At 36.3% G+C, this 72,089-nt stretch overlaps 3 long non-coding RNA genes across 4 annotated transcripts; 1 reads left to right on the top strand and 2 right to left on the bottom strand.

The window, feature by feature from the left end:
* Nucleotides 1–46,152: 46,152 nt before the first annotated feature.
* On the bottom strand, nt 46,153–46,818 carry LOC113308601. Its single transcript, XR_003339934.1, has 2 exons — nt 46,745–46,818; nt 46,153–46,657 (listed from the first exon to the last, which is right to left on the bottom strand). It is a non-coding gene; the product is annotated as an uncharacterized LOC113308601 (long non-coding RNA).
* A 789-nt stretch (nt 46,819–47,607) lies between these two features.
* On the bottom strand, nt 47,608–51,398 carry LOC113313533. Of its 2 annotated transcripts, XR_003341923.1 has the most exons (7): nt 50,455–51,398; nt 50,085–50,346; nt 49,678–49,752; nt 49,258–49,340; nt 48,809–48,946; nt 48,152–48,523; nt 47,608–48,056 (listed from the first exon to the last, which is right to left on the bottom strand). It is a non-coding gene; the product is annotated as an uncharacterized LOC113313533 (long non-coding RNA). The 2 variants fall into 2 exon arrangements; XR_003341924.1 differs by lacking the exon at nt 49,678–49,752.
* Nucleotides 51,399–51,724: 326 nt separating this feature from the next.
* Nucleotides 51,725–54,669, top strand: LOC113313835. The gene is made up of 3 exons (XR_003342068.1): nt 51,725–52,253; nt 52,374–52,481; nt 54,636–54,669. It is a non-coding gene; the product is annotated as an uncharacterized LOC113313835 (long non-coding RNA).
* Nucleotides 54,670–72,089: the final 17,420 nt, after the last annotated feature.

Genomic DNA, 72,089 nt, shown 5'->3' with positions numbered 1-72,089 from the left:
GTAGAATGAACTCATAATGGTAATTCATATTCTAGGAACGATATCAATCTGTAAAATGAACTCGTAATGATAATTAACTATGATATTTCACATTGTAAAATAAACTCGTAAATGATAGTTCATATTGTAAAATGAACTCGTGATATATGTTCATATTATAGAATGAACACTTAATGGCATTTCATATGGTAGGATAAACCCGTAACAGTAGTTCACTATACTAGTTCATTTTGTAGAATGAACTTGTATGGTAGTTCACTTTGTAGAATGAACTATCCAATATGGGAGGCTATTCAAGTAGTACATTGTAGAATGAACTATCCAGTTCATTTTCGTCTTTAGGAAGTGCATATCCGATTCTTGTATTAAAAAATTAGTAAATTGAAGTTTCGACTATGAGGATGAGAAACTAAGAACCTGGAAACGAAGGAGATTAACTAAGGGTGTAGTAGTATTCCTAGACCCAACAACGAGCTAATTTCAGGTAGAAATAAACTGTTTTCAGACTAGATCGTCGAATTCAATAAGGAAATATACTAATCCATAACTTCACAAATCATTTGAATGAACCCTAATGGAATAACATGTAACTAACCAACCCGAAGAATGAACTTAAAACAAATGTAAATTAAGAAAATCGAGAAAACTACCTTTCGTTGAGCAGGTAATCAAAACATTGTAAGGTGGAACCATGGGTTCTCTATTCTCCTCCAATACTTTTTCCCTAATTTTTGAATAACTCTTTAGGCTAAGTCCTATGGGCTACACTGAGTCGCTAGATTAGCAAAAAAGTGTTCTAGTTCAAAAAAAAAGTGTGGTCTCTTTGTTAACACTAGTTCTCTCTCCTAGCATGTGCTCATAGATGAAGTAGCAGCGATATTGAAGCGTTTAATGGTTCAACGCCACAAAAATCACCTTTACGCTGAATGGCTCAACGCTCACAAAAATCACATCGGATCACAAAATCACAAAATTTGATCTGACGGATGAAATTGGTTACGCTGAACCAAACAACACTGACGCTGAACCAAACAACACTGGGCGGTGGTCCCAGTTGACGTGGGCTGCTAATCTAGATGCTAGATTAGCACTCCCATGGGACTTAGGAAGTAGTCCTGGCTGACGTGGACTGCTAATCTAGCTGCTAGATTAGCACCTGTATGACTAAGCCTTATAGTACGAGCATAGTTAAACCCTATGTTCCAGAAAGATTGGCACTAAGTCAGAAAGCCATGAAAGTGATTCGATGAAATTAGGGGTTTCGATAGAGAAGAAATTAAGAGGGCTTGGTATCTCGGAGAGGAGGACGTGGAGATCGAGGGAAAATGGAGGGAAGCCATTGGATTAGAATGGCGGGAGAAGGAAACAACAAATGATGAAGTTATATGCAACGGATAAAACGATTGAAGATTCACTAAACATGAGAATATCTGAATATGAGATTGAGATATAAAATGAACGCGCAATCGGGGCCGCTTTGGGGGCTCTTGGATTGATTTGGGTATAAACAATAAAGAGGAGCGATCCACTGACACAACCTTTTTGATAGATGAAATTCTCAACAATCAGTCTCTTTTTCTTGATGGATATTTTTTCTTAGCTTCTGTTCAAGAGACTGTATCTTCAAGGATGAAGAATTCTTAAGAGAGGGTAGTTATTCTCCCAAAGAAGTAAGATCAAGGATAAGTTGATCATTTTCTGCTTGCACGCTCTCTAAATTTCTTAGAAGTTTTCTTTCTCTTTCAAGTGCAAGGTTAAGATCTTTTGCACACCATAGGAATTTTTTGCTTAGTTCTTTTAGCTGTGATGTTGTTATATTCATATAATCAATGGATCTCTCTTCTTCAAAAATAGATTTTTCAGAGTCTGAATCATTGATTGTGAATAAAGGGCTTAACTAAGTTATCTTTAGAATATTTAGACATATTTTCAAGAGAACAAGTAGAACTTGTATAAAAATCCCTTTTTAAGCATTTTCTAAAATCAATTCTAGAGATTGATTCACCAAACTCTTGCGATATGTTACTCGGGTCTTTAGGTCTTTCTTTACCTTTCTTTTAGACTCGTATCTTATAGGCTGGATCACACCAAACACAAATTGTTAGATCTTTTCATGTTTGCCTGCTCTGATACCAATTGAAATGACGAGGGTACCAGGTACACCACAATATTTTCGATATCAACCTATAAGTCTGATACCTTGTGTGATCTAATATATACAGAGACCGTCAAGAAGATAACGACAACAAGGTGTACACTTGGTATATAGTTTTTAGTTTGAAACCGAACCTTAACCTATAGGGATCAACCGAAGTGTTTGGGATTAACGTACAAGTGCAATTACTTTAATTATAAATTAAACAAATAATAATGCGGAAATTAAAGTAAAAGCACACAAAAAGATTTTGTTAACGAGGAAACCACAAATGTAGAAAAACCCCGGTACCTAGTCCAATTTTGAATATTCTCATAATTAAGCCGCTATACAAAGACACTACCAACTTTGTATAGTTGAGACCAAGTAAACTACCCATAGTTACGTAGTTTCCTCAGTATCCCTGTGCCTATAACCAATCTGGCCAACACACGTGAATCTTAAGATAGAGTCTACTATCTTAAGTTGCTTCAGCCTCTCAAAATACTTCTCAAACCTTTTCATTGGCTTCCAAATAGTAAAGAACTAATATGTTTGCTAACCACTCTCTTATCTCAGAAAATCAATCAGATATATGTATGTTATGTGTGACACGGGCTTTTCTGTTTAAAATCAATTAAAATCCTTTGCTGAGTTTTAGATCTTCAAAATCTGGATTAAACAAGTTAACCAGATCGAGTCAAACAGAACCAAATGAAGAGTACTACCAAATGATAGCTTGTCGATCTAAATACGATTAGTCAATAAAAATTTATCAAAAAATAAACAAAATCTAGTCAGATTTCAAAAGCAACTTGATGAGATTTCTGAAGATGGTGACTCAGAAATTGATCAAGATGTTGAAGATGATCTATCTGAATTTTCCTCACTGCTAGGAGCTGCCTCCACAAAAAGATTGTCTTCCTTAGATGTAATTGGACTTCTTGCTCCTCTCAGCAGAGAGAATAGGAAACTAAGAAAAATATTTTCTGGCTTCTTCTATGGATATCATAATTCTAGATATCTACTTAAAGACTACAAAGAAAGTCTACACTCAAAAACTCTTGAGTTTGAGAATCTCAACAGGAAACATTACTTGTTGAATAAGAAACTTGTTGAGTTAGAAGCAAAGATTAATTCTCAACAATCAACGAGTAACGAACAACATGAGTCGGATTCCTTGATTAAAAATCCTCTTGAGGATCAACTAGCTGAAGCTCTTGAAAGAATCAAGGTCTTAGAAGTGGAAGTTGTAAAGCTAAGAAGACTCAATGATAGCACAATCAATTTATCTTCCATATTGGATGCAGGAAGAAGTCATGGCGACAAACGTGGATTGGGATATGATGGAATTGATACTATGTCAATCAACAAGGAAGTAAAATTCGTAAAGGCTGTTAGCCCAACCACTCTAGAAAATCCACCTGAACAAGGTTGTACGCCTGAGACACCCAAGTGCTCAATTGAGATTCCAACGGAAAGCATCTCCGGAAGCAGTCAGAAGAAGACTCCAACCAAGGATCAACATAATAGCTGAATATCTCATAAAGGTAAAACTAAAAACTTTATTCCTTTCAATAAGCATTGTATTGTAGAGATAAAGGTCATATGCAAAGGGATTGTAAAATTCGAAAGATGCAAAACACTCTATCATTTGTATCTAAAGAATTGAACAGTGTCATCTCCAAAAACCTCTCAGATCATCATTGTCCTGTGAGACAAACGAATTTTCACAAAAATTCAAAATCATATCCTAAAAGGAAAAACAATAGAAAAGTTAATACTTTTACCAAAGGGGATATGAGATCTGATGTTTCAAGATGGAAAGATGCAATGTCACTAGAAATGAAGAACTTTCATTCAAAATCCACCTACAAGTTGGTACCAAAATCCGAGAAGGTATCCAAAAGGAAGTTATCTAAAACAGATTCTAAGAAAAACAATTCGGTTTTAATCTTAAACAAAGATGACTATGAATGTCTAATGCTTAGACTCAAAAAGTATCTAGAGATATCCAGTGATATCAATGTGAAAGCATCTTTCGATGATTTACTAAACTCTGGAAAGACAAAAGGGGAGTTAACCTTAACTCTATGACTTCTCAAAACTTGCGATAGCCTCTTTGTAAGTTTAGGCTAGGTTTTTGTTTCGGTTTCTATATAAAAAAACTTTTCTATTTTGAGATGCTGCCTTAAAAAAAGGGGGGGGACAAGGGACTATAAACAGGTCCGATTATGCTCCTACGATATCACAACCTTGTGATACAATGCTTTCGTCTTATGAAGATAGTGAGGAAGATTTAACTGAAGAACAGAGAACCAATCTCATCATGGTCGTTCAGCCTCGAGACTGGCTCAAAGAAAGAACTGTTCAAACAAGAGGTGTTCTTGTTGAATTCAAGGTTCTAGTTGAAGAACTTGAAAAACAGGAAGTGGTTGCTGACATGCTTTAAAAGTTTGAACACTGAAGAAACCTCAGTGAACAACAAGAGCACCACTAGAGATTAAGTTATATGATGTAATACTTAATTCAAGAAAATAGACATCAATTTTTTATTTCTTTCAATAATTGTATTAAGTCTATTATGAATAAAATTATTTGATTTATAATTTTTCATGTGATGGTTTTTGATTTACATGGCCTGTGCTTGAATGCTTTATTTTTGCTATGGATGTTTATGGGATGTTTGATTTCTGTTTTATTACCTTGATATTCGATCTCATAATGTTGTGAATGGTTTAGGTGACTTTTTGATTTAGCAGGATTAAGTTATAGCCCATGTTGGTAGGATTTATCAAAGGATCATGAGGGGTTCTCATAGAAACAATATGTGAAAAAGTCACAATATGTTGAATCGGTTTTGGTTTAGCATAAAAGCATATGTGTTTCGGTGGTTTTCAACTTTTGCTTGCAACATAATGATAAAGGTTGGTTGTTGTTATTCTTTTGTTTTGCATAAGGATGACAACATAATGATATTTCGATATCAATTCTCCCTGGAAGAAGATGCAAACATATTGGAGAAGTGGATGCGAAATTTGAGGTAACAATCTTGTTAGTTAATTGTTTTCCTGTTTAAGAAAAGCCTGATTTTTATTTCATATATTTATTGCTTTTGCTTAACAAAATTTCAGTACAATTGATGTTTTATTCCATGATGTATGTATGGATGTGTGTGTGATTCAATTGGTTTCAGTTAAGAAAAACTATTGTTATCTTGCTTTATTATTTAGTATCAATTATTTAGGCTTACAAAATTTCGGTGCAATTGCGGTGCTATAATGTCTATGTTGTTTCAATTGCTTCCAGTTGAGGTGAATAATTATGGAAGTTGATTTATCTGGTTTGTATGAATTGTTTATGGCTTAACGAAAGAAAAAGTTTACGGGATGGATTGTTTAGTCCAATTCGATTTCGGATAAGAGAAACTAAGTTTATCTTAGTTAGACTTATCAAAGTGGAGGTTTCGGTTATTCAAGTCTAATTGAATGCCTTAACAAGAAATACTAGTTAACTAACCTAGTACTTGTCTTGTTTAAAATTGAAAGGTCTAAGTTATATGGATAATTAGAGCCTGATGAGAAAAATAGAGTTATCTTTATTTTGGTCTTATCGAACGAAGCGGTTGTATTTGTACAATCGGTTTAGCACAGGAACAAAGGTGCTTAGTTGATTTTTGGTTTGATAAACTACTAGGGAAAATTTCTTAGGGCAATTATTTCCTTGATAACATATCAAAACAAATTACTTTGTAGTTTCGGTTTTGATATTGGTTATCAGAAATGGTGTGTGGAACCCTCGTGCTTAACTCTATAGGTTGCAAGTCTATTTTGAGATTTGTAAGATTCTTTTCGGTTTGTGATAAGCATGTATGTGCTACATTTTATACCCATATTTATATTAACTAGGACTCGATATTTTACTAATAATACTATTTTAGTGCTTCTGCAGAAAGTACTGGCAAATTCGATCTCCCGAAGAATAAACGGCTTAAACGAGAAGTTACGTGGCTTTGCGACAAAAGTCACCAAAGTTGATCACAGCACCATATGAGACATGGCTAGTGGTTTGCCTTGTTATCTGGTTGGGAAAATAACGTTTTAGTCCAAAAACGCGTTAAAAAAGTATGGATTAGTCCATCCCGAGTTAACTAGGTACAATTTAGTCCAAAAGTTATTTAAAATATAGAAAATATACAAATAACCTTTCTGATTTACAATTTAGTCCACATATTTACAGTTTAATCCAAAGTGACTCATGATGATGTCAGCAACTTTAAAAATATAGAAATAATTTTAAAACGATTTATCTATTAAACCGCTTGTCCAAAATTCACAAATTTTATATATTCGGAAAGCTCTTTCTGATAGCTACAAAAAGAGTACCCATATGACTATATAATTTTCAGTTTTTTAAAAATTTAATTTTCGCTTCATTATTTGACGTGTATAAAAAATATAAATGCACAAATTTGGAGTCGTTTTTAGACATATACAGCATTTTGTACACATCTACAAAACATGCATGAAATTGGTCATTCATATCCACACATACTTTTTCATTGAAATTATACTGGTCCACCAATACGACACTCCTGCAAAACATGCATGAAACAAATTATTCATAATCACACACAATTTACCTTTTGTGGAAAATACACTGGTGCATCTGCAGCCCTGCAAAACATGCATAAAATCGATTATTTATAAGCACACCCTAACCTCCTTTTCCATGGGAATTACACGTGTACCAATATGTACACTCCTCCAAACATGCATAAAATTGATCATTCATAACCACACACAAACCTACTTTTTCATGGGAATTGCACAGATGCACCGACACACCCCTACAAAACATTCATATATAAAATCGACCATTTATACCCACACGCCGATCTATATTTCATGGAAAATACATTGTTGCACATATATGTACACCCATACAAAACATGGAACAAATCAACCATATTCGCCTGCAAACAAATCTATTTCATTGGATTTACACAGGTGCACTAGTATGTACACACCTACCCATATTGTATAAACATAACATGAAAACTCAGATGGATTTGAACCATCAACCTCCACAAACCTTGTGATAGATTTGGGTGCTCTACCATTTTGAGCTTGTGAGTCCCTAAATTAGATGCATAAAGCGAAAAAAATTGATGTCAAAGGTGCATCAAGGTATGATATAATCAGCATGTATACCACTATATACACATTAACAATCAACAGGTGTACACCTATGTACACATGAACAGTCAACAAGTGTACAACTATGTATATGTGTATAAGTATATACCCGTTAAGAATCAAGGTATGTATAACTATGTGACCTAGGTTACTCTCACCATCAAGGAAACAACAAAATAATATGAGCTGGAACACTATCAGGAATCTCCATAACCAACTGTGTCATTTTTTCAAATGTGCACAACTTAGTACACCCTAATTATGGTAAAAAAAATAAGAAGATTATAAACTCACCTAAATCAATGATTTTCCATGTCTTTCGTCGCACATCTTGAGTAATGCCTGCAAATTTTTCTTTACCAATCCATAGCTGCAATAATCGTCACCCGGATTATAAACTTCAACATCACACTTGGAAACAAAATTATGTAAGGATTATCCAAATTCTTAAAAGTAGAAAGAACATCAATTGTTACATCGTATGGCTTGGGTTATAAATTATTATGAAAGGCTTAAAACAAGATAAAAAAGTGAAACACGAGCATACCAATAAATCCACAGAACTGTGGATCTTGTAAATGGGGAACTCACAACAATGAATTCAACATGAATCAAATACTTCCCAGATCGCATCCTTCTTCCATCTATTGGAGATAAAATAAATAATGATATCAGATACTAATAAGTTAACTGAAATGAAGACAGTCAACAATTATATTCAAATGGAATTGAAAATTAGAATTAAAATGCATGTAACGAGTCTGAAATCCTATATATACCCAACTGTAATGCATCACAAACATTAATGCCTCTAATCATGAACTAATAATATTTGGTGTCGCAAATCCTATATATTTAGCTAAATATAGTAATATCAAACAAGTACAACAGAGTTTACCTCCAAAAGATGCGGTGCATCCTCCATTCATTTCCATGTAAATTCCTAGCAAATCAATTCTTAGGTAGGAGGTTATCGGCACATCCCATCACCAAAATTTAAAAAAAATGGACATAACCAATAGGTGTACAATTATGTACACATTAGCGATCAAAAGGTGTACAACTATGTACACATTAACAATCAACATGTGTACAACTATGTGCACATTAAATGAAAGAGCATTTTAGGTATAGGTATTACAATTGATATTAGAGAAACTGAGTCTGACTAAGTTGACCCTAAGACAGAATTCATTAAACTAGATATCAATTAAATACCGTAAGAATCTATGCTATTACAGTTGGTAGCATGGGCTATAATGCTAGTGGCGCACTTTAGGTCACTTGAGAACGAACTGTAATGCCAACACTAGAATACATTAATGTTACTACTCATGCCTAAATTACAATTCATATCCTAAGGTTAAGGGTATGGTTTCAACTTGTCAAAATTCAAGCATGGGGTCAACCTCCTAAACACCAATACACTATCTTTACCTTAATAGTGTCAGTGATTCCAGCAGGCATCAAATTCTCTTATTTGCCAGTGGCAGCGTTGTACCCAAACTTGAAATTTTGGAGAGTACCTGAAGTAGAAATATAACAGCCAGTCAGTGTGGTTTCTTGGTTTCTTGACAGAAGGCTGAAAGCTATCGCCAGAGGAAAGGTAATACCAACAGGGATTAACAAAGTACCTTTAAGTAAACATACGCATATGAATTATTTAGAAACTAAAATGAACAGTGTGGACACTGGAAGTACTATCATGGACAAAGATTGATGTAATAGTGTAGTAGCCACACAAATTATGTCACATATGAAATCAAGCCATATAACGAAGTAATGGCATCTGTGTTGCAGTGCGTATAACTGATGTACAACCAAATACACCTCGTATAGGAAAAACAAAACAAAAAAAAAGTAAATGCATATATCTGGTGTACAAGAAAATACACCTTGTAGAGCCAGTACAAAAACATGTAGTACACATAAAAGCGCACCAGTTTTTTTAACTTGTCAATAATGCAAAGTTTGTTAGAAAGTTTGCCAGCTGTTCTCAATTAATTTTCTGCAAGACATTAGTCGGTTCACAAAAAAGGAGTAGTATCAAAACATAATAAACGACTATAAAAAAAATTAATAAAAAAACAAAAAAACTGAACACATTAAAAGGAAACACTACAGCTATTAATCCTTAACCGAGAACAAGAGATTGAGATCAGTACACATCGAAACGAAATTTCCCGAAACTCTATAAAACAATGAAACATTGAACACATGAAACCTTAAATTTATAGAGTTTGCTTTCTTACCCATAGTACCAGGGTGATGTCAATAGAGAAAAAGATAAACATATATTCATAATTATGTTTCATTTCAGTAATTGAACAAAAGTAGTAGTGGATATCATGAAACCCTGGTTACCGACTTTTCCTTTGGATTCATTCTATTAGTTTAGTTCATTTTCTTAGTTTTTTTTTATTCTTTTCTGAAAATCCAAAAACATCATCTCTAGTTAGTTCATTTCAGATATTGGTTATAGTATTTCCACCACTCCCTATGGGTTCGACCCGTACTTGCCTTTGTCTACTAGTTAGACATCGTGCGATTGCGGTTATCACGTATAGGGTTCTCTCAGAATCCTATCAGTTTGTCCTTTATGTTTTCGTTTCTTTGTCATTTTGTGACAAAAAGGGGGAGAAATATATGGAGTAAACAAGTGATACTGGCATTGATTTTATATTGATTGGTATCATTAAGGAAAAGAACATTGGTGCTTAAACATTTATCTAACGAAAAAGTGAAAGCATAGACTAAGGGGGAGTAACATATCATTACCAAGAAAATAACAAAGACGTGCAGATTGATAGAATCTACTTATCATACCTTTAGGGGGAGTATTAGCTTTGTTATTATAATGTCAACATCGGCATTTAAGGATTGAATGTATACAGGTTATTGTGTTGTTGAATTCGGGAATCAAGTGTATGAGTAATGAATTCTTGTAATTTGTTTATCCATATGATTGTAAGAGTTTTGTCACTAAAATTGACAAAGGGGGAGATTGTTAGAGCATTGCTCGGTTGAACCCACCAAGCGTTGGTATGTCAAGTTTGGTTGTCATATTTTAGTAATCAAAACTCATTTGAAGAGTCGCTTGATTATGCACTAGAGTCAACTTCGTATAAGTTAGCTTGAAAGTATTAGGATACGAGACATTACAAATATTGCGAAGACTTGAAGAAGTGAATAAGTAAGAAGCTACAACGGCAACATCATCCTTCCACTTGAGGTTAGTGATACTTGACTTGAACTGTTTCATTCCCTAACATATTTTTCAAGTCGTGCATATTGAAAATAAAAACTGCGAAGCATGAACACTCTAGATATACATAGTATTAAGGAATACAATACGAGTTTATTGCTTAACCATTAAACTTTGTAGATAAGACATCGACATAATCGTTTAAATGCTATTGTGATTATGTATGGGTATGAGGTGAGGATTTCATCCTAGGAAATAATATTTTACATGTCTTTTAAGGAAGTAAGTTCATAAACTTGTTTATGAATCGAAAAGCAAATCGCCAGGAGTTATTGGTATTGTTATTCATTGCATATCTTGTGAACAACGAATATGTGTGATTTAGTATAACCGCTCATGACTTGTTTATGTTCTTGGTAAAACTATTCACAAAGGCCTGACTTATGTATTGGTATGACTTTTATTAGTAAAACCGGTCTTAAGTAATCACCTGAGATGGTATGATCGAGTTTGTGATTTGTGTATAACCGAATCTGGGTAAAGGGGAACTGATCCTAGTAAGAGGTGCAACATATCATAAAGGGGAATCGATCCTTGTATGAGGTGCAACAAGTTTTTAGCAGAAAGGGGAACCGATCATATGGACATGTGCAACACGTTTTTAGGCAAAGAGGAACGGATCCTATGGACATGTGAAACACATATAAGTTAGATACCATATATATGTGGGGAACCGATCCTAGTACCTAGTCAACCGAATTTTTGAAAGCTAGTGTGACTATGCACAGTACTCACATGGAGGTAGAACCGAAACTTGGTTTGGTAGAACCGTTAAATCCATGATTTGTGATTGAGTGTTCTTGATCAATCACATAGTTCTTCAAAGTCAGATGAACCAATTCTAAACTTGTTTCGAAGTATGGAAAATCGGTTTCAAGGTTGTAAGTATGAAAGAGGACTTACAAAGTAAGGATGTCGACATACTTTGAAGATGTGCTGTAATGTTTATCTTTTATTTTTCAAAGTTATTCCTTAATAGCTAAAGGAAGAAAATCCCATGATCGAAAGATAAATAAGTTAAGAATCTTTTATTTAAGGTTGTTAATTTTATTTTAGGAAAATGAGAATTAGTAATGTGCATTTACTAGTTAAAGATTTTCCAAAGAGATTTTCGGTCATTATTTTGGACAGAGCATTTCCGGGAATTATGGAAACCGAATTTGGAATATATTGCATATCTTGAGAATATTTTCGGTTTTGGAAATTCCTTGGTGTCCAAACTTCCTTGTCTATAAATACTTGAAGTTTGCATTTCTAGCAAACTAATCCTTCGTGACAACAAACTTCCTCGGTTGTGTTGTTACTGGTGTAGCCGCCTATTCGGAGAGGAGAGTAACCTAATTAGGCAAAATCTCTTACGGACACTCAGTTTAAATTCTTCTTTGGTATTGAGAAGCTCTATTAGTACCGTTGGTGGGAAACTAGATAATTGCGGTATATCTTGTGTTTTCGATTGATTTCATTGAATAACGGTGGTTGAACTTTGATTGCACCTAGTTTGTTTATGCTTGAGAATCTTCTCTTCTGATATAAGATTCACTCAAACTAGATCGAAGTTTTGACAGGGATTTTTAGACTTTTTTTAGTTCTAAAGACGATCTTGTGATAATCCATTGTTAACAGACTCTGTTCTGTGTGTGATTGATCACAAGAGATTCAAGTTGTTGTGTGCAGGCGTTTATTGAAGATCAAAGAAGATTTGAAGACAAAGAAGATATTGAAGATTTCTGATTTGGGGATCATAATCTTTGGTGTGCACAATACTTGTTTCGGTATAAGAGGATCCAACTATAATCGATTTATCCTTGTGGTTTATTAGATTGATTAGTTGTGTAGATTGGCATCAATACAATTCTTTTTGATTAAAAGTATTGATTGCAAAATCTTAACAATTACCTTTGGTAGTTGAACATAAGATAGATCTAAGAACCTGACGAAGGAGTTTATTGAGATAAACAGAAGAGCCTTTGTAGAACTGACATCACTTGGTTGAAGAGAGTTGCTACTAAACAGATTTGTTGTTCCTTTACTGTTTGGAATACGAACCAAAGGAATTTTTCCAAGTACGTGACTTACTCATAAGGTGGAGGCATGGGAATATAGACGAAACTAGGTGAACTATAGGTTTAGTTGCTTGGTCTCAACTATACGAAGTTGGTTTAATTTTGTGTAGCGGCTTAATCCTGAGAGTATTCAATTCTGGACAAGGTCCCGAAGTTTTTCTGCATTTGCGGTTTTCTCGTTAACAAAATCTTGCTGTGTCATTTACTTTTATTTTCCGCATTATAATTATTTTATTATAATTAAAGTAAATTACACAAACATTAATTCCTATTTACTTGATAAGCAATCTTATTGTGTTTGGTTAAGTCCGAACCTTTTTATCAAGTAAACATACTTCGTTGTTGTATTGTCTCGATCTCGTATCCATAGACGATCACACGAAGTGTGAACCGATTAGTTGCATTGTCTCGACTCAGTCCATAGACAATCACTTTCGAAGAAAGGACTTATAGGTAGGAAAAGTTTTAACTTGAGGTATATTTAGGTACCCTGGCCTTTTAAATAATGCCTGAAAATCTCACCTGACTTTGATAAGACTGTTTCTAAACATGTCAAAAGGCTGGAAGATGAAAATCCTATGTTCGTGTCAAAAAGTCATTTACCGTTCCCTCCGGATAAACCTAAGATTTTCCCAAAATCTGATGATTTGATTGGTTCTTCAAAAAGGAAAAATGTCGACACTGAAGCATTTTCACCTTCAAAATAGGCTCTTGTTTCGCTTGCTCATATCAAGAAAAACTACACACATCAGAGTGTTATACAACATCATATAAGTCATCACAAAAGATGTTTTCATTGTGGAATCAAAGGTCATATTCTAAGGGGATGCCAACAATTAACCCAGAATTCCACTAGTTATTTAAACTCTAAAAAAACAACAGTTGATCAATGTTGTTCTGATAGACCTTTCACGAGTAAGTTCACTCGTAACTCTGACTTGGCCAAATCAAATGATTCACATAGGAGACAATCCTTTCGGAAACGTTTCCAAAGGAATGGTTCTCATAAAAGACAAGACATCATTATGCCTTGTAGTGTATGGAAGTGGGTACAAAGGAAGTATGCAGAACCGAAGGTAACTCTTATATATATTTTGATGATAGTCTTTTTATGATACGGTTGACAGCTTGTACAAAAGGATTAATGTTTATAAGAGGAAAAATAGAAGAAAACATGTTGCAACTATATATTAATAAGACTAATTTGTCTCTGAATGTTACGTAGTTGCTATAATCATACATTGTCTCACATAGCGCTCATTTTATTTATTTTTGTGAGAACGGTGTATATAGCACTGAAAAGACGAGGGTACCCAAATACACCACAATCTTTAAATTATCCACCTATAAGTCCTCTTACCGAAAGTGATTGTTTATGGACAAAGTCAAGACAATACTACAAATCGGTATTCACACTTTGTGTGATCGTCTATGGATATGAGATCGAGACAATACAACAATCAAAGTGTGATTACTAGATAATAGGTTCGTACTTAACCAAACACTGTAGGATCACTATCAAGTAATATGTAATTAACATTTGGGTAATTTACTTTAAATTATAATAACAATAATTATAATTACGGAAAATAAAAGTAAATGACACAGCAAGACTTTGTTAACGAGGAAACCGCAAATGCAGAAAAACCCCGAGACCTAGTCCAGAATTGAATACTCTCAGAATTAAGCGGTTATAAAAAATCTAACAAACTTCGTATAGTTCAGAACAAGCAACTAAACCTATAGTTCCCTGCGCTTCTTCAGTATCCCGGCGCTTCCGACGCACTGGAACAATTCCTTTGGATCGTATTCCAAACAGTAAAGGAACAACAAATCTGTTTGGTAACAACTCTCTTGATTCTTTCAGATGAAGAAATCTCAAGTCATATGCAAAGGCTCTTCCGTTTAACTAATAAACTCCTTTGCCCGGTCAGATCAATTTATCCAACAACTACCGAAGTAGCAGATTTTAGATATGCAGTCAATCAATATAGAATCAAACAAGAAACTATAAGGTGATGCCGATCTTACACAACTAACCAATCGGATAAATCCGATTCTAGTTGGATCCCAACCGATCAAGGTTTGTGCACACCGAAAGTATATAAACCAAATCAGAAATCTTCTTTGTCTTCAAATCTTCTTTAATCTTCAATAAACACCTGAACAACACCACTTGAATCTCTTGTGATCAGTCACGCACAGAATGGAGTTTGTTAACAATGGATTATCACAAGACGTCGTTAGATATACAAACAGTTCTAAAGATCCCGTCGACACTTAGATCTAGTGTGAGTGAATCTTATATCAAAAGAGAAGATTCTCAAGAATAAACAAACTAGGTGCAATCAAAGTTCAACAACCTCTAGTCAATCAAATCAATCGAAAACTAAAATAAACTGCAATTATCTAGTTTCCCACCAACGGTACTGGTAGAGCTTCTTGATCCCACATAAGTCTTTAAACGAGCGATCGTAAGAGATTTCGCCTAATTAGGGTACTTTCCTCTCCGGATAGACGACTCCACCAGAAACAACAAAAAGATGAAGTTTGCCTGGCTTTTAGGATAGTTTTCTCGAAATGCAAAATTGGGTATTTATAGACTAAGGATGTTTGGACACCAAAGAATTTCCAAAACCGAATATTCTCAAGATATCCAATAAAGGCCCAAATCAGTTTTCATAATTCTTGGAAATGCTTTGTCCAATATTTCCGAAATCTCTCATAGAAAATCTCCAATTAGTAAATGCACATTACCAATTTTTATTTTCTAGAGATATACATTTAATTGCTGGTAGTTAAAGCATATAAAACTAACAACCCTAATTAAAAGATTCTTAATTTATTTCAGTCCGGGATCTCCTTGAGTTATTAAGGAATATTTTTGAACAATAAAAGATAAGAGTTACAGATCATGTTCAAAGTATGTCGACATCTTTTCTTTGTAAATCCTCTTTCATATTTACAATCTTGGAATTGATTATACCACACTTCCAAACAAGTTTAGAATTGGTTCATCTGTATTCCAAGACAACTATGTGATTGATCAAATATCAATTCACCTATCATGAATGTACTTCCTTTAAACAAATGTAAACATTGTTTCTTAAGACGAAATCTTCACCTTTACCCATACATATAATCATAGTAGCATTCATACGATTGTGTCGATATCATATATACGAAGTTCAGAAGATAGGCGTTATACTTCGTATCCTAATTCCTTAACACTATGATCATGTATCACTACTAGAGTATAATCATTCACAGCTTCGCAGTTATGTTTTTAATATAACACGACTTGAAAGATACGTTAGGAATGAAACAGTTCAAGTCAAATATTACTAACCTCAAGAGGAAGGATGATATCGTCGTTGTAGCTTGTTACTTCTTCACATTATTCAAGTCTTCGAGTAATACTAATAATCCTAGACTTTCTAGTCTAACCTATACGAAGTTGTCTCTAGTACATAATTAAGCGACTCTTTAGATGAGTTTTGATTCACTAAAATATGACAACCGAACTTGACATACCAACGCTTGATGGGTTCAACCGAGCTATGCTCTAACAAGCACAATAAGAAAAAAAATTGCGAGATATATGGAAGATATTCCCAAGAAGGAACTTTCTTAAAATTGGTTCAAGTAAAAGTTTCAGTTCTTGCTTATTTGGCCAAAGAATATATTTTTCTTATTTCAGTGAGCAAATTTTCGCTAACTATAGCTGTCTTGTTCCGAAAATCCCCTTTCAGGGTTTTTCTTGTGTCTCATAGAAATCCTTTTTCTAGTAAGAGTTATGTATAATATTTATCATGCAAAACTCTCTGCTAAAGTCTCTGAAAAGTATGTTGAAAAGATGTCATTCAAATCCTCTCTTTACTCTGATTCCCCTTACCTATATGGAAACAGAGTTAGATATTGTAATAATTTTGGTCAATCGATGATCATTTATGAGAAGGAGTTTCAAAAGATGACTCACACATGTGCAGAAACTGAAAACGCAGGGGATACCAAATGCACACAACTTTTTTATTCGGCAACCTGTATAGAGAAAACTTAACACAATTGCAAGCAGACCAGCATAATAATGCTTGAAATATGTATAGAGTTAATATCTCAACCTCTACTCAATCAGTATGTATAAAAACACAAGGTCCGTGAACCTGATTGTTAAGCAGAGTACTTGGACGATCTCAAAAATCAATATCCATGATCAATCTAGTCGTATCCAAATAATTTAATCGGAATTTTGCAAAGTGATTAAACTTATTATCTATCTTTCAAGATACAAATTCTACAAGAAATTAGTCTTGTAATCAATTACAATTAAGCAGACTTATCTACTTAGATTGAATACATACAAACCTGTGCAATTCCAATTATGAAAATAAAATGCGGAAAAGGAAAAACACAAGACACCAGAAATTTTGTTAACGAAGAAACGCAATAGCAGAAATACCCCAGGACCTCATCCAGATTGAACACCACACTGTATTAAGCCGCTACAGAGACTATCCTACTATCAGACTTCGGACTAGAATGTATTTGAGACCGAATCCACCCTCCAAGCGGTTCAGTTACAGTCGTTCTCCTTACATCTCTTGAACCTCGCAAGGTTCTACGCACTTGATTCCCTTATGTTAGAGCAATGCTCGGTCGAACTCACAAGTGTTTCTATCTCAAGATTGTTTTCAAATTTAGTTGTCAAAACTATGTCTTGATTTCTAATCTACAATTAATTAAGTCTCGAACTAGGATAGAAATGTAGTTGAGAAACAGTGGATCACGGCAGTCATCATTGCGTTCTACCGTTTGAAGGCGAAGATCAACTGAAGCTTTTGGATAACTTCATCAAAAAAAGGCAAGTGAATACTGCACCACCTATTTCTCAAGTTATATTCACTTTTCTATCACTGAGACGATGTCCCTTAACTAATTAGACTATCATAAGCATATTTAAGTATTTCGAGTCAAGTTTATCTTGATAATTAGTCCTTGAAGTATAATTACTAAGCTTAATCATGAACATTTGTTCATACTTGATGAATTTCGGTTAAGGAAAAATTATTGTTCGGAATCAAAATCATGATTCAAATTTTATGATTCGAAAATAGTCTGGAACAGTGATATGTGTCATTGATGTTATTCGGGAATATTTCGAATCGATTTAGATAGAAATATAGAACGACTATAGATTCAAATACAAGACAGTGTTATCAGTCTTACAAACTGGGAAACTGCTATAAGTCTGAACCCGTATTACATGTACTCGTACAACTAGCGGAATAGCTACATATATAAATATATATGTATCGACTTGCATATTTGTGATATGCATATTCTTATGCACATCATGAAAAAAATCTGTTTAACTCGTGAACCGGATCGGTAAGCATACTCAAATTCAAACCATTTAGGAATTGTGGTCACGGAACCGGGTTAGTATCCAAACCGCTACACGTACCAAAATAGTTATATGTTCCTGAACTCGGATGTGTATCCAAACCGGTAAGCAAACCAAAATAGTTGTGTTTGCTTCAGAACCGGTCGTAGTCTTAAGGTATCCATACCGGTACGCAAACCTAAATAGTTATGTGAACTCCGAATCTTGGTTTGGCTAAATGTTTACAAACTGGTACACGTACTCTGACTTACCTGAGTCACGCACGGCTATGGTATTTATACTTTGTCCATCTACTAACCATGTCGATTATTTTCAAGTACGATGAAATTATTTCTACGAGATAATTAACATTTGATTAATTCTCTAAAAACAATAGACTTATTCGATCATATGATTGTGACTCAAGGTTAATGTCTTAAGTGTTCATGAAAATGAGTGTTAAACTTTTAAGTTCAAATCTGCTAGTTCCGACTAACCACCTTAAATATAGTCTTTATACACGGTTCGGTTACGGTTTCACCTAACAATAATGTATATCTTGTTTATGTAAATCAGATTCAAAGATTCATCTAATGATGGATATTGATTGCTTGGTTCCAAAGCTATCTTAGCTTAAACCTAAAGAAACATATGCTTTTAATGTCTATAAAAGGGAAACTTCAAGAAACTAAAATCTATGAATCCCGACAATAATTTTTGGTGTGTCATAGTTATAACTAGAGTCGTCCTATTCCTAACCTTTTTAGGGTTTAGCGACTACAAAGACTTCATAGGGATTCGTGAAGCCAGATCCAATTATTTTTTCTTAATAACTCGAGTATCCTGATCTTGATATGTTGTTGATATTCTCACTCGATCAAGATGGATAGAAATCATCAAATTTATATTCGTCTTAAACTTTGTTGATTCCACAAGTTTTATACTTGTGAGGTGAATAATAATCTAGGCTTCACTTCGGGTTGCATAAGTCCGTATTTTGAGGTTAGCTAGACTTTGTCTATTGCTATCGATTTCCATCACCTTTTATCAAACTATTCGATTTTAAAAGGAAATCATATATATGTTTAATATGTGAGAGGCATATTTGGTTTAAAGTCCTCAATTGAGTTGAAGCAACTCTTAGTTGGTGTGAAGTCAGTTAAGAGAATCAATTGCGCAGAGTCCTGCTGGGATTCAAGAGGCATAAAGAGCGCGATTGTACCTTAATCGGTAGGATACCATTTAGGAATCAACCACATTCCAGTACGAAGTTAATTGGTAGTAGGCTAGTGTCTGTAGCGGCTTAATACAGTTTGGTGTTCAATTTGGACTAGGTCCCGGGGTTTTTCTGCATTTGCGGTTTCCTCGTTAACAAAACTTCTGGTGTCTGTGTTATTTATTTTTTCTTATTATATTGTTTATTTTATAATTGAAATATCACAGGTTGTGCGTTAATCAATCATAGTAGGTACATCCGACCTAGTTTGTTGGATACAACTTGATTGATTCTTGGACATTGGTCATTGGTACTATCCAAGTAATCTCTTTGTAATTAGGTTCACGGATTCAATTCTGTAAACGTTCTAATTGCAAGAGAAAGAGAGAGAGATAACTCTAGATATTATTCCTTGATTGATTTGAACTCTCAGAGTTGTATTGAGTTTGTCGATATACAGATTGCCTAAGAAAAAAGTGGTGGTGTATTGTGGTACCCCCGTGTTTTCACCTTAGATGACGTCCTTTATAGCCTAAGAGTTGCTTCAGCCAAAGTGAATACTTTTATTACCGATCTGCCTCTAACAGATAAGCCTATTTGATTTCCATTTAGATCAAAGATCAAGGTATTGAAATCTGTTTGCAATAACAAGCTAGCAAACCTCATAAATCCGAAACTTACGACTCCAAAGAGAATCCTAGGTTCTTAACCACCTCTCAAGAACAATCGTCTAAAAATAAACTAAGATCAATATTTAGATATCTATCTTGAGGAATCACAAAGTCTGAGACGAATAAAACTTTGTGATTACTATCTATCTTGCCTGAAAGAGATTAAGAAAACCTCGATAACATAAAACAAGATCAGGATTCACGAATTATCAAGTTAAATATATATAGTTGGACCTGGGTTCACGAATCCCCAAGCGAAGTCTTTTTAGTCATATACCTAAAAGATCAATATAGGCGACCCTAGAATCAACTAGGACATAAAGTGTGAGAGATTGATTTTCTTAATTGACAGAGATGCTCTATTTATAGTTTTCAAAGACCAGGGTTAGCTTAGAATTCAAGCTAAGATAACTTGAGAATCAAGCAAACAAAATACGTCTGCAAACTGCAATAGAAGACCATACACATAGGTTCAGTTACTAAACCGTGTATAATGACTATTCGGTTTGACAAGTTATCCAAAGAACTAAAAGCTACTTGATGTTCATTTAAACACCTAAGACATTAATCATGATTCAAACACATAAATGTTTTATAAATCAATGAAGCCTTAGGAGTGTTTAAGAGAGTTCTAGCAATGCTAAACATATTAAAAATAATAAGTCTTTGAGCATCTGTTAAATATTATCGGGACAATTGGTACAACGGTTCGCTTACCACAAGGTTTGTTCACGAGTCAGGGTGCTACGGTTCGTGAACCGGGATAGCCAACCCTACTAGACTCTGGAACTCAGTTGACCACAGTTCATGAACTGGGTTCTCCATATGCTAGACAATTAATCCAACATATAAAATCGAGTTCACCACGGTTCCCAACCAGCTAGGTTCGTGAACTGTTCCCAACTCAACTTGTGGTTTGCATATTGGTTCGACAACCTTCCTGTATTTCTAAATCTCAGATATCTATGGTTTGAAAACTGAGTTTGCCAACCTACCCTGAGTAGAAATTTAGTAAGTTTACATTTCTCTCTTTTTGATGTTTGAAACATTCCCAAGTGATATAATCATTTGCATGGGAAAAATTTTAATTGATCCACAAATTATTCACAGAACTAATATTGTCAAGGAACTTTGAATATCCAATCGCTAAATCATTGGATATATGGAGTATACGGGTGATTTGCAACCACTGAGAAAGGATATATATGCTGAAAGTATACATCTAACGAGAGAGTAAGCAATAGACTAAGAGGGAGAAACATACCATCTTGTTCTGTAGTATTTTATGCTACAAAAGAGGTTTAACAAATAGGTTTGGATTGAATATCTACCTAGCTTTCCTTTAGGGGGTAAAGCTTTTTTTATTCACATGCGTCAACAACAACGTTTATTTTTTAATATATGCAGGTTATTGAGTTAATAAAACTTGGAATCAAGCGTATGGAGAATGAGTTAAGGGAATGTTATGTAATGTAATATTTGTATCTTTTATTTCGTGTATTGTCCAGATGTAATAGAGTTTTGTCACTAAAATTGACAAAGGCGGAGATTGTTAGAGCATTGTTCAGTTGAACCCACCAAGCGTTGGTATGCCAAGGTTGGTCGTCATATTTTAGTATCAAAAATCATAAGTCGCTTGATTAAATTACTAAATTCAACTTCGTTGGGTTAGACTAGTGTTGATGGTGGTTTTTAGTTCAGGGTTAAATTTGTAAAACCCTGCATTTAATGTGCCATCACTCTGCAAAGAAACAGAGCCATGTAAAGTGATGAGTGTTCAACCTCTTCACTGGCGCATTTATTGAGCAACATATATTCACATGAAATTTACCCAGAATGGTGCATGTAGCAACAATCCCAGATATTCTGTAAATTTTGGCACCTTGCCTGTATTATTCAGTTAATATAAGTTTCTTTGAATGATTTCTGTACTATGTTCCCCGGATGAACCCTTAATATTGGTATGGCATGACAATTTGTGTTCACTCACAGCAGAGTAGCACGAATTCCCAAGTATCAAGGTTAAGGTCATTGCATAAAAGTATTCAATCGGAAAGCATACTGCTCTCTGGCAATAAACTTAAAGAACTCTGTGTCAACACATAGAATTCAATCAATTTTGTGATAATTCACAAGATTCAGATATTACCCTAACTAATTTGCAAAATTAGGGTTTTTGCGCCCTGCGCAGTATATTAGACCTCGCCTGTCAAAATTAAGCCTAGGCGAACTAGGAAATTAATCCGCCATGGATTAGTAGGTGCAAAATCCTACCCAAAATCAGAAAACGAGGAATAAAAGGAGCAGCGGAATATGAGCAGCAACAAAGGGAGGCGTGGCCATCCCATAGGCCAGCCGACGCCACTTGCAAGTGGCCACACCCCATGATGCCCGAACCGGACCCTATTTCCTGTCGACCAATCAAGTCGCCTTAAACCCTCCACACGCACATGAGTTGTGACTGGGCCCATACTTGTCGGCCCTATTTCCCATGGACCAATCAGCTCGTTTTAAATCTGCCACACGCATACCAGAAGTGTGGCCACTCCCATGCTTGGCTGACCCCTCTTTTTTCGACCAATCAGGTCGCTCTAAACCTGCCACAGTATCAAAACAGGCAAAGTTGCGCCAGAAGGTCACAATGCCAAATTGGCTTTCCAAAAGCCGCGCCAACATGTTAATTGGCATGCCAAACATACCAAACGTGCATGCCAAACGTGCCACTCCGCTCCGGTATGCTAGTGACATGCCGAACATGCCATGCCGCGCCAATACGCTAATTGGCATGCCAAACGTGCCACTTTACCGCAGTAGCATGTTGAACATGCCAAACGTGCCACTTTGCCGTAGTAGCATGTCGATCGTGTCAACATGCCATAAATAGCGCGCCAACGTGCTAACCCACTTCTTGTTCGTGGCCAAACGCCATAACAAATTCTAATTAGGGTATTCCAAACACGGCTCTGCCTTAGTGGCATTAGTCTAAACCCTAATTTCCAATCGTGGCCCAATTACGCCACTTTGACCCTACAACATGCCACGAGCCATGTGGGACCCGCCAAATCCTAAAAACGGCGCCATTCTATAATTACCCGTGGCCATCCTTGCGCCTGTGGTTATTCTCATATTATGGCCTTCCATGATTCCTTAAATGTGGCTATGGCACATATTGCATAAAGCGCCACCGTGCCACGGCCATGCTGTACGCGCTAATTAGGGTTTCGATATGCCAAACCCTAATTTAGCTAAAGTTTTCACGCCAACTAAGTCAAGTAATTCTCCGAAGGCCTTAATTTTGATATAGCAACAGGGCCAATGTTGCCAGAGCCATATTTGGGTCTAACACCAATATGCCAAAATAGCTGCCATGGCTACGCCAGGCGTCACTATGCCACTGGTCTCAACACCTTCTTCGCTTCCCTCCCTAAGACCAACCCTTCTCCTTCACTTTGTGACCGAAGCAAGACTGGAACGGTCATTTCTTGGTTTAGGCAACGATTGTACAAATTGATCTCTCGAATCTAAAGTACTCCCGTGCAGTGCATTTGTTTTAGGTTTAGATTTGTTTCTCATCCACACATCCAAATTTACCAAAACCAGCAAAAACAGTTTTTACCCATAAACAACTGGCGACCACAATGGGAGATTAAATTTCTCAGTTGTAAATTCAATTCTCAATCTCATTTCTATCCCAATTGGTCTTAGGCCTAATTCAATCATTAACTAAAGCCTGTTTCAATCAAAGGTTCCAATTTCCAGATGTATTCGGGTCATTCAAACCTTTCAAGAGCAGTGAATAGCCGAAGGCCATCTACCATGGAGGGCATGATAAAAATGCTAGAGGATATGGCTGCAAACCAAGTTGATATTATTAGTCGGCAAAATGAAACGCTTCGTATCCTGAAAAGTATGGTAAGTCGATTGTGGAAAGAATCAGCGGGTACCTGTCAGAAAGATCTCACCAATTTTCAGAATAATACGAAGGACGTTCAATCTTTGGCCAAGGCATGTACTTCTACCAATGAAGATACAAACAGATCACGTAGCCATGTTATACAAGAGCAGAAGAGGAACAACCAATTGGATTTTGCCAATGACAGAGAGCTAGGACAGTTTCACAAAACCGAGGAAGGAGACTTGCCAGGTATGTTGCAGTGTCGACAGGACAAGGGTAAAGAGTCGGCCTACGAAACTTTGTTGGAAAAAATTTATCTCCAAACCCTCACAGAGGTTCAAAGAGTTGTCCAACATTCCACGGCCACGAACTGCTTTACTTAAGAGAGAGGCACCTGAAGAGGGGGAAATCTTCTAAGACGCCCATGGAAACGAATGATATCCAGCTCAACCATCTCATGTTGTCACCACTGACGCAGATCCCTCAAAAGGAATTACCCTTCAGCATTATGGTAGAAGTAAACGTTCCGCTCGTGAATCAATGTCTCAAGCGTCAACTACTCCTTCGAAAACATCTTTATACCAAAGTCTGCCAGAACTCCCACCACAGAAACTGCTGATGCGAGAGAAGCCAGACCTAGAATATCCACACTTCCCGTTACATATCAGAAGAGTCCTGGTGTTACTGGAAATTTGGGTACGAGAGAGGGTGGTTCAACTACCCTCAGTATGGCATCCACCAACTAATCAAGAGATGCTGGATTCAAGATATTTACATTATCACAGATTCATCCATCATCCTACCAGTACATGCAATGCTCTGATTCCATCGTCCAATAAAAGATAAATACAGGGGAATTGCGCCCGGGGACTAGAGATTCTCCGCCTTGCCGCGGATCGGCATAAAGATGTTACACAGACAATAAAGGACGATTGGGGACTTATCGCGGCCAGGATGGCGTCACACAATAAACTCGGATTTTCTCTTGAAGATTCAGTTTGTTGAAAGACCCTTAAGCGGGTAAGTTTTGTTTGCGCAACTCATATTTTGAATGTGCTGGAAACCTGACACGGGCGTCAGTTCCATGTTGACTGCAAAAGCCAATAACCCAATTGTTCTAAAATTTCATACCATTCCAAAAATAAACCAATTCAGAAAATCCTTATAAAACAACCATCTATCAATCCAAAAACCAGAAAATCAAACCATAAAACAAGCGTCTCTTGCATTTCAAAAAAAAAAAAACCTAAAAGAGGAGGTCCAGAAAAATAAAAACATTCAAGGGAAATTGTCCAATAAAAACCCATTCTTCTTGGAGAAAGCATCCTTCATGTTTTGAAGAGCATCCTGCTTCAACTTCAAACCCTGGGATTACCTCTCGATTTCCGCCTCCTGCTGGTTAATAAAATCCGCGGAAGGAACTTCAGCCATCTCAGTTTGCAGCTTATGGATTTTGGAAAATCCTTCACAAAAACAGGAGGCGTTAAACTCGAAGTTCACGCACATGTCCTGATGGAATTCCCATCTTTTGATTACATCTTCAGAAACAGTGTGTCCAGTCACACTGCACATGTCATGGATTGAAGATAAGGTTTCCTCCACACGCTTAACCAATGCAAAGCGACTATCAACCTTCCTGGTCGTGGAAATGTGCCCATACTTTCTCCATATCTTGGTATATAGCTCCGCATACTTCACTGGCACGCTGAATCCTCCAATAAGCACATGGCCCTAAAAAGGAGCCTCAAATGGAGGATCGAAAATGACACATGCAGCTGGATGTGCGACTAGCAAAGATTCTTTGGGAACAATCACGCACGTCGCCACGACAACGTTTTCAGCCATTGGGGGCACAACTACATCTTCATTGCCATGAATCTCCATCTCAAGGTTATTTTCAGAAGCGGCTTCTTCTTGTAAATATCACCAGTTGAATATTTATTCGTATAAATAAATAGTCCAAGAGGAAAACGTGTGGGAAACTCACCGAATCATCTGTGGGTCCACTGGGACTGGAAGGAGACGCGCTGCTATGCTCTGAAGTACTTTTTCCGTCACCGTCGGATCTTGAGCTTTCTTCTTCTTCGCTTTCCTCTTCCCTGTCGAGCGGCTCAGTATCGCCAGATTTTTCTTCAGAAGGTGTCGTTTTCTGTTTGCGTGCAAGTCTGGCGAACGCATTCATGTTGTCAAGACCCTGAGTTAAAAAGAAAGAGATGCTCAGTAGCAAAAATTTAGAATATTTACGCAATTCATCCAAGTTAAGAAGGAAATTATACATACTTGCATGTTGGAAGAACAAAAAGTCACAAGGGCCTTCGAAGCCGATCGGATGCCGCCCGTATGATCTTTCGACCTCCGCTCTTTTTCCTGGGGGCTGTCATATTTCCGCTTACCCGAAGGAAGCAACCTCAACAATCCGTGTTTTTCCAGAACTTTAGGAGAGGGCTTGCCGCATGGAACTGTCACAACATCCTTCACGAATTGATGAATAGCGAGAAACTCTTCCTGCCAGAAAACATTACACTTGGAGGTTGTCACCGGTTTTCGTTCTGGGAGCAGAAAAGGGAGGCTTTTATGGGACGCAAAGATACGACTATTGAAAATGGCTGGCAATAATTCTTTTGGAGCCGTGAATGGATGGAGAAACGGAACCCCCTGATCAAAACCCATATGACGAGCGTCCCTGTCAATGTTGTAAGGAACCACTTCACAGGATCCTCTGTAAAAGATAGCACATATCCAGGTATGCAGCTTCGCATGAACACAGTTTCTATATAATTCAAATATCACAGGTTGTGCGTAGTTCAATCAACCATTCAAGTTGTTTCTCGTAATAATCAGGCTCACGGATTCTATCCGTTTGATTTGCTTATTACATTGAGAAACAGAGATAAAACTCTTGGATATATTTCCATTGATTGAGTCCGAATGTCTAGTTGATTCTCTTGGAAATTATATTGGAGTTCGTCTATACAAATTGCCTAAACGAAATGTTGAGTGTGGTTGTTAGACCCCCGCTTTTTCAAAATGTGTTTTCTCTTGATGATGCATGTTTATTTTTAGACTCTTGATGCTATACTTGCGATTAACATTTGATATTTTGGAAATATGATTTTGGCAATAATTTAGAATCGAATCAAATGTTTAAATTGCGAGATATTAATTAATTTTGAACCACATAATCATTGATGAATGGTGGAATCCTATCCCCAGTTTCTTCATAATATTCACATCACCTAGTTATTTAAGTTTGCTATATTTTTAGTTTGAAAATTAAGTCTAAAATCTGCTTTCACAAGTGTTGAACGAATCATATTACTACAACATTATTGAAACCACATCAAATTTTGGGACTGCCGACGCGGACTTGTCTTTAGGTTTAGAATTTTAGATTTAATTTTTAGATTTTTTTTTTGTAGTTTTTTTTTATGTGTTTAATTTTACGTTGCAGGGTATTTGTCTTTTCACTACAGATTTTGGAATTTGGAGCGAAAGAAAAAAGGAGTTGCCAAAGGTTTTGGCGATCCATTAAAGATTTGGATTCAAAGACAAAGCGAAAAGAGCGGAAGAAAAAAAAAATTAAAAAAAAAAAGAGATTTTTTTTTTGCTTTTTTGGTAATTATTTTTGGATTTTCTTTTTAGAAATTGTATTAGGATATTTTTTATTTTTGTAATTTTCTTTTTCTTTTGCACTTTTTTTTTTTGGATATTGGACTTTGTACATTTGGATATTTTTATTATTAAACCCTAAGGAAGGGTATATTAAATATTAAACTGCACAGGGAAGGACAACAATTACGATATTGCCTCGGACCCTCGGGTTCGTACGCCGACATAGGAGTCAGTGGTCAGAGTCGACTTCAGAGGTTCATCCCCCGTCTGGAATGGGAGGTAAGTTTTTCTAATACCCGTGAATCCCCTGTCAGCGGGTTTACTGTCTTCCTTCGTATGCATATATGTTGAGGACTGAAAACGATTTAATTTTCTAATAGAGGTCAAGGCTTGGCCATATAATATAAAGGTTCAAATTTCATCACCATTCTCTTCTTGCCCACTGATGAGTGCTAAAAAGTGCATATTTATATATATTTTTCTTGGCAATTAACTCATCTTTTGTGCTCTAATTCTCCATTTTAACCCATATTCTGTATTTTCATTGTTTTCAAGAATAAATATTTTTATTAATTAATTTTGCATTTTTAGGTACCAAATAAAGTTTGGATGAATTGCGGAGCGGAAAAGAGCAGAAAAGTGGTGAAAGCCAAGAGGAATCACACAAGGAAGCCGCGAAGAATGTTGTGTGCAAGACCAGAAGGCTAGAACTGGGCTTGAAGAGGAAGAATTGTTCTTAAATAAGATATGGGCTTGGCATACCCAAGGCCCAAAACCCTCACCCAAATCCATTTCCTATATCCATACCCGTTTCCCTTTCTAGCCGTCAGATTGGATCATCTCAGCATCCTATGGTCGCAGCATCGCCAGTACATCAAAGTTTGAAGATACTGTCTAACACTACAGCACCTAACTCCATCTTGAGCCGTCAGTTTCGTTGTATCAAGCATCCGACGGTCGATATCAGTCTCTTCACTTGTAGCCGTTAGATCGATCTATCATTTTTGCATCCCACGGCTTAGCTTTGTGAATCTTCGAGACTTGATGCATCCGCTCAACACCCAGACACCTAATACCTATACCCATCAACCAAACACTACCCTAACCCCTAATCCCATCGACCTTCTCTTTCTTCTTCCCCCTTCTTCTCTTATGCAACTCCATGTCTAGCGCCACCAACTCCACTGCCCCGTCGCTGCCACCACCACCAACCCTTCACGATCTCTCAAATCACTAACCCATCACTACCCCCATCATTATTACCACTTTCACCAACTCTATGTCCTTCTAATTTCTCAATTTCACTCCTCACCCATGTCAGTAACCCTAGAGGTGAAATTGATAAATTAGGTCGGAATAGAGTTGCAATTAGGGCATGGGAAGAGCAGGAGAAGACGGATAAGAAGCATGGGTCGACGAATTTGATTGCTATCAGTGTTTAGGTAAAGTTTAATTTCAACTTTTTTGAAATTCTGTGAAATTAGGTATTTGGGGGAAACTCATGTAAACTATAAATAGGGGATGTGTGGGAGGATTAGAACTCATGCCTGGGCAAGCCAGAGCTTCACCCAAGAGGACTGGACTAGCCAGTGCCTCAACTGTGCTGTTTTGATTTATTCTATCAATGCTCTGTTTATGTTCAATGTTTCAATTCCAGTTATTTAATGTGTTAAAACATGTTCTAGTTTAATTTTCCAGGGTTTAGATAAAACCCTAGCTTAACATTTGTTATTCATGCTCTTGTCAGTAGCCATGATGTGTTTAAATGCTCATAGTGAAACTCCATCTTAGGGCTTCAACACTAGCCTTTCACATTGGATGTCAGGAATCCATTGTAGTTAGAATCATCTAGTGTTGCTGAACTGCAACTCATGCTTAATTTTATATATTGTTCTTTTGATTAATTGTGCTTTATCTAGACAGTTAATGCTTAGGAGGAGTACCTTAGTTGTGATAGGAGATTTCATATCAAAATGACCCTTGCTATATAGAGGATTGACATCCCTCTTGCTAGTGGTTATAGAAAAACAAAGTTACTGTCAGTGATGAATAATCAGTGTGAGTTAGAGGTGGATTCAAAGACCTTGGTATTTTGTTTACATTTGTTTCCAAATTATTGCTTCACTGTTTGCTTCTCAATTCTATACTTCACTGCCTTTGGCTCATTGCCATTGTAACTGTCATTTGCCACTGTCACTCTTTGCTTCATTAGTTCACTGCTCAGAGAATTAGCTTAGGAAACTTCAACTCACACCCTAGTCCCTGTGGATTCGACCCGTATTTGCACAAGCTACAACCGACACCGTGCACTTGCGGTATAACCATGTAGGATTCTCTTATTCTCTTATTTTACACACATTCCCAAGCCTACCAAGTTTTTGGCGCCGTTGCCGGGGACTTGGCTGCTGTGTAGTGAAGTTGTTCCTTTGACTGTGTTGTTTTGCTGTTTTAGTGTAACTTAGTGTAGATTAGCTGTAACTTAGTGTAACTTAATGTAGCTTAGTTTGCTGTCACTTGCATCATCTTTTCTTGCATAACCTGCTGTGTAGTTCTGATAAGCATCTTAGTGTAAGCATCTGCATCTGCATCATTAGCATATTGCATCTTTAGTTTGCATCATCTTCTGCATCATTATCTTCATCTGCATCTCTGCATTTGCATATTGCATCTTTGTTTCTGCTCTGAATACCTGCAAAGCATCAATGCATCTGTAGATTTGCTCATTGTCTGCATAGTTGCTCATTTTGTCATAATCTGTAGCTTTTCCCTTCCCTGTAACTGGCTGCTCCCCTGTCTTGGCCTTGCCAATTGCATCTTTTATTGCATTTTCTTGGAGTACTTGAGCATTAAGTCAACTACTACTGCATATTGGCCATTGGGTCACTGTCAACTGAAATTTGAATGCCTGAAATTTATTGATGTGAATGTCTGAGATTTGTTGCTGTTCATCTTGCTGTGCATCTTAGCTGCATATTTTATCCTTCACTTGTTGTGTTCTTTCACTCCTCCAATTATGTGAACTGAACACTCCTCTTCTGAGTCCAGGTACCTCCTGTGTTGCTGCTGCTACTGCCTTCTGCACCTGATGCTTTGCTGCTGAAAGGGAGAAGAGCAAGGCAAAGCAAACTGTGGGATGAGGCAGGAACCAGCTAAAACTTGCCCAGCCAAAGCTAACCCAGTTTACTGGGTTTGGGGTATTGTTATCTCACACTAAATTTCTGAGCCTTGTAAAAAGTTTTGAAATTGTGGTCCCGTCAATGGAACTATGGATTTAAGCCCAAGTTTAAATTTTGTTTCTGAATTGTGGGCTTAGACCCAACTGAACTTTAAACCCCTACACTGTGGGCTTAACCCAAAACAAAAATTTGTATAAAGTTTTCAAAGCCCAGTTGGGCTTAGTCTTTTGGCTAAACAGCTAGCCCAAAACCCAACTGAAACTTAACTTCTGGGCTTGGTTTACTGAACAGTTGGGCCTCGTACTCAAACTATAAGTTGTCAGCTGGGCCTTTTTCCCTAAAAACCAAAATTTTCTCTTTCCCATCAAAAACCAAATGTTTTTCATTCCCAACAAAACCAAATGTCTCCCGACAAAACCAAACTTTTCCCTAAAAGTCCAATCCCATTAAAAACCAAATTTTCTTGTATAGAATCTAGTAGATAGTTTCTTAGTTAAATCTTTTGTTTCTTTTGTACATATTTTGCTAATCCAATGTGACTCTTAACTGAAATATGTTGGATTTTTGCCTTGAATAACGGAGTTCTAATTTTGCTTTCGCCGTCAAATCGGGTATTCTCTTTCCTTTTTCTCTACTCAGCATAATCCTCTTCGTATGTTATAATTCTTTTCATATTTTGAAACATTGAGGACAATGTTTAGTTTAGGTTTGGGGGTATAGAGTATACACCACGATAACATGTTATAATTAAAAACAGAACTCTTTCTTTTTGAAAAAAAAATGAAAAATGAAAAAAAAAATATATAAAAATGAAAATGAAAAAAATCATAAAAATGGAGCTCATTTACCTTGAAATGTTGACTCTTGTGCATGTATGTAAACATAAGGATTCTTAGTCTAGATATTTAGGCACCCTGATTCTAGCACAATTCACATGTGATAAGAAACTTGCACACGCACAATCTACCAATACATGTATAGCCTCGATCTTCAAGGTGTTTGATAGGAAGTTAGATTGCCAATCACTTTAGAATACTGAATGAGACTTGACTAGCTTGTTCTTTGGTTGGCTGGGATAGAAGTTGGAGGATACGTTAAGAAAAGCAACCATAGAATTTGACCGGATGCATTCGATAAGGGCCACCTCTTGCTAAGGGTCATGTAATTATGTTTTTCTTTTTGTTCATGTATCAAAAGTGTCACTATGTTGTAAAGATCAAAGTTATTTCTTACAAAAAAAAAAAAAATCAGAAAAATTCAGAAAAATCAAAAAAAAAATATCAGAAAAAATAATAATAAAAAAAAATATCAAGTATTTATTTATTCCATGTTTTGTCATGTTAAAGACAATAGTTCTCTCTTGTTCCAAAAATAAAAGAGAGTAATCAATGTAAATAAGAGTCATGTAAAGAGTCATCTTTTTGTTGTAAATAGTCTTGTAATAAGCAAGGAGGGTGCAACCATCGATGTATAACGCGGGTAAACTGAAATATCACCAACTCATTGGGTGAACATTCATAATTCTCGTAAAGCCGGACAGCTAGCTTGGCTTAGAATTCGGTTCTTAGCCTAAAAACTATCTCTTGGTGATTAGTAGTCATAACTTCAGGTCATTCTAGAAACATGTGTAGATACACTTTACACTCTTATCACGTGTCTTTAGTTGTTATCAGTGCTAGGATTGTGCCTTTGATAGCTAGATTGACATCTCCATTTTGTTGTGAGCTTCTACTGTCTTGCACATGTCACATTTCATGGAATCTGAGCTTATATTTTGTCCTAAAACTTTGTAGGTACGTTCTAAGCAAACCTTCACGATACTTCAACTCGTCCACTAGGGACACTTAGTGGTTTAAAAGGATTAGTGCATACGCTAAATGCATTCGAGAGACCAGCGACAGTGGTATAGGTAGGATTTCCTTAGTTTTGTTTTACTTGAGGACAAGTAAAATTCAGGTTTGGGGGTATTTGATGAGTGCTAAAAAGTGCATATTTATATATATTTTTCTTGACAATTAACTCATCTTTTGTGCTCTAATTCTCCATTTTAACCCATATTCTGTATTTTCATTGTTTTCAAGAATAAATATTTTTATTAATTAATTTTGCATTTTTAGGTACCAAATAAAGTTTGGATGAATTGCGGAGCGGAAAAGAGCAGAAAAGTGGTGGAAGCCAAGAGGAATCACACAAGGAAGCCGCGAAGAATGTTGTGCGCAAGACCAGAAGGCTAGAACTGGGCTTGAAGTGGAAGAATTGTTCTTAAAGAAGATATGGGCTTGGCATACCCAAGGCCCAAAACCCTCACCCAAATCCATTTCCTATATCCATACCCGTTTCCCTTTCTAGCCGTCAGATTGGATCATCTCAGCATCTTATGGTCGCAGCATCGACAGTACATCAAAGTTTGAAGATCTTGTCTAACACTACATCACCTAACTCCATCTTGAGCCGTAAGTTTCGTTGTATCAAGCATCCGACGGTCGATACCAGCCTCTTCACTTGTAGCCGTTAGATCGATCTATCATTTCCGCATCCCACGGCTCAGCTTTGTGAATCTTCGAGACTTGATGCATCCGCTCAACACCCAGACACCTAATACCTATACCCATCAACCAAACACTACCCTAACCCCTAATCCCATCGACCTTCTCTTTCTTCTTCCCCCTTCTTCTCTTCTGCAACTCCATGTCTAGCGCCACCAACTCCACTGCCCCGTCGCTGCCACCACCACCAACCCTTCACGATCTCTCAAATCACTAACCCATCACTACCCCCATCATTATTACCACTTTCACCAACTCTATGTCCTTCTAATTTCTCAATTTCACGCCTCACCCATGTCAGGAACCCTAGAGGTGAAATTGATAAATTAGGTCGGAATAGAGTTGCAATTAGGGCATGGGAAGAGCAGGAGAAGACGAATAAGAAGCATGGGTCGACGAATTTGATTGCTATCAGTGTTTAGGTAAAGTTTAATTTCAACTTTTTTGAAATTCTGTGAAATTAGGTATTTGGGGGAAACTCATGTAAACTATAAATAGGGGATGTGTGGGAGGATTAGAACTCATGCCTGGGCTATCCAGAGCTTCACCCAAGAGGACTGGACTAGCCAGTGCCTCAACTGTGCTGTTTTGATTTATTCTATCAATGCTCTGTTTATGTTCAATGTTTCAATTCCAGTTATTTAATGTGTTAAAACATGTTCTAGTTGAATTTGCCAGGGTTTAGATGAAACCCTAGCTTAACATTTGTTATTCATGCTCTTGTCAGTAGCCATGATGTGTTTAAATGCTCATAGTGAAACTCCATCTTAGGGCTTCAACACTAGCCTTTCACATTGGATGTCAGGCATCCATTGTAGTTAGAATCATCTAGTGTTGCTGAACTGCAACTCATGCTTAATTTTATATATTGTTCTTTTGATTAATTGTGTTTTAGCTAGACAGTTAATGCTTAGGAGGAGTACCTTAGTTGTGATAGGAGATTTCATATCAAAATGACCCTTGCTATATAGAGGATTGGCATCCCTCTTGCTAGTGGTTATAGAAAAACAAAGTTACTGTCAGTGATGAATAATCAGTGTGAGTTAGAGGTGGATTCAAAGACCTTGGTATTTTGTTTACATTTGTTTCCAAATTCTTGCTTCACTGTTTGCTTCTCAATTCTATACTTCACTGCCTTTGGCTCATTGCCATTGTAACTGTCATTTGCCACTGTCACTCTTTGCTTCATTAGTTCACTGCTCAGAGAATTATCTTAGGAAACTTCAACTCACACCCTAGTCCCTGTGGATTCGACCCGTATTTGCACAAGCTACAACCGACACCGTGCACTTGCGGTATAACCATGTAGGCTTCTCTTATTCTCTTATTTTACACTCATTCCCAAGCCTACCATCCACCATAGGAACACACAACCTGCGCGAACCCAAACTTAAAATACTGACTAGAACGAGACCGATAGGGTAACGAGCTTAATAGGAAAGTCGTTCAAAAGTTATATTGGTTGCTCTATTAAGCCTAACTCAAAGTTCATGATGATTATTGTAAGTTGAGCGTGTCGCCTTGTAACCCAAGGAAATGTTTTCCAGTGAGGCGGGGGTATTCAAGCTCTCTATTTAGCTTACTTTAGATCAGATTGATTCCAGAGAGGTTTGCTGAACTTTGTAACGAATTGCCTTTCGGAAGAATATAAGATGGTCTAGAAAAAATCTAAGGGAGCCATCATGCTTTTTGTTTGCTAGAATCAATAGGCTTGTTGTGGTGGAGTGAGCCTTGTGTCTGTTTGCTTAGAACTTCCATTCCTTTCAGGATTATTTTCTTTTTAGTTTTTTCTAGTGTATGCCCGAGGTCATTAGAGAGCGGGATTGGAAAAGAGACACTCTAGGTCGATTGATTAGTGAAAAACCTAGTAGTGCTTCTTGTGGAAGCGGGGAGCTCGAAGACTCTTCTTTTGAGAGCCTTGTTTTTGGAAACTTCATTTTTGGGAATTTGTCTCTTCGTGATGAAAGTACCCCTAGTACTTCAGTTGTGCCAGCAATGACAACTTTGAAAGATTACATGTACCCAACTAGGTCCAACCGACCATCTTGTATTAAATCGCCAGCCTATACGGCTAATTATGAGTTGGAACCTGGTATTCTTCAGATGGTCCCTATATTCTTAGGAAAAGATGATGAAAACCCTTACTTTCACGTTAGGGACTTTAAAGAAATTTGTGGAACAATTAAGATTAAAGGCCTTAGTGATGAAGTCTTGAAACTTAGAATGTTCCCCTTTTCCTTGAGAGATAAAGCCAAGTCTTGGCTGCATAACCTACCATCCGAGTCTATAGAAACATGGAACGAGATTACTGCTGTATTCAGCTTAAAGTTTTACCCTAAGCATATCTATTTGGCAGAAAATTAGTGCCAGTGTGCAACAAGAAGGAGAATATATTTATAGGTTTTTAGAGAGATTCAATGATCTCTTGTCGCAATGTCCTTATCATGGGTTTGAGAAAATGAAACTAATGGAGATTTTTTATGACGGTTTAGACTTTTCGATCAAATACATGGTCGAGTCTTTGTGCGTTGGTGGGTTCACGAATAAAACTGCTGATGAAGCATATTCCTTCTTAGAAGATTTAGCTAAAAAAATCCCAAAATGGGAGTCTTGTGTTGAACCCCCTAAAAGACTCTTGATCAATAGAAGTAGCACCAATGTGGTAGATACAAACTTTAGATCAGATGCTATGTTTGTTGCTTTGTCTAGAAGGTTAGAATCTTTGTAATTGAATCAGTATAAACATAGGTCTTTTGTTGAACCTGATGATAGGAATAGAGCCTCTCAAATCTCTAGTTGCGGAACAAAGCCTAATAACTCATTTTGGGAAGGTCAGGTTAGTGAAAAGCAAGCCCATGTTATCTATAATAACTCCAGGTTTGAAAAGCGTCAGATGTTTGACCCATAATCATAGACTTACAGCCCTGGTTGGAGAAACCATCCTAATTTCTCATGGTCTAAGGGCCATAGTCAAGGTCAGTCTAGTAATTCTCAGCCTCCCCCAGGTTTCAGTTATAATAAGAAATCTTCAGGTCAAGACCAGTTCCAAAAACCTTCTGAGAATAAAATGACCAGCTTAGAGGACTCTATTTACATGTTAGCAAAGACCCAAGAGATGCTAGCACAGTGTAGTTGCAGGAAATCCTACACTACACCCCTCATATGTTGGAATATTTTCAACGCCGCTAACCAAAGGGGGGTCCTGGGGGGCATCGCCCCCCAGAATTTTTTGAACTGACGGTTTTATTTGGCCGATAAAAGCCTGTTCGAAAATTTCGAATCCAAAAGACACCATTGATGTCTGTTGATGAAGGAACCTGACGTTTCGTGAATAGAAACCTGTTGGCGAATAAAAACCTATTCCCAACAGGTGCAAAACCCTTTATAAATAGCTTCTCCCAGTTTCGTTTAACATATAAGAAAAATCAATCTGTTTTCTCTGTTTCAAAAAGCATCATCAGAAATCAGAAATCTCTTTGTGTGTTCTTGATTGAATCAAGGGGTACAAACCTTGAATTCAGTTTTCGTTGCAGGGCTTTCATTGTATCCTGAAGGCAATATTTCGCATACCTGTTGTAATCGCCAATTGTTATTGGGAGGGTAGAAATATTTGTCTAAAAGAAATTTATACAAGCCTTGAAAGTTTTGGAGTGCAACACTTTCTTCTCTGATTCATTCATCCTTTGTGAAACCCAATTTTTTCCAACATCATATGATTTCATTGTTGATCAACTCATTTTTAGGTTTATATTCTTAATTTTATTGATTAAATTTTGAATGTTCTTACAAGAGAGATAAAGAAGTCAAGAATGATCTCTGCTCTGAACTTTCTCTCTCCTATTTACTTGTTTCTTACTCAAAAAAAAAAGATCTCTCTCTTCTTTACAACTCGAATGACTATTTATAAGGAAATACATAGTGGATGACAGCTAATCTGTCCTTTATTTTCGGATATGGTTTGCGACATTCTCGCAACCTTACAGATGTTAATTTCGCAAACTCTCTAATCTTCGCAAGACTATCACATCTTTATCGTGACCTTAGATGACGTCATTTATTCTGAAACTGTTCTGCGACGCTGTTATGCTATGTCATTGATAACTTCGCTGAAACATTGTCACTGCGAAATTCTGATCCTACACACAGAGCCACATTAGTTTTCAGCAGGAAACCAAGCATAATTTTTAAAATAATGCCCAGACTCTTGCTAAGTTAGGACTTCAAGTAGGCCAAATAGATAAGACTCTAAGTGAGAGAGATAACATAAGGTTCCCTAGTCATACTGATCCTAATCCCAAATGAGGAAAATCGTACAATCATGTGATTTCTGTTACAATCTTTAGGAGTGGAAAGAAAGTTGGCAATAAGGTTGCCATGACTGACAGCGAACATACTGTAGTTCACCCTTCAAAGTCAGAAAATGAGGAGATTGATAGAGTCTCTAAAGAGACCAATGAGGTTCTGATGAGCCTGTCTTTGTTCCCAGAGCCTCATTCCCACAACTTCTAGTTCCAACTAAGAGGGAGTCCAACTTTAATGATACTAGTTTTTCACCCATGCGATGCACGGTCAGTGTTTCTCTTATGAAATATTTGATCCATGTTTTAAAATTGATTTCATTAAATAAGCAAAAATTATTAAAGTAGAATTAATAAAAATTCAATACGTTGATGAACCTATGAGCCAATGTAAAACATTTAATAATAAGCTAATAAAAACAACATGAAATAGAGTTTAATAATAAGCTAATAAAAACAACATGAAATAGAGTTTAATAATAAGCTAATAAAAACGACATGTAATAGAAAAAAGAACTAAAAAGTTATGGGTCGGCACTGCAACATCTTCGAAGCCTACATAGTATTTGTTCTAGCTTTATAAAATTGATTAGATGTTACCTCCCTCTCGTTCTTTCCAAATTTTGATATTCTATAGATTTCCAAAGATCGTGACTTTTGTTTCTTTATATAGTCTTGTCCGATCATTATATGCATGTACTTTGTCGGCAGAAGTATTATCAACATCGCGATATATCATAATCTAAAAAAAAAAATATCCCATTCGTCGGTTAATTTTTTTTACAAATTCCTCCATCTCAATTACGCCATTGGAATTATGCTAGTAAAATGGATATGAGTAGAGACTTTGTTCAATTGAATAACTTACAGGTGTGTATTGGAAGTGCATGTCTTAGCATCCAAGTCGACTGTATGATTTCAAGTAGGAGAATTGATCTCAAAAACTTTCTCACTTGATATTTGGAACTTGTAAAAACGATAATCAGTCACCCTCTTGTTGAGCCTAGCCTGCATCCGAGGAGTAAGCTTTGTAGTCCGCTTACTAGACTCCACCAACCTCTTGTAGTTCTGCTCCATTACCTTAGTACGAATAAAATCGATAAGCTCAAGTGATGGAAGTCGCTTATCATGCTTAATCATGTTGTTAAAACTCTCAGCAATGTTGGATGTGTTCTCACCAAATCTTTCTCATAGAAATACGTGAGCAGACCTGTTCTGGAATGAAATCTTTACCATCCAATCAATAACTGAATCCAACTTCAGATTGCTCATATTCTTTGCAGCAGCATAAAATTTCTCCTTTGTTTACGCAGTGTAGCACTCTTCAAACAACTTTACAGCAGTTTGCCTCTCTTTCCCTTTGGAATAGGAATATTCCCTTTCATGTGGTACAAACAGTACGAATGGTGAGCGTTTGGGAAGATCACAGGGACATGCTTCAAAAGGCCAGTTCCATGGTCTGATATGATGGTCGGTGGACGGTCATCACGGATAATACCCTTCAAATTGGTTAAGAACCATTACCAACTCTCACAATTTTCACAAGGAACAATTCCAAATGCAACTGGATAGATCTCTACAACAAACAGTAAACACCAAAAATTCATAAAGTGACCCATAAAACTGAAATGCATGAACAAGTTATGGGGCCAACAACAAAAGTCGATACAAATATATGGAATCAGCAACAAAGGTTATGGGATCAACAACAAGAGTTACGAGAACAAACAAAATTTATGAGATCCATAGAAGTGAAATCCAAGGAGATTTCAGACTATACAATGGTATCAACAACTCAAGTTGAAACAAAAAATTAGTATCAACAACCAAAGTTGAAACACTTGATAATTAAAAAAGAGAAAAAGATTAAAAATCATACCTTGGTTACCAGTTTTCCCGCAAGCAACCATGAGACCGCCCTTGAACTTCCCAGTCAGAAAAGTAGCATCAATAAATAACATCAGACGACAGTAATTGTTGAAACCAGTAATTGAAGCTTCGAAAGCGACAAAAAACCTGTGGAACTGCTTCGTTATAATGTGATACTCAAACTTGACGACACTTTCAGGATTGTAACGTTCAATGGAATCTTTACACCAAACAAAGACTGAATATGACTTGATATCATCACCCAGAGATACTATTTGGTGAATTGTAAACCATCGTATGCCTGACTATACGTGAGATCAACTCCATATTCTAGATGCAGCAGATCTTTGACATCAGCTGCAATCTTCATCTTCTTTGATGCTCGAAAATCATCTATTAAGATATCCTTCAGAAAAGACTTCGTCATCCTGACTTTTGCTGGATTAGAACAAGCTAAATCACATGAATGCTCTCCGTGAAACGTCTTGCACTGAAACACACGATTAGTATTGGCAACGAGAGATGCATGAAACCTCCAACTACAATTTTGAATTTTCTTGTGCTTACACTCCATAATGTATCATTTCTGGTCACTCTTATGTATGAAATATTTGTAACCACTCTGAAATTCATACTTCTTAACAATATCACGACAATCTTTAACACTTTCAAACAACTTCCCTACTCCGGTTAAGATGTTGGCCCAAGCATATGACTTCTTGGGGACCTTTTTTTATCAAAGATGAATCACCCATCAAGTCTTTTACAACAGCCACCTCGTTGTTTGAAACACAACTTGATGATGACGAAGAAGGAGCAATAGAATAAGAAGAGGGAATATAATCAACGAAAATCTTAAACTGGATGTTAAACTACAACACATCAATCCCTTTCGTGATGCAATAGTGAATGAAAAACCTCAAATCCAAATCGTGATTAATGACATGTGAAATTCCATTTACAGTTTAACCAAAAAGTACGAGGTCTTCAGGGACATAAGACCAATTTTGTTTCACCACACTTATCATCTCGCTGACAGTAGTTCCGAAACAGGATGCAAGACCATTATATTACAAAATTTGAACTCCGCAACAGCCATCCTTAGCCTACAACAACCATAACAAATCAACGAAATTAATAAAACATAAAATAAAATAAAAAAGAAAAAAAAAGGTTGTGTTCAGAATTTGGGATCAACAAACCAATGTTGATACCATAATCTGTCAACAACCAATGTTGATCCAATAAAACATCTGTCAACAACCATAATCAAAAAATTATCCAGGTTATTTGCATCAATAATGAAAGTTGATCCAATAAACCTGCATCAACAACCAATGTTGATCCAATAAAACATATGTCAACAACCATAATCAGAAAATTATCCAGGTTATTTGCATCAACAATGAATGTTGATCCAACAAACCTGCAACAACAACCATTGTTGATACAATAATCTGGATATTCTACAAGTTTTCAGTGTCAACAATGAAAAAACTATGTCGACAACTAAGATTTTGCTACAAAAAAACAACATAAACTGTATCACATAAGTTACTTCGCATCGGATTAGTATGCAATCGGTGCAAATGTTAACCTGATACATGAAATACTACATGACCATACATGCTTCATGTTAAAAAAATTCACTGCAAACCATAAGAAACCTAGGGCTACACATGGTCCGGTACGGCCCGGTTCTCTTATGGAACCGGTCCCTGTACTTGGTGTTGACCGGTACATTCTTTTGAGGACCGGTACCTGTATTTGTACCTGGTGTTGTACCTGTACTTCGGTACCGGTCCGGCACAAGCCGTTACCGGGTTTTTTACCTGAAATTTTAATACAAAAGTGATACAATTGCTCTCCTAAAAAAAAGCAACAAAATTAACAAAATTAAGATCAAAACTAAAGTCCTAGGATACATCTATTGAGTATCAGAAACAATTTTCCACACTCCAATTACATCAGGTTCCTCCATCCTCAACTACATCTCAGTCCAACCTTAACCCTAATTTCTTCTTCATCTCTGTGCATCAATCATCCCTTCTTAAAAACACCACCATGTCAGGTTCTTGTTCCTGACATAACCCTCAAATTCTTTACCATCTTCTTGCTCAACTCATCAGAAACCTCCATGTAATTCTTCAATAGAGAATTCCGTCCTCAACCCATTGGATCACCACCTTCCATTTCTCAACAACAACCATCATCAGAAAATTATCAAACCCTAATATCAAACCAGAAATTAATAAAAATCTTAAGTCAATTTATAGCTATAGAAATTAATCTGCATCTAAACCTAAATCCATCTCAAATAAAACCCTAGCTCAAATTCAACCATGCAATTAAACAGTTAAACTAAACATGCAATTAATTATGAAGAAGCCATAGTTCATAACCAAATTACCAAAAACCAGACGAGTGATTTACTGATTTACCTTGAATCATACCTATACCGTTACTTTCATCACCATCTTGATGAAACTTCAATTGAAACCGTACTAGCATAAGTAGAAGATGAAGAAGATGATGAATTAATGTCTGCTAACGGGTTTCTGGGATTGGGTTTTTTTATTTTTCTTTGATGAAGATAGAGATTCAATCTTCATGGGTTGATTTTATCTCCTCATCTCTTCATTTCAAAATTGTAAAATTGATGAATTGAAAGTAGTGAGTGATGTTATTGATTATACTTCAATTGAGAAACGAAGAAGAAGAAGAAGAGGCAGGAAAGGAAAAACGAAATGAATAATGAATCTATTCGATAGACAAGATGTTATGAAAGCCTAGCATCGATGGCTAGAAATTACTTATCTGGACGGTTATTATACACCGGTTTTTTGGGTCCGGGACAGGCCGAGAATAAGGTTGGAACCTGTACCTGTACTCATATGCAACCGGTTCTGAAAACCATTCTCGTTCCATGTACCGCCTCCCCCAGTACCGGCCCGGTTCCGGTTCTTTTTTCCCGGTTCAAGTCCGGTTCACCGGTTCCGATTCGGTTCTTGTGCAACCTTAAAGAAAACAGCCTAAACCTAGCCTAAGCTACACATTCAAATTACGTTGCGCATCACTCGGGGGTTGCGCCCCCTCGTGAAAGTTATATTCAATGTCAAACTTTAGATATGTAAACCGAGTTTATCAACACTAACTTCTAATTGATTACACTAACTTATAACTTATAATTGATGCCAAAACTGATTCATCAACACTCAGTATCCAATTAATTCATCAACACTCAGTGTTCTCCAAATAATTCATCATTACTCAATATTCTCCAAAATAATTCATAACTGGTTCATAGAAAGTACATTGAAGCTAAAATCATGAATTATAAACCTAACATTGAATCGTGAGCCGATATGAATAAAACAACAGAAATTCAAAATCAAAAACCGGAGATTGAAAAATTGAATAATATTTGTTTAAGAGATGAATAACGATCTCGAATTTAAATAATATGTAAATGAACCAATCAATCCAGTAAAATCAAACACACAAAAAAACGCTTCCAAAAATCACGATCTCTGCAACAGAAAATACGAATGAATTGAAATCAAAGATGAATATTTAGAAACTACAAATCGAACATGCAAATATCATATACATTTCTATTCATCTTCAATCACGAATCACCATTACCAATTTGTTTCAGAAAAACAGATCGAGAAGATTCTGTTGATTGTGTTGTTGATGAAGAAACTGCTGTTAGATCTCATATTTAAAGATTCGAATGATTAAATTGATGAACAAAGATTCAGTAGTAGAAGAAGAAGATTTTATGGTGATTGAAACCTAGATTTCACAGAAAATTTTGCGATTTTTTTTCTTCGGAATTCAGCTGATGAAGATCGGCTTCTTTCTCTCTCTTTCTGTTCTTCTTTCCGTTGATAACTGATTTTTGGTTTAGATTAATAAAAATGAAGAGTATATGGACCGCTGATGGGCTTTGGATTGAGAGGAGTATATTATGTGTCATGAGAGTATTTGTGACGCACATAAAAATGAGGGACAATTATATAATTACCACATGTTCCTTGGTATTCATCCGCAAACATAATCTTTTTGAACCCTGATTTTGGGCATACCTAAATCTTTCTAGGCATACAAAGCAATAGTCCTAACTTGGATGACCTTATAAGGGGTACCCTATGGGTAGTTCAATTACCTATATGCCCTTAAATCTTCTAAATTACTAATCTATCCCTAACCCTAATACAAAAACCTAATACAAAAAACACTAAATCAGTTTTCTAGTCTTCTAGTCTTCTTCTTCCTTCCCTCCTCTGCCTCCCTCACTTCATATCGCATCGCATCGCCGTGAAACTGATAATCGTCGATTCATGAAAAATTGATCGTCGATTAAACTCTACTATATAATGGGTCATCGTAAAACTGTAACACGTTCTAATAGATCAATTGAAGCACCAACTGAAGATGAAGATGTAGAACAAAGTGAAATCCAACCACAATTCGAACCGGAAGAACAAAGTGAAGAACCAACACCTGAAATGAGAATAAGAAAGTAAGTTTCTACAAACCCATCTCGTATTTGATGTTTTTGATTGGTATGATAGGTTTAATAGTCAAAAATTAGGGTTTTGCGACGGTTACAGGGTAAGGCTCGGCTTAAAAGTATTCCCAGATTTGCGCCGAACTGTTCTTGAAACTGAACTCTGAAAATGCATATGAACAGTTCGGCTTAAAAGTTTAGATGAGATTTGAGCCGAACTTTGTTAAATAGAAGCCTTGTATTTAGGATCGGCTTATTCGATACAATTAGATTTGAGTCGAACATGTATTTGTAGAATTTCATAGATTGTTCAAGTGTATAGGCTCGGCGTATCCTATGATATTATTATGTGCCGAACATATGTTACAATTCCTTAGTATAGATTCGGCTTATTCGATACTATTTTTTTGAGCCGAATAAGTGTTGTTAGAATTCATTATTTTTGCAAGTTTAGAGGTTCGACTCATTTTATGAAATCATTATGCGACGAATAGTTGTTTTAATTCGTAAATATGGATTCGGCTTATTCGATAATAGTAGTTTTGTGCCGAATATATATGTTCGGCTTGGAAGTATTTTGTGCATATAAGCCGAACTACTCTCTGTAAATGATAATCAAATACATATTTCATATAGTTTGTATTCCTTTGTTGTTCGAAGTATTAGGCTTATAAGTTTTATGCTTATGTCAGGAACAATGCAGCTAAAAAGAAGAAGAAGATGGAGGTAACACCTTCTACTTCTAAAACTCCCGATCCTCGAGGAGGAGGTAAGAAAAAATTGGGAGCGAACCGTAGAGGAACTGACATAGAAGAAGTAGATGAACAAGGAAGAGTTGGAATACAAGAAGAAGGCATTTATGATGATGAAGAAGTTGATGAACGAGGAAGAGTTGGAATACAAGAAGAAGGAATTTGTGATGATGAAGAAGTTGATGATATTCAAGAAACACAACCCCAAAGAAAACCCGAGAAAGGTAAGAAGGTTGCACAACCAAAGTCAGTGAACAAAGTTGCAGAACAACGGGCTACAGGTTTTCACATTCCTGATGAAGATGATGTAATTTCACCTAGATCGGATGGTGAGCCTCATGGTCTTCCGGAAGATGGAGGAAATGTGTTGATTGGTTACGCCGAATCTTGGGCAAAAAGGATTTATGAGACTCCTGATCACAACCGTGCAGTCAGAGTATTGCGACACTAGAGGGAAGCAAAATGAAAACTTTCTGAAGAGGTTGATGAGGTGGTTGCTTACGTACAATCCTCTGCTTTATGGCCTGCCATTCAATATGGACATCAAGAATATGATAATGTGACAACCTCCTGTTTTGCCAAGAGATTTTGTCCAGAGATTTACACATTACAATTACCTTTTGGAGAGATGTCAATCTCTCCTGATGAAGCGAGTAAGATTACAAGCCTTAAAGCAAGGGGTAGAAGCGTGGATGCTGATTATTATGACATGAGTTCGGAAGAGCTGTACAAGTTGTTCGAGGAAACTCTTGGTTGGAGTTCATTCAAAACTGAGTTGGAGTTTTGTCGATCCGTTAGAGATGTCGATTCCGTTTGCATACCTGGTAGAAGGAATAAGAAGAATAAGAAGATCAAGCTAACTAACCTGAAAAAGGAATTTGAGTGCACAAAGGAGAAAGTAAAGAAGGGGGTGTTGTAATGGACGAGATCAAAGTGAAGCAAACCGGAACCGCATACTTGCTTTATACTCTTGGCAGAGATATATTTCCCGACCTTACCGGAAACAAGGTAAATGCTAATTATCTCCAATTGGTAAAGAATATTGAAACTTTTAACAAGTATGCTTGGGGAACGGCTTCGCTGGTTTACTTGCTGGACCAACTTGCGGCCGCCTCTAGGTTGACAAGCACAAACATTGGAGGAAATTTCACTATGCTTCAGGTAATTCTCGACGATCAAACTTGAAATTTTCTGGGTCGTCAGTGTATGGTTCGGCTTGTTACTGTGGTAACACATAAACCGAACCATAAGTTTTCTCAGGCTCGGCTTATAAGCCATCCAATGTTTTAAGCCGAACAGTGCACTGAGTTTTCAAATTTCTTTATTACTTTGTTGTGTCAAACCAAACAATGTCTACTATTCTGTTTCTATTAATTCAATCATTTTAAGTTAGTTATGTGATTATTTGGATATAGGTGTGGGTATATGACCATTTCCCAACTTTGGAATTGGCCAAAACGTTTGAAAAGGATGTCGAGTGGGTTGATACAGAGCCAACAGCAGCAAGGTACGAGTATGAGGACTCGAAGAAAAGGAACAAAAAAAAGTTGGTGGCAAGTTTGAGGGAGAAGTTAGATACAATAAGTGTTGATGATGTCGTTTTTCAACCATATGTGAAGGAAGATGAAGAAGATGAAATTGTTGAAGATGAAAATCCTAGACGGTGGCAAACGTGCTCGTGTCATTTTATCCACTTCTAGCATCTCGTTGGGTTTGAGTCGCTACTTTCGCATGTCCATGAAGGTCTTTGAGACGTGGGTGGTTATGACGACAATCCATATCTTTATTCATCCAATATTGATCTTCTTTGTTCAAGGACTTATTCTTGAGGTTCAAACGATCTTGAAAGGGCAATTTGTTTTCTTCGTCTTCGTCCTATTCTTTCTCCCAGTCTTCCCAACATATACGGTACCCTTTTTAACCTTGCTAGCGCCGGTTCCACTAAGCTCACAAATCATTTCAAACCGATCCCCTCGGCTTTGTTGTCCTTTAACTAGTACACAATTTACCTTCATCACGTGTTCCTCAACCCAATCAAGAACTTCTGGTTTAGTTTTCTATCTCTACGTTCATTCCAAAACAAATAACTTATAAGAAAAAACTTCGGAATATTCAGACAACATTAAGGTAAACAAAAAGTTCTTACGTACCAAATCATTTTGGAAGTGATCCTTGGTATCCTCGTGAATTATGTCTACTGGATCAGGTTGATTTTCCATGGGTATAGGTCCGCCAAGCACGATCTACAAAGAATATCACAAGGTTAAATACTACAAAAGGAATACAATAGCAATATTCGGCTCATTCGATAATCATATTATGTGCCGAACCATGAACATTTACATGTTTCGGCTTATACGATATTCTCAATATGTGCCGAACCACGGACAATATTTTAACCCAAAAATTAACAAATTCATGTTCGGCTCATACTATAATCATATTATGTGACGAACCTTGAACATTTAGAGGATTCGACTTATACGTTATTCTCAATATATGCCGAACCAATAACAATATTTTAACCCAAAAATTAACAAATTCATGTTCGGCTCATACGATTTTGAATACATAAGCCGAACCAGTAGTTATTTTTATTCCGGGCAATTCAGGATGTTGTTCGGCTTAGTATGAAACTTTCATATAAGGCGAACTAGTGTCTAACAAAAGGGCAACAAAGAAGAAAATTATAGGTTCGGCGCATGCTGTAAACAGATTCAGTGAGCCGAACCGTTCATTATTTGGTTGATTCGGCTCATAGATGTGAGCCGAACCTCAACCTGGTTCGCCGAACCATGAAGCAAAAATCTAAACTTTTGATAATTTCGAGCTATAGAAGTGAGATTGAGCATAAGATAGAAGTGTACCTGTGTATTAGAAGCATTGGGTTCCTCATATATGTACTCATCATCTGGATTTGGCTCATAAAAATCATCATCTTGAGTTTGTGTTTGAGTTTGTGTTTGAGCTTGAGTTTGTGTAAAATCATTCTCATAATTTAAGAAATCAGCCATTTAGGAATCATTGTTGTAGTTGATATGTATTTTTCTAGGTTTTTTATATGAACTAGATTTTGTGCCCGTGCTACGCCCGGGCAGTTTCTCAAACTTGGTTCACCAATTCAATCTACAACTACAAATACAATGCATCAATGCATCAATGCCTCTTTCTTTGAACCATATTTTGTATTTGGTAAAGCTCGGCTTCGCCTCGCCTCAGTCCCCATTTGATTTGGTAAAGCTCGGCTTCGCCCAAGTCCCCATTTCTTGTAATCTTATTAAAGTTGCTAGGATTCTGAAATTCACGTTGTGTCTTGATGAGAGTATAATCATTCTTAAGAAATTATGTGTTTTGATTAGTTAGGGGTCAACTATTCTTCATATGCACTTTCCATTTGACAACAAAATGAACACTGGTCTCGCAAAACTACTTCTGAGATATCCTACTCATCATGCTCTTGAACTGCCATGAAAAATATAAACAATTATAATATGAAGAAGCATATAAAAATGACATAAAGTGAACATCTAATTAAGCAACTCATGTTGTACATTCACCTCAACAGTGAGATCCCTCTAATTTCTTCCAGCAAGAAAGCAAAGAAAGATAACATCAGAAGTTATCCCAACTTTAAAATCCAAGCTCTATTGGCAGTGAAGCTCTATCCAATTCTTAGTTACGGTTAACGGCAAATGTTTACCGTAAGACTCTCTGCCACTTACTTTGCACTTCTGACAACTGCAACAGGATTGACAAAACACCTGCACAAAGCCTAATCTGTAAGTGCACAACAATAAAAAGGTATTTAAGAACAACTGATAGTTCTGAAAGGGTGGCAGCTGTAATTATTGCCCTTGAAAATTGCTCATGCTCCCGTACTACGTGCCAGATGGATAACCGATTTTTAGTATCTGAACATACAGTAGTAGCTGCATACAAAAAAAAAAAACAAATCATTATTGATTCTACATGAATCATAGTTTATGTTTTGCGCCTAGATGACTCTAAGAACTGCAAGGACCTTGAAATAAATGGAACCGTAGAAATCTGTCAACAATTTATAGTTCATAGACCAAATATAAGATTAGTGTGAGACATGGTTTCTTCACAATTATTTATGGCGCAAGTTGTAAACATAGTTATGTACGAATGACTTATTCATGAATTCGAAATGTTTATCTTATTTTGTGTTACGCTTACACCAACTTTCATACCTAAAAAAACCATATTTACGTACGAATTGCTTCCAAGCCCATATATATGCTTCGCCAATCACTACGCATCCAACAAAACTGAAACCACGTGCTGGTACACGGCATCTTTGATATGCGAAAAGCAATCAAATTAAATAGCTGCAAGCATAACATACATAGTCAATTTCAAGTGTCACCTGACAATAGAGCTTTATCTAGAGGATCAAAGAGTAAACATTCTAAAGAATTTTTGTTTACCAAGCCTGATGAACCTGCAAAATCACTTCAAATCAGTTATTATTCAAACAAATGACTATATAGTTACTGCCAGGGTCAAACTATCTTCGAAGCCACTAGATTTATGGTTGGACATTAAAGGAAAGCCCTGTAAAAGAGATTAGGGCTTTCAGTTTTGTATGCAACAACAGGCGTTAATTACTTATATGAATAAGCAAGTGGTTATTACTTACCGATGGCAGCCACCATGAGACAGAGACCCAATCAAATAAGTACCACCACTGTTGATTTACGTACCTTCTTGTTGAAGTTCAACCTGAAAAACATTAACATATGTAATGAGTAAGACAAAGCTCTGCGTACTTTGGATCACCCCGAAATGAAGTTTTATCTAGCTAACCAAACTACTCATCCATTGTGCATAGTTATAGGGTTATATATAGTTCACCTGTTGGCAAAGAGACGACAACGCTCAGTTTTTAACCAACACACTTAAATTAAGTAAGTGCCAAAGTATAATTATATACTCCGGCCAAAAGAGCCTTGTACAGACTCCTTTTACACTTATTAGTTTGTCATTTGAGAGAAAGACGATATACATTATATTTTTGTTTTTTTTTTATACTGAAAGTAAGTAATGAGAGGGATCAAACCTTAGAAGAAGGATAGGCTTTTTTTAAATACCCGATTTAGTGTGCCAACGACTCAAAAGGAAAGCCAATGGCACCCTTCGTTCGAAAAGAAGCAAATGAGACATGTCATTAACACAATAATTCACAGGTCATAAAGAGAGCAAAATAAATAAGAGCATATCTAAATGTCATCAACCATTTTGAAATCACTAAAAAACGGTATTTTGCAATTGCATTTGGAACAGAAAATAACAAAAAAAATGCATGAAAAGAGATAAGCAAATGACAGAAGTAGAAGAAAACAATTCAGATATCATGAGTGATGATAAAATCGTGAGAAAGATAGAAAATAGGGTTAGAGTTTGGATTTTGTAGTAAAGATCATTACCTCACCAATATAAACTGTTAATAGTATAAAAGAGTCATACCCTTTGAGTTGCTGCCACTCTTCTTGCGCGCCTATTTGTCTACACCGGGGCAAGTCTATCTTCACACCTCTGGGCGCTTTCCCCTCATAAAACACCAAAGCTTTTTTGATCCCAACTGGTTTTGGCTTCCCAATTGGTTTATCCGCGCCGGTAGCTTTCCAATACCCAGACCCCGCAGCTCGATTCGGCCTCGACCCGTTAGGATACTTCCTGTCTCTTGGAGAAAAGAAATACCACTGGTTTTCACCCTACAGTGCCATACCTGCCACAGATTCAATTTCATATTCTACCTAAGTTATCGAAGCCTGAATCCCAAAGGCTGAAAACACCTAAGAAAACATGATTAAAGATAAATGAACAGATTATGTACCTGAGAGTAGCCATGAATCAAACTTGTATAGGTCAATATCAGCAATAATTGGAACTGAAATTGGTAAAGATGCACATTTACGGCACAAATAGTGCATGCCTAATTCTTCATCAGTTGGATGAAATCTGAACCGAGCTGGTAACTCTATAAATGGCTTAAGCAACCAAAGTACTAAGAACGAATGAATACCACAACTAATATATCATCAAGCACTATTAGGAAAAGATAAATCTACTATTAGGGAAGATAAATCTCTTACAACCAAAGTAATTAAAAAAAGAAAATAACACGGGGTACATTGGTCGACGCTAAAAATATATGATGCCAAACTTACTCTGTCCATCTAGAACTCACAATCCCGACTACCACCAGATAACAACAACATCTCCTCTTTCTCAATCAACAACCACTTATCTTCATAAGCGACTCGAGCTCCACCATTTACAGCAATCGGTCCCTATGACTGATTAATAACAACAACAATAAAAGAAACTACATCATGTTAAAATCCATTAATAAACCTTGCAGCTCTATGTATCATCTAAAATAGGGAGAACGGATAAAAAACAATGAAAATAGGGAGAAAAAAGGGGATTATGTTTTTCTGGATTTTAGAAGAAAGGGTTCAATAACCCTTCTTTGTTGTAGCTTTACGCGTTGATGTTTTTTTTCTTTGTTTTTTGTAGAGGCGTCAGAAAGAGATGGAGAGATGCCATGGACTGCCATCGACCATGGCAACAACACCAACACCATTTCTCTTGTATTCTTTTTCTCTTGGAAGAATAAAAAAGAGAGAAAAGATCATATACATGTGATAACGACTGCATGACTTGGTCGACGCTAAATTTTATTTGTATCGTCATTATCCCATGAACAAAGCATATCGTAGGGTTTATTTTTAGGGTTTGTTTTGCTTTTCTTTTTTTATGTTTTGTGAGCGAAACAGAAAATTGGTTCTTAGGGTTTGGTATGTGTTTTTTTTTTCTTTTTTTTATGTTTTGTATGCGAAATTTGTGTGGGAATTCCTCTTTTTTCTCTCCTTTGAAGAAAAGTGAAACACAACAATTCTGTGAGTGGGTGAGGGTCACCGTTCAACGTGGAGCCTTATAAGTTTAGGATTTTAAAGGAGTTAGATTATGATCCTCCTCATCCTCCGTTGAATCAAGAATTAAAATTTTCTCACTTTCTCCTTCTTTCTCTCCTTCTTAACCAAAACTTTGATTTTTTTCCCCCAAATTTTTTCATCTAAACAATCTTTATAATTCTGAAAATTATCTTAATTACTAAACAAAATATTTAATCACTAATCCAGATTTCTAACATTAATACGTAAAGGATAGATTTGCCATTAAAAAAATTTGAGTTCAGGGGATATTTGATTTTGGTATTTCACAACCTTTCTTTGTCTTTATCGAATATGCTTAAAATCAGCGTTCATCTTTTTTGTTGAGCAAATCAGGGTGGGCTAGAGATTTTATCTAGCTGATATTTATGCCGGCGTGCCATAGCCTCGACACAACCCGTATTTTTTTATTTTATTTGAAGCATGATGACACAACCCATATAAGTGGGCTAAAGATTTTGGTACATCAAAGTGTATCGCACAATTGGACCGAGTCAAACCTAACTGCAGACTAAGATGGGACTACAAAGATCTATCACTTTTTATGCTCTTGTCGTACTTTCAGCTTGCGATAGAAATACTCGATGTTTTACTAAAATCAACACTAGTAAAAAAATAAAGTTTGTGAAGAACTCCATCAAATCAACTAGGAAAGGAGGGACAACTGGTTGTTTAGGTATGTAATTTGTTTAACCCAAGAAGCCCTCTCTCTCTCAAATTCGTTGAACCTCTCTCTCTCAATTCTTTCTTTTCTATTTATTTTTAATTTCTTCTTGAAAATTTTCTAATTTTAAAGGATTAAGGGGTTTTTGAGGAAGATTTGTAGTCTTGGATTTGCCTACCTTCTAATTTTATTTCTGGGCGGATTCTCCAAGAGGGATTAGGGCTTCGTTGGATTCTTCAGGTATTTCAATTGGAACTCTCAGAATATGTTTTACTCCTTTATTTTGTTTTTGGGGGTTTTGATTAATTAGGGTTTCAACAATTCCACTACTACAATTATAAGTCTAGTTTGGAGAGAATTGTGTTGGGTGTTACATACTTTCTATTGGTAGGTAGTAAAGTTTATCATTTTTTAATATGGGTCTAGACAAGTTTTGGAGCTAGGGTTTTGATTTGTTTGCTGTCGGAAATGGATTTCTAGTAGAATGCATTTTCATGCAAACAGTTTCCTGATGACTGAGGGTTTCGTCTAGTTTGTCTTGTATTGCTGCTTATTTCATTTGCTGAGAATGTTATGTTGTGCTCAGTCCTGTTTTACCCTCAGTAGCACATTACAGTTTATGGAGTGAATTTTACTGGAATTTTACTTCCTTAACTTACAGACCTGAATAAGTTGGATTCTTGGATTGAGTAAATCCGATAGTGTTTAGGCATCCACCGGGAATAAAAAGTAAACACAATTGATGACTTGTTGTCTTCTATGTTCCTGACATTCCTGGTCATCTTTATTTCAACGAAAGCTGGATGAAAAGGAAAAACATTCTATAATTTTGAAATGTAATACACCTAAACTTAGAATTTGAAAGTTTTGCTGCCTATGGTCGTAGGATCGTAGGATGTCAGCATATAATGAATCTTTCTTGATTTCATAATCTCCAGGATATTCCTCTGTGTCTTCCCAGCAAAATTAAGGTCTTTCACTATTAGATATCATATGGTGTAATTGTTGATAGAATATCGATAACACTTTCAACCTTGAGCTGCAGAATTAGATTTTAGTGTTGGGTTAATTATTCGCTAGTCTAGGCACATCTCTTTTCCTTTTTAGCAATCAAAATGCTAGACAGCCTGAAAACCAGGTTTCTTCATACTCAGCCGTCGAAACGCGAGTGTTTCAAACTCTCTATCAAATTAGTATTTTTAGATTTTACCAGTCATTCATTTTCTTTGGCGCCTGCTACAGGAACCTTAAAATGGGTGTGGTTCTAAATTTTCTAACCATCAGTTTAATTACTCGACAATCCTTCTATATTTTATCGTGATAGACGTTCATTCAGTTACTGGTTTGATGATCCTTTCTATATTTGATTTGCTAGAGAAGATCTTGTTCTAATTGTAATGTGATACTCTCTTTATTAGGTCCTCCGGTAGGAAGTTTTCAAGTCTTTATTACAGCATCTTCACCTGTCATTGCTATTCAATAATAAAAAGAAAAGTCATCTTGAAATTTCTAATGATGCAAAATGTTTTCTATGTTGGTCCTTGCCATAAATGTAATGCATTATTTCCAAATATGTAAGAGCCTTTGTTTTGTGTTTTGATATGTTGAAGACTTAAAGTATTTACTTATACGGCATGGAATGAGTATACCTGGATCTATTCAGTGAATAAATTAAACGCAGACTCGCATATTATCATATATGTTCATATTCATTTAAGCCATCGGTGATTGTACTTATCAAAACATCGTCCGGTCCTCCAATCTACTTGACCAACACCTAACCAAGGTCTCATTTCAGCAATTAGTGTCATCATTAAGTTCATTTACTCGCCATGGGCCTCTCACGTACGATGTCACATATTTTTCTCACCTTGCAGAATTATGTATTTTCCTATTTAGCATATGGTTTATATGGAATATCTTGTTGTATAATTAATGTGTCACCTAGTCATCTATGGTGTTGTCCCGATTCACTGTATCATGTTTACCGTTTCGTTGAAGACTGCTATAAGTATATGGGATCAACCACAGTATGGTATCCGAATAGGCTAATAGTTTGTTCTAAATTCTCATTTTTTGCACAATAAAAAGTTTCTTATTCCCCATGAGAAAAAGATTGAAGCTTTCTTTGTCATCAGGTATGTTATTTTCCTATCAAATTTTCCTGCTTTTAGATATTGTAATGGACCATATTAGTAAATTGTTTAAGTTACCTTTCTCTTTATACCAAAGGTTATCCTTAGTGTGATGTTAATGTTGTTTCTAGATTCATAGTTATTTCCCTTTTTATTTAAGTAAATCGTTTCTAGGAAAGAAAATGTGGTCTCTGTAAGTCTTGTCAAGTACCCTTTTATCTGTTGTTTTCATGTTCTAATTGAGGAGTTATTGTTTCAGGCTCTAGAATCCGCGGGAATAGGATGGACAATACGTGTGGTGAAGATCAAGTAAGAATATCATAGAATCCTGATTATATGAACCACATGTTACCTTCCATACCAAAATTGTATGAACCTAAACTTCGCTTTTAATTGCAGGATGGAATAAGCGTTGCAGGTTTCGAGGTACCAAGGTCACCAGATGCAGGTTATAATAACCCATATCCTGGTAATGAAGATGAAGCCAGGGATCCACCTCTTGTTCCTCCTCATCTGCAACACACCCTTTTGAGCTTTCCTGCAGTGAGTACTAGAGACACATCATCTTCAACTCTACCTCTCCCGCAAAATGTGATACTCAACCATCTCTACATTGAGAATAGAGAAAGTCCGCGATCAGTGGTTGCCCTTGGAATCACTCATCGTTTCTGCTCAAAATATGTTACGGTCGTGCTTTATAAACCCATTCAAAGAAGAGGCGCTAGTAATAATAGTAGTTGAGGTGTGTAGTAGTGTTATTTTAACTACCCACATTTTTAAATAGATTTAAAAAAAAAAAAGATGATCTCGTGGTTAGTAGTAAAGAGCAAACGTAATTTATTTATGTGCGTTCACGTTTGCAGCTACAAATTAACAGATGGGGTGTGCTTGTTGCGCTCTTGTATTACCTATTTCTTCTTCTTTTTCTGGAAGTGTGGTTAAGCTTAGATTTCCATATGCATATACGTGTAAGAATCTTCCATCCCTTTCACTCTCAAGGGGATGGGACTAACCGGAATACATTAGAAAGAAACATGATTCATATTCTCAGAATAACTTGAATTTGAATCTGAACCATTTGCCTGAATAAATCTAATAATGTTTATTGTGTGTAATTAATAATTATAGTGTCCGACTCGCCTGAGAGTAACTTATAGAATCTGGCTCATCTGAGTTGTGCTATGAAGATATACTGTATACTTCATTGAGGAAGACGAGAAAAACATTTTATTGGCGAGAAATTCTTTTATTTTTTAAACCTGGCGAGATTGGAGTATATCCAAATTAATTGGGATATACTAAATTTAAACTCATCCAACATAGTGTGCTAAGGGGTGTCTAAAAGATGTCAAAAGACCTATTTGTGCAGACCGTTAAAGTATGAATTATAGGAAAAAAAAACCATGCCGACTAAAATCCATCAACTTCAAAATCATTCAAAACTGAAAGTTTACGTGATGAAATCAAAAAAAGGAAAGGAAAAATAAATCAAATTAAAAAATCAAAACAAACTGAATTTTGGTTGTACGGGTGGGTACGATTTTGTACCCAATCTCAAAACCCGTATGATTCCACATTTCTATCAACGGTCGGCAGGGTATTTCTTTTTTGTCAATCTCGCCGACTAGTATCAGTCGGCAGGGTATTTTTTTTGTCGACCTTGCCGACTAGTATTAGTCGGTATCTTCCTAGGTTGATTATTGTGACGACTTTTCATCTGAAATTAGCATTTACAGGGTCGTCACAGTATTCATCCTTATACCCTGACGACTATAGTTTAGTCGGCAGGTTATGAAATTAATACCTTGCCGACTAATCATGCATTTGTAACACCTTTCTCTGTATGTCAAAAATCTTATAGTCGGCAGGGTATTTTATTGTCGACCTTGCCGACTTTTCATATTTTCAGAATTGAAAGTGTTGATTCCTTCTGTAATTTTGAGTATGAAACCACTTAACAACTTCGCAATCCCCTTTGTAGAAGCGGTTGGCTAATGTGGTTTCATTTCCGTTACAAAAAAAAATCTCAAAAAATAAAAAAGAATTCTCAAAATCATAACACATGATCCATGAGTTCAATCCAAACAATACCTAATTTGCGAATTTTAATCCAACTAATTAACTAACTAACTTAATTAACCTAAACACATTATTAGTGTCAATCAAGCAACGTAGATTAGGCATTTTGAAAATAAATGGTTAAGGGGTGTTGTGTTTTACTTCATAATGGCCCGAGTTTTGTCTTATTAGGTATACCCCAATTTGGCCAGGTTTTTTAATAGGAAAAAAAATTAAAATTAAAATTATAAGTTGGAGACAGACATGTTCTCTCTTGAAAAGGGGGGGGGGGGGGGGGGGGACAACGCCTACCCCCTCAACGCGTTCTAAAAAAATAGGAGAATCAACTAGACAGTCGGACTCAATCTTACAGAAAAATATATCGAAGAACGATATCTCTATTTCTCAATTCAATCTGCAATCAACAAATAGGAATTTGCGAGCCTGATTGAATATAAGAGAAGTAACTTGAACGGTACCAAAGACCAATGCTCAAGTGTCAATCAATTTATATCAACAACCAAAAGGTCGGATTATCTAATTGATTGATCTTTATGCACAACCTGTGATATTTCAATTATATAAGAAAATATATTGCAGAAAAGAAATAAAACAGACACCAGAATTTTTTTAACGAGGAAAACCGCAAATGCAAAAAACTCCGAGACCTAGTCCAACTTTGAACACCACATTATATTAAGCCGCTACAGACATTAGCCTACTACCAATGAACTTCAGACTGGATTGTAGTTGAACCCTAATCAATCTCACACTGATTCAAGGTACAGTTGCGCTCCTTACGTCTATGATCCCAGCAGGATACTATGCACTTGATTCCCTTAGATGATATCACCCACAACCAAGAGTTGCTACGACCCAAAGTCGAAGACTTGATAAACAAATTTGTCTCACACATAAAAGTCTATTGGAATAGATAAATCTGTCTCCCACGAAAATACCTAAGAGTTTTGTTCCGTCATTTTATAAATCAAGGTGCACAGGAACCAATTGATATACGAACTTATATTTCCGAAGAAAAACCTAGTATTATCAATCACCTCACAATAATCTTAATCGTATGGTAGCGAAACAAGATATTGTGGAATCACAAATGATGAGACGAAGATGTTTGTGACTACTTTTTATCTTGCCTATTGGAGATCAATCTCGAGCAAATCTTAGAGAAGATAGTACTACTCAATACGATAGAACAGGGCAAGATCAGAACACGCAACTACAGAGAAAATAGTTGGGTCTGTCTTCACATTCCCAATGAAGTCTTCAAGTCGTTAACCTACATGGTTTCGTGAAAAACCTAAGGTTAAAGGAGAATCGACTCTAGCTTATACAACTAGTATCACACAGGAGGTGTGGGGATTAGATTTCCCAGTTGCTAGAGTTCTCCTTTATATATTTTTCAAATCAGGGTTTGCAATCTAAGTTACCTTGGTAACAAAGCATTCAATATTCACCGTTAGATGAAAACCTGATTAGATTCAACCTAATATATTTCAACCGTTGGATCGAACTTAGCTTGTTATACACAAACCGTACCTAAACGTGTACACCATGTTGGCTCAACCGTAGTTAACCGACGTTAGTTATATGAACACTCTCATATCAACCTTATTCATCTTAACCATAAATAGTTCAAATGACTGAAATGAAACTAGTTAAAGACTTGTTCAATTGCTATATTCTCATCGAAGTATACAAGAAAACAATTGAAGCAAAATCGGTTTGATTCACTCGAATCAATTCATGAACATTATAGTCACGCTTTGCAAAGAATACATTCCTTAATATATAAATGTATTAGTTCATGTCACAACCGATTTAGAACTTTAACCACTCAAGTATGCAAACGGGTACGCATACTTAAGTAGCCGGTCTGAGTTTGGGTTCGCCAGTTTGCGCACGGGTACGCATACCTAAGTACACTTCCAAAACCCATCATAAATTTCCGGACTTATACCTTACGCAAGTATGCGTACCGGTATGTGTACTTGGTATACGGAATTTCACAACTACAAGTACGTATATGCATACTCTAGTTCCGGTCATGGATCACATACATGCAAGAATGCACATTATGTTTATAATCTAATAGTTCTAAACTCTATTTCAATCATTGAAACTTTCTTAGAGGATGACAATAGCCGTTTTCACACACTATTAGCATCAAAGCAATTTTCAAGTTATTGAAATAATCATAACGAAACATTCCAAGTCTACACCAAATGATTGTATCACACAAACCATGTAAGATGTTACTCGGCAATTTTCACATGACCATCTTTTGACTTTCGTCAAGAATATAAGATGAACTTGGTTGAAGCGAAAGCTTACCAACACATATTTCGAGAAATATGTAAGCGAGTTAAACTCAGCTCGAAATCTCAAATGTGTATAATCGACAACTATATAGTAATACGACTTTTGTCCCAATATAGGAGATAGAGTAGAAATAGACTTTCCAAGTGATTGATGAGTTTTAATCTCCACATACCTTTTGCTGATGAAGTTCCACAAGCTCTCCTTAGTAGTTCTTCGTCTTCAATTGATGAACATCGTGAAGTATAATGCACAACTACACAATCTATCCTAGTCCGAGACATCACTATAAGTAGACTAGAAATCAAGACTTATAGTTTTGGTCACAAACATTGACAAACAAGCTTGAGATAACAATGCTTGCGAGTTTGACCGAGCAGTGCTCTAACATCTCTAACTAGAGAGCTTAATGTCTCCTACAACATTGGACGCATACTCTATCTTTTTTTTTAGCCAGGAAATCTGTTACATCATTCCACTTACTCATGAATACGAGAGGACTGCCACAGATAGCATTAACATCATCGGGAGAATCTCCTTCCAATTCTAGCTTTCAGACTCCATTTTCTTATCCCATCTGATTGTCTCGAATGTTGTCTTTACTTCGGCTTCTTCCTCGTCTTTCGCTAGCCCTGGAATACATACCGCTCCTCTGCATAGCACTGCATCATCAAACATAATCAAATCCATTCCCATTTTCTTTGTCTTTTTACAAAATATCCATCAAAATTTATCTTAACAAATCTGAAAACGCATGGGTACTAAGTACACCACCAACTTTCTCATTCGGCAACATGTATAGACAAAACCTAATACAATTACAAGTAGACCAATTGAATGACCCTTGCCAATATGTATATAGAGTTTTTATATCTAACCTCTTCTTAATCATTATGTATATAGGCAAGAGGATCTCCAAAACCAATATCCAAGATCCAAATAATCCAATCAGAATGCTGCCAAGTAATTAAACTTGTTATCTATCTTTCAAGATACAAATTCTACAAGAAACGAGTCTCGTTACCGATCACAATTAGATGAACCTATGTACTAAGATTGAATACGTATAACTTGTGTCAGTCCGATTACAAATATAAACAATATAATGCAGAAAAGGAAAACCACAAGATACCAAAAGTTTTGTTAACGAGGAAACCACAACATCGGAAAAACCCCGGGACCTCGTCCAAATTTGAACACCAATTTGTAATAAGCCGCTACAGACACTAGTCTACTATCAGACTTCATTCTGGAATATGGTTGAGGCCGAATCCAGTTATAGTCGCGCTCCTTACGTTTCTTGAACCTCGCAAGGATCTACGCAATTGATTCCCCTATCTAATGTCCTTTACAACCTAAGAGATACTTCAGCCAAAGTGAAGACTTTTGATACCAATCTGCCTCTAACAGATAAACCTATTTGATTTTCGTTTATATCAAAGATCAAGGTGAGGAAATCTGTTAGCAATAAACAAAGATAGCAAACCTCACAAATCCGGAACTTACGACTCCAGAAGAGCAGCCTAGATTCTTACCACCACTCAAGAACAATTTTCAAAAGATCAGTTTTTAGATATTTATCTTGGGGAATAACAAAGTATGAGACAATGAGAACTTTGCGATTATGAAAGAGATTACGAAAACCTCGATAACGGAAAAGCAAGATCAGGATACACGAACTATCAAGGTAAAGATGGTCAGACCTGGCTTCATGAATCCCCAAAGCGAAATCTTTTAGTCGTAGACCTAACTATGTTTCTCAGAGGAAACCTAGGTCTATAGAGGACGACTCTAGAATCAACTAGAACACAAAGTGTCAGGGGTTGATTTTCCCAGTTGAAAGAACATCTCTATTTATAGATTTCAAGGACCAGGGGTTTCTTAGAATTCAAGCTAAGATAACTTGAGAAATCAAGCAAACACTTTTGGGTCTTGGAAAAAAAATATACACTAGGAATCGGTTCTGGAACCGTGTATAATGATTGTTCAGTTTGGCAAGTATGCCAAAGAACTAAAGCAATTTGATGTTCATTTAAACACCTAAGGATTTAATCATGATGCACACACATAAGTGTTTGAGTGATCAATGAAGTCTTAGAAGTGTTTGAGAGAGTTCTAGATATGCTGAACATATTTTAAAAAATAAGTTTTGAGAGTTCTAGATATGCTGAACATATTTAAAAAAATAAGTTTTTGAGCATCTGCTAAACTCCTAAACTGGGATGGTTCGTACAACCGTTCGTGAACCTTTAGGCTTTAAACGAGTCAAGGTTAAACTGTTTGTGAACCGGGTTCGCCAACCCTACAAGACTACCTAATTTAGTTGAACACGATTCATGAACCGGGTTCGTCAACCGCTAGCCTATAATACCAACTTTCAAAATTTAGTTCACAATGTTTCGTGAATTGTCCCTATCTGAACTTGCAGTTTGCGAAATGGTTCACCAACCCTCTTGTATTTTTGAAACTCGGAATACTATGGTTTGTGAACTGGTTCGCCAACCTACTCTAAGCAGAAATATCAAATAGTTCAATATTTTTCTCTTATGATATTTGAAACACTCCCGTGTGATAAAATAATTTGCATGGGGAATTTTTAATTGATCCACAAATTTATTCATACAACAAATTGTTTAAAACTAATATTGTTAAGGGTCGTTGAATATCTTTGCTTAAAATCATATTTCGAGATTTTTAACAAGACAAGTTTGACTCGAAATTTTTCTTTGTAAATATAGAAGTCATACGACATCATCACAAAAAGATAAAATGGTAAGATAGTGAATGTAGGAGCCCATTATAACCAAGGTTTGGTTCAATTTGATGGAAACATGGAGTCATTTCATGTACATGTACAGGTCACCCTTATCACACTATTTTTTTAATTATCTATTTTTAAAAAATTTAGTATTTATTTAGACAACTAATTATTCTTAATGAATGAGTAGTCGATGGATGTCGAAAGAGGTGTTCCATATATTAAGACGGGAACCGGGGACGATAGACTACCATTTAGAGGAAGAAATCGTGTCACCACGATACGACATGTCACACATCAGAGCTAGCTAATCATGCCATCTGTTTTTCTATGTTGTGTTGTACTACAAAAATAAAGATGTATGTATATCATGTTGTGTTATGCTTTTATAAATGACTATATTGTGCAGTTTTGTATTCCAAAATAAATATTTTTTAGGTATTTGTAACGAGTAATTCGATGAACTTCTTAGATAATTAAATAAAATGGCTCAACATAGTGAAATCTAGCTCCAATTCACAGTGAAACTCGTTTTCTACAAATACCTAAAATATAATGGTTCAGTCTTCACATACCTGATACAAAAGTTTTCCAAATGTCTTCGTCGATCTTCGGTCTTTGAGGGTGATGTTTGATACTCAACTATCAAACTCTAACATAGTCCGAGACTTGACTTAGTAGACTAGAAATCAAGATATAGTTGTGATAATTTAACATTAACAACAAGCTTGAGATAGCAAACCTTATGGGTTCAACCGAGCATTGCTTTAGCAAAATCCCCTACATGAAAATTTCCACACATCCACATTTATATCATGTTACATTGCTTTAAAATAACAGAGACATTTCTATTAACATTAACGCACTCACTGATTGCCTGATTGATTTTCCTAACCAATACATCAACCAGCAATTGAGCATTTTCAAATACATGAATACATCTCATATTCCATATATGCCACAAACAAAAACCTGCAAACCCTATTAGATCTTGTTGACTATATCCAGAGTTAGGAGCAGGTTACCTGTAAAACATTCATCAAGGCAAAACCAAATTCTCCGTGTAACAAAATAGTCAATAAACATATGTTGGATTATGATGTTTATTCAAAGAACAAATTTTTTCAATGTTATGAGCAAATATTGAAAGCGTACCCCTAAGAAGAAAGCAGATACGCATAATTTTCCATAAGAAATTCTTGAATTTATGTAGAAGACTAGACTTCCACTTGTGCTTCCAAGGGAAAGTGGAAACAATAATACCATAATGTTGCAGTACGTATAACCATATAAGCTGACTCAACCGTTAAAAGGTCATTCTTAGTCCTCTCCCACTTAATAACATTGTAACCTATTATGGGTATATTTATAGCATAAATGTCTTTAAGAATATCTCTATCAAATATCAAATTCAGAATGGACACATTCCAAACAGGCACATTCTCGTTGTTCATAATTAATTGGTCTACAATTTAGATGGCATTAGAGATAAATTTAGAGAACGAGAAGCATTTCTATTGGCAATCAATACATCCTTCCATATATAAATACTCCTACTATTTCACACTCCTAACCGTAATTCGCACGAATTATTTCTAGACCCTACAGATACCTCTCCACACCCAAGACCATGTTTTGTTATTAGGATAGTGCAATTATTTTTGGGTCGGAAAGTACTTAACAATATCTCTATCAAATATCACCTTCAGAAGCGACACATTCCAAACAGGCACACTCCCATTGTTCATAAATAATTGGTCTACAGTTTGGATGGCATTAGAGATAAAGTTAGCAAATGAGGAGCATATCTATTTGCAACCAATACATCCTTCCATATATAAATACCCCTACCATCTCACACTGCCCAACAATAATTCACACGAATTATTTCTATGCCCCTACAGATACCTCTCCACACCCAAGACCACGTTCTTTCATTAGAATAATGCAATGGGTTATGGGTCGGAAATTACTTACTCTTGTAAATCTGAACTTAGAGAGCATCTGTTAGAGCATAAATCGGTTGAACCAACCAAGCATTGGTATGTCAAGTTTGGTTGTCATATTTTAGTACCAAAACTCATCTAGAGTCGCTTGATTATCTACTAGAGTCAACTTCATTTAGGTTAGACTAGAAAGTCTAAGAATGTTGAGACTTATAAGTATTACTCTGAAGAACTGAAGAATGTGAAGAAATAACGACTGCAACGAAGACATCATCCTTCCACTTGAGGTTAGTAATATTGACTTGATCTTGTTTCCTTCCTAACGTCTCTTTAAAGTCTGTTAGAGCATAGCTCGGTTGAACCCACCAAGCGTTGGTATGTCAAGTTTGGTTGTCATATTTTAGTGAACCAAAACTCATTTAAGAGTCGCTTGATTAAATGTACTAGAGTCAACTTCGTATAGGTTAGCTTGAAAGTATTAGGATATGAGACATTACAAGTATTGCGAAGACTTGAATAAGTGAAGAAGTACGGAGCTACAACCACAACATCATCCTTCCACATGAGGTTAGTGATATTTGACTTGAACTGTTTCATTCCCTAACGTATCTTTCAAGTCGTGCATATTGACAACAAAACTTCGAAGCATGAACACTCTAGATAGACATAGTATTAAGGAATTCAATACGAGGTTTATTTCTTAACCATTAAACTTTGTAGATAAGACATCAACATAATCGTATGAATGCTATTGTGATTATGTATGAGTATGAGGTGAGGATTTCATCATAGGAAACAATGTTGTTACATGTGTTTTAAGGAAGTAAGTTCATGAACTTTGTTTGTGAACCGAAAAGGAAATCGCCAGGCGTTATTGGGGATGTTCTTCATTGCATATCTTATGAACGACCAATATGTGTGATTAGTATAACCGCTCATGACTTGTTTGTGTTCTTGGTAAAACTATTCACATGAGGCCTGACTTTTGTATTGGTATGACTTTTATTAGTGAAACCGATCTTAAGTAATCACCTGTTGGTATGATCGAGTTTGTGTAGTTTGTAAGACCTAACACTGGGTAAAGGGGAACCGATCCTAGTAAGAGGTGCAACACAACACAAATGGGAATCGATCCTTGTATGGGGTGCGTCAAGGTTTATAGCAGAAAGGGGAATCGAACCTATGGACATGTGCACACTTTTTAGGCAAAGGGGAACCGATCCTATGGACATGTGCAACACATATGAGTTAGATACCATATATATATGGGGAACCAATCCTAGTACCTAGTCAACCGATTTTTGGGAAGCTAGTGTGACTATGCACAGTACTCACATGGAGGTAGAACCGAAACTTGTTTTAGTAGAACCGTTACACCCATGATTTTTGATTGAGAAGTTCTTGATCAATCACATAGCTCTTGAAAGTCAGATGAACCAATTCTAAACTAGTCTGGAAGTGTGGCAAATGAGTTTCAAGTGAGTAAGTATGAAAGATGACTTACAAAGAAAAGATGTCGATACACTTTGAAAACATGCAGTAATGCGTATATTTTTTATGTTCAAAGATATTCCTTAACATCTAAGAAGGAAGTAAATCCCAGGATCGAAATTAAATAAGTTAAGAATCTTTTAATTAAGGTTTTTAATTATATAAGGAAAATAAGAATTAGTAATGTGCATTTGCTAGTTAAAGATTTTCCAAGGAGATTTTCGATCATTATTTTGGACAGAGCATTCTCAGGAATTATGAAAACCGAATATGGAAATTATTATAGAATATCTTGAGAATATTTTCGGTTTTGGAAATTACTTGGTGTCCAAACTTCCTTGTCTATAAATACTTGAAGTTTGCCTTTCTAGAAAACTAATCCTTCGTGATAGTAAACTTCCTCCGCTGTACTTTTACTGGTGAAGCCGCCTATTCGGAGAGGAGAGTGATAAAATATTTTTTGGTGGTTGTAGTAATGATGATAAGGGGTATCGTTCAAACTCGAACTTGTGAAGTTAATGGATTTTTAGATTTAAAAATATATATACAAATATTGACAAATTGGTAGAGAGGTACTGGGACTAATGATTCGGCCAATCTTCATAACATAAGGCTTAATGATTTATTCTCAACAATAATAGCTCAAAACATATATGGACTCTTATTTTGCCAAAGTCGATTCTCAAAACATTGGTTGTAAATGTTAAGCATGGAACATCAAATCACCTAAGCTAAGCATGACCCATCTAATCAAATAACACCCAATTTAATCAAATCATATTTCAATTAATTTTTAATGCAAAAGTCTTAAAAAGAATTAATAAAATTACCCATTTATGAAGCTCGGCCTCCTCCGTCGCCCCAGTGTTGGGGTTTAACTCATCATAGTAAAAATGCTCTCAAAATATTTCATTGATGCTCAAAAGTGTTTTACAATGAAGAGAAATACAAGAAATTGATGTAAAACAGAACTATGCGACCCACAGAAGACGTCCAGAATCAACGACAGAGCTGAATTGATGTTGTCGTTGAAGAACTACGACCCACAATCGACAGTCGATGTTGTTGTTGATAAACGACTGCTGCTGAGAGTCCGTTCTTCGTGTTCTTCAGGCGTGTTAATGGCAGCAGCAGCAGCAGCAGGTAACTTCTCTGCAACTCCTCCTGCGCCTCTCTGCTCGCCTCCAAACCTCCCCAAACTCTCGACAATCTTCTCTCACCTCTCTCCACCTCTTATATACTTCACAGCTCCAAATAACTCGCTTAAATCTGAGTTTATCTCCCTTTTTCCTTTCCCTCAAGTCTCGGTCTTCTCTTCAACTACAGGTCACGAATATCTGCTATTTTTCCTCTTCCTTATGCGCTGAGTTACTCTTAACTTTCCATATTGATGTGTATGAATATTAGGAGAATATTGACTGCACTTTCACACGTAACTTCCTTGATTATTTTCTCCAGAAAAGCCGATAATAACTCAACGTCCTGTTTACTTCCAAACTCGGCTCCTAGCCAAATTTGATACCGTCCAGCAACCTCACCAGGCCTGTTTAGTTAATTATATCCCATTCGTAACAAATCCAGCAATTGAATCTACTTCTAATTCGTCCATAAAATCGAACCCTAATATCAGTTCCGCTGCAAAGTCCTTTCCCGCCAAAGTTCTGTTTTAAACGTGAAGAAGGGTGTCCCCCTATCCAGCTCCGGTGTCCCTTTAGCAGCTGCCTGGAAATGGGTCACCCCTTAGTAATTAGGTTACCCCTTATCCAAAATTGAGGGTCCGTATAGTGATTTTCTCCCACGAGCGCAAAAACCATTTTTTTAGCCAATTTCGCCGCAAAAGCTTATTTCTCCAGAAATACCTACAGGGACATAAAAAACCATAATAAGTACAAAAATGGGTACTAACACAATATACAATTGGGCTATATTAGACACATAAATGCGTCTATCAGAGAGTAACCTAATTAGGAGAAATCTCTTACGACCGCTCAGTTTAAAGTCTTTTTTGGGATTGAGAAGCTCTAGCGCGTACTGTTGGTGGGAAACTAGATAATTATGGTTTATCTTTTTTTTTTCATATTGATTTGATTGACTAGTGGTGGTTGAACTTTGATTGCACCTAGTTTGTTTATGCTTGAGAATCTTCTCTTCTGATATAAGATTCACTCAAACTAGTTCAAGGTTTCGACAGGGATCTTTAGACTGTTGTTAGTGCTAAAGACGATCTTGTAATAATCCATTGTTAACAGACTCCATTATGTGTGTGATTGATCACAAGAGATTCAAGTAGTTGTGTGCAGGTGTTTATTGAAGATCTAAGCAGATTTGAAGACAAAGAAGAGATAAAAGATTTCTGACTTGGTTATATAAATCTTTGGTGTGCACAATACTTGTTTCGATAAAAGAGGATCCAACTATAATTGATATATCCTTGTGGTATTTTGATAGAATAGTTGTGTAGATCGGCATCAATACGTTTCCTTGGGATTAAAGGTATTGATTGCAAAATCTTAACGATTACCTTTTGGTGATTGAACATAAGATAGATCTTGGAACCTGGAAAAGGAGTTTATGTTAAGATAAACAGAAGAGCCTTTGTCCAACTCATATCACTTGGTTGAAGAGAGTTTATACCAAACAGATTTGTTGTTCCTTTACTGTTTGGAATACGAACCAAAGGAATTGGTCAAAGTACGTGACTTGTTTACAGGTCGGAGGCGTAGAAAACAGACGGAACTAGGTGAACTATAGGTTTAGTTGTTTGGTCTCAACTTTACGAAGTTGGTTTATTTTGTATAGCGGCTTAATCCTGAGAGTATTCAATTCTGGACAAGGTCCCGGGATTTTTCTGCATTTGCGGTTTTCCTCGTTAACAAAATCTTGCTGTGTCATTTACTTTATATTTCCGCATTATAATTGTCTTATTATAATTAAAGTAAATTACACAAACGTTAATTTCTATTTAATTGATAAGAAATCATATTGTGTTTGGTTAAGTCCAAACCTTTGTATCAAGTAAACATACTTTGTTGTTGTATTGTCTCGATCTCGTATCCATAGACGATCACACGAAGTGTGAACCGATTTGTTGTATTGTCTCAACTCAGCCCATAGACAATCGCTTTAGGATAAACGACTTATAAGAAGAAAAAGTTTTAGCTTGAGGTATATTTGGGTACCCTCGCCTTTTCAAAGTCTATTTATATTGAAAACATAACATGCGAAACAATATTTATGAAACTCTGTTGATTAGACTTGGTCATATCATTATTATCAAAGCATAAAGGAATTATATTGAATTACGCAGTATAACGCTTATCTTTTGAACTTCATAAATACGACATCAACATAATTTATGTAATTAGTTACTTGATTGTGTGTGGGATATATGTGCTTCATCCTAGGAAACTACGTATTATTACATTGGTTTAAGGAAGTAGATGTATGAACTTGTTTCACAATCAAAAGGGAAATCATAAGTGTGTTGGTATGGTTCTTCACCGAATAATATTTGAATGACCTATGCAAGATGACAAGGTAGAACCAATCTTAACTTATGTTGAGAATCAAGGTATAACCGGTCATTGCCTATATTGTGCGACAAGGTATAACCGATTCTAACTAGTTTTGGGAAGCAAGGTGTAACCGATCACAACCTACATTGGGAAGCAAGGTGTAACCGGTCATAACCTACACTGGGAAGCATGGTATAACCGATCAAAACCTATATTATGAGTCATATACTGAGGGATAAGTAATTCGACTCATTCACATACATATCATGAATGTTTGGAATTTATATTATGCAAGGAGACATTTCTTTTGCTAATTCGAAATGAATGGTGATATCAAATCTTTTTTTTTTTGCGTCCTATACATAGTTAGCGCATTCGTCATAGTTAGCACCTTTGTATCAAGGTCATCATCAATATCGTCACTAGCATCAATCTCGATATTCTCACTACCATCAATAAGATAACCTTTATGCTTGTCATCCAAGAAACTTTTCGAAAATACCATAATGAAAGGAACATAAGAGTTTGTCGCTAGGTATTTGACCAAATCCTCGAATATTGGCTCGAGACATTTTCTCTACCCTTCTTACCCTAAGGTCACCTTGTGTCCTAGAGCGGATAGCCATCTTTCGGATAACCTAGTCTCCTCCGTCCCTCGGGACCAATAAGGGGTAGTACAGGAATATTCACTTGTTGTCTATCTACTACGCCTTTCGGCCTGATCTTAGGCCCTGACTCACCCTTCATGGACGAACCTTGCGGGGAACCCTTGGGTTTTCGGGGCATTGGATTCTCACCAATGTTTGCATTACTCAAACCGGTATTCTCGCTTCCGTTTCGTCCACACCTGCTCGCGCGGGTGGTTCCCTGTATATATAACCGATCCCAAGAGCAAAACCGAGTTTCCAATATTCACATATTTCTTTTATGTTTTGTGTGATTTTGGAATTAGGGTTTGATAAGATAGGAAACTTCTAGATGTCGACATTATGTGAACATGTATACAACTCTTATCATTATTCAAAGATATTCCTTGATGCTCAAGGTGATCCCAAACCGATATATTCAAAAGCATTTAATTATGATTTTCAAGTATATATGTTTTAATTACCAGAAATTAAAGCATATCCTCTTGAAAAGGTTTATTAGTTATGTGGTAAACCAATAATATAAATTTTCTAAGAGAGATTTCAGAAATATCGTTTGACATTTAATTGGAAATAGAAAAACCGAAATTAGGTACTGTAATGCATATCTCGATAATATTTTCGGTTTTGGAATTTCCTTGTTGTCCAAACATCCTGGTCTATAAATACTTGAGTTTGAATTTCTTGCAAACTATCCTAAGAGCCAGGCAAACTTCATTCGTGTTGTTTCTGATGGAGCCGTCTATCCGGAGAGGAAAGTACCCTAATTAGGAGAAATCTCTTACGGCCGCTCGTTTAAAGACTTCTGGGGATCAAGAATCTCTACGAGTACCGTTTGTGGGAAACTAGATAATTGCATTGTTATTTTAGTTTTCGATTATTGATTTGATCGACTAACGGTTGTTGAAACTTTGATTGCACCTAGTATGATTATTCTTGAGAGCCTTCACTTCTGACATAAGGGTCACTCAAACTAGATCAAAGTATCGACCGGATTTTTAGAACTACAGTAAAAACTCCATATATTGATAAAAAATCAGAGTCCCAACTTGGACCAGTTATAAATAGTAATAACCTCCATATTTTAATATTAATAACTTTTTCTAGTCCCGTCATAAGGAATTTACCTCCATATATTAATATAATCACCACTATTGGAAACTTAAATATTGATCTTGTTACATAAAAATCAAAATTTAAGATGAAACAAAATACTTATTATTTATAGTTTTTTGAGAAGCGTATGCAACTTTTTGGATTATCATCGCATCTTTTGATTTATGGATGCGTAAGACCTCGTTACTATGAACACCTTCTTATTGAAGCCAAATCATTTACAAATTGTCGAGCATGTTTAAAGCTTCTTGGTATGAAACATTTGGTATCTTCGTATTATCATCATCAGGAGTATCTCCCTCCTTTTCTTGTCGAATTCCATCGTTCTTTCATTAAAGCATATACGACTTGTTGCTCATTTGGATGATTCAGGAAGGCATCCATATCCATTATCATTTACATACTTTGAATTAGCAAAAAAAAAAAATGTATATTGTTTTAGGTAAAAGTAGGAGAAGATGGAGATTTGGGAGAGAAAGGCAAAGCATCTTATTGATAAAGAGTCATTAGACATTACATACATACAATGTTCTATATATATAGGGAAGCGAAAACCTAGTCATCTAATGGACCGCACATCCATGGGCCACAGGCCCTATAACACTTCCGCTTGTGCGGTTCAATAACAAATATTTATACATAGTGCTTCATATATAGTGCTTTGAATGTAGTTCTTCGAATGTCGTTCTCTCCTTGATGACTTGTGCCGAAATCAGTTGCCTTACTAAAACTTTGACAAGGAAAAACCCAGTGGGATAAAACCTTGGTACAACTCTTCACATGTAGTACTTCACACGTTGTCTCGTACTTTACATGTAGTTCATCACATGCAATATGATCGTAAAAGATCGACGAGTCTAAGTTGATTGCCTCGTTAAAACTTCATCAGGAAAACCCATAGGGACAAAACCTGAACCAAAGAAAAGAGTACAGTATTAAGCAAACTTAGAACATAGTTGGACTCGAATAATTTGCCTCATTAAAACCTTGACAAGGAAAACCCAGTGGGATAAAACCTTGACGAATGGAAAAGAGTACAACGTGACAGATGCAACTAAAGGTGATCCGTTGCAGATGATCACTTGGCTCTGTCGAAGTTGACTAGTTGCTTCACAACTCCTAAGGAAGAAAATCCTTGTATGAAAGACAATAGTCTTAGCTGGGAAATTACATTCCCTGTGTTTGTTGTTGTCTCATTAAAAACCTTGCCGAGTAACAAAACCCTGTGGGAAAAAAGTAACCTCGGTGAAGGAAAATAGTTCGACACACCATTAGATGCTCCCCCTGATGTCAGAAAATTTTCATTAGTCTAATGTAGTCAAAATGAGTTTATCACACTGTACCTTGGTGACTTGAAAGCTTATAAGACCATGTTGTTGATTCTGGAAGTTACGTTGGTTAACAGACTATCGCGTTTCATTTCTTTGATTCAGATATTTTCAGTAATATCAACGCGATCTTTATGTCTTCAACGTTCAACATACTTGATGTTTTGTAGTGTTTCCTCGCTAAAAACCTTGTCGAGAAACAAAACCCTTTGGGAAAAACTATTCTCGATCGAAGGGAAAAAGAGTACAACACAACTTCAATTTCGAAGTAAAATATGTCGACATCATATCCTTGGATCCCCCCCATGATGTCGGCATCTCCCCCTGATTACTTTCAGAGTTGTACCAGACAGTTCCTTTAGTCATGTGTTTTTCGAAACTGAATATCAGTAATGACCTAGAAAATAGTCTACCATATCTCCCCCATAATTACTTTCGTTGGATAAGAGATTATTTTGACTTCATAATCAACAACTTTTGGACTGCGCTTTTATTAGCATTCCTTTTTATGTCTTTGCAG

Source organism: Papaver somniferum, chromosome 9 (assembly GCF_003573695.1).
Source record: "Papaver somniferum cultivar HN1 chromosome 9, ASM357369v1, whole genome shotgun sequence".
NCBI classification, from domain to species: domain Eukaryota; kingdom Viridiplantae; phylum Streptophyta; class Magnoliopsida; order Ranunculales; family Papaveraceae; genus Papaver; species Papaver somniferum.
Note: the sequence above shows the minus strand (reverse complement) of the source record. Positions and strands in the feature narration are given on the sequence as shown.